Raw genomic sequence first — 60,948 nt, forward strand, 5'->3', positions numbered from 1 at the left:
ATGCACTCTGTATACGCTGTACAGCATACAGCGGATACTGGAAGCACAGCCGATGCTGGCTACGCACCCTGTATACACTCTACAGCGTATAGTGGATACTGGAAGTGCAGCCGGTGCCGGCTACGCACCCTGTATATGCTGTACAGCATACAGCGGATACTGGAAGCATAGTCGGCACCAACTATGTAGCCGGCTACGCAAACTGTATATGCTGTACAGCGTACAGCGGGTACTGGAAGTGTAGCCAGCCCTGGCTATGTAGCTGGCTATGCACACTGTATATGCTGTACAGCGTACAGTGGATACTGGAAGAGTAGCTGGTGCCAGCGATGCACAATGTATACGCTGTACAGCATACAGCGGATACTGGAAGCCTAGCCAGCATAGGCCACATAGCTGGCTATGCATATTGTATACAGTGTACAGTGTACAGCGGATACTGGAAGCGTAGCTGGCACCAGCTACGCACACTATATCTGTTGTACAGCATTTGCATGCTTTTAAACAGGTAGGTGGGTAGGAACTAGGAGAAGATGGGTGCGCACCCATCATGTGATGCTCAGGCCTCTGAACCAGGCTGTTGCCTTTCCAGCCAACAAACCCAACATCTTAACCTCTGAGCCATTGCACTGCCTTTGGTTCTAAGGAGTACTTGCAAAACAGTGTCCATTGCTCCCAAATACAAACTGTGTTTGGTTTTGAACCTGTTAGTAATATTCACTAAGAAGATTACTAGAAAAAGAAAAAGAAAATTATTAGAAATATAGCCTCTTCTTTCAAGTCATAGTATTTTAATTAAATACTTTAATAAAACACTAGTGGACCATTTTTTAAAGATATAAATTATTCCCAACTGCAAAAGTATATTTTGAAAGACAAACATAAATTTATTTTAAAGTGATCAGCCTAAATTCTTCAAAGTCTTTCTATATTTGTCATGTGTTACATTCTGAGATACCATATTTTTCCATGTGTAAAATGCTATTTTTTCCTGTAAACACCCTATTCAAAAATCAGGTGTGTCTTATACAAGTGCAGCATGTTATACACGGAAAAATAATGGTAACCTCCACAGCCCAGGGTATGTCTGTGTGGGTTGCCATGCCACCTGCTGCAGATGTCAAGTCCCTGTGGGCTTGCCACTAATGGGAGGGGGGAGGGGCAAGATCATCGGCCAGCCGAACTTCCAGATTTGCCAGCTCAGCTGTTCGATGCTCCGCCGAACAGCTGATTGGCGCAGAGAAACTCGCATGCCAGAGTGTCTTATACAAAGCTGTGTCTTATAGATGGAAAAATATGGTATTTAAAATTATTTGTGTACAAGTAATCCTCAAGGTATGACCAATAATTTAGTGACTGTTCAAAGTTACCACAAACCTCCCAAGAGCCAAATACTAACTACCATGTCTCAAAGTTATGAATTCTACAGAAGACCCCCGGTTATTCATTCTATCTCTTCCCCCCCCCCAAATCCCTTTTCCTGCTGGGTCCCAAAAGGCAATGGGTCTGCTTTGTTCCCCTCTTCCATCCCTCACAATCTCTTGCTTACCTTCTGAAGACCTGCATAACTCAGGATGTGGGGGAAGAAAAGGAAAGTATTGTAGGCCTTTCTTGCTAGGCCATGTGGTGTATCCATTTGAAATCTGACCTACAGAACTGGGCAAACAGTTCTTCCACTTTCCTCTGCATCACCTCTTTAACTCTTAACTCTTCATTGTCTGTTCTCCATGTCAATAGAGTCCTGTTTGTCCAGCTCCAGTTTCAAAAACACACTTTTCCATCCAGACAATATAGAAACTCTGCAAAGCACAAACTGTGCCTCATCATGTGATAAGTTAAAGACACCATGCAGATGGAAGGGGAAGAGCAGTTTTGCCCAGTTCAGCAGACCCAGGAAGATTAATTGTGCTGCAAACCCCTATCTATACCAATCACTGCATCTCTAGGGATTCTTCTGTTAAAGTACTGAAGTTTGCAGGTGATACAACAGTCATTGGTTTCATATGAAACAGTGATGAGTCTGCATATAGATTGGAAGTTGAACAACTGGCCTTCTGGTGCAGCCAGAATAATCTGGAGCTGAACATGCTTAAAACTGTAAAGACAAGAGTGGATTTTAGGAAGAGTCCTTCTATTCTACCACTTCTTATTATATTTGACAGCACAGTATCAGCAGTAGAGTCCTCCAAGATTGGGGGTTCTATAAACTCCCAGGATCTGAAATGGACACCTAACATTAGAATCTTCATTAAAAAGGCACAACAAAGAGTGTTCAGGAGAATATGGGGCATCTGAGTCTATCATTTGTACTTCTATAAGTGTCTGTAGAGTGTAGCAACCAAACAGGAAAGATACGGACTCCAACAGATAGTTAGGACTGCAGAAAAAACAATTGCAACCAGCCTATTCTCCGTAGAAGACTTGTATATTGTGTGGGTCCGAAGGAGTGCTGAGAAAATATCTACAGACCCTCCCATGCTGGACATAAACTGTTTCAACTTCTCCCCACAAGACATTGGGCATTGCATCCCAAGACAACTAGACACAGGAACATTTTTTTTCCTTTGTGCCATCACTCTGCTGATCATCTAATTCTCACAGTACTGTCTTATGTCTAAGTATATTTACCCATGTTGAATGGCTGTAGTATTATTATCGGTCCCATCTGCTTTACTACCCCCTCTTATTGGTATCATTATTATGAGTATTATTACTGTATTGCTTTGCATGTAGTGTACATTGAGAGCTTTTGCACAGGCACAAATTCCTTGTGCGTCTAATCACGCTTGTCTAATAAACTCAACTCTTCTCTACTCTTTTCATCTGATAGTACAGATCATTAGTAAAGACAATTAAGCCTATCTCTATTCCAAATCTAGCTCTGAATCCAGACTGGAAGATTCTAGAAAAGCTAATTTGTGTATTAATTTCTGTGTGACTATATTGGACTTTTGAACCAGAAGAAAAAGAATTACTCTGAAATTATAACTGTAACATACTAAATTTCAGGTTTGGAAATAGTTTGCATTGGTGTGCAATTTTATGTGATAATTTTACTTTTTGTATCTTATAAATTTAATAGCAAAAATAGTTAAATCAATGAATTAATGAACTGAGTTATATTAGAAATATACAAGAAAAGTTTTTCAACTTTCTTGATCCTACTTTCAGTTAATTGCTGGCTTTCTATAATTTGTCAGATAAAGGATGCCAAACGATTTGGAAATAATCAGTATCATTTAATATATATTCCTCTATCTATCTAATGTCTATTTTATCCATGATCAGATAGAAGAGAAAGTGACAGACTTAATAAAGATCATAGAGTGTGAAAAAAAACACATTTTAATATATTAATTCAGTGGTTTGTCTCAAGGTATTTCATTATCTGGTCTTTTGTAAGCTTTGCATAAAAATTTCAGCTTTCAGTTCTAGCAAAAGTGTATTCTAGTGGTTTTCTCTGTGTCCAAGCCATATTTCAAAGCTAGCAGATTCACAACTACAATAAAAGCAAACATCATCCTTCTTTATACAGGACATTCTATTTATGCTTGAGCAGTATTTTCCCATAAAAAATGTAAAAATACATTTTATAACCATGACAATGGCTTTAGGAAACATAATGTTGTTAGTCTTGATTTAATCAAATGTGAACAAGGTTGCTTATCATTCAGCCTTTCCCAGTAACACATCAGTTTATTCCTTAGAGCTAACATATTCCTCATTTTGGTGCTCCAGCTTTATAAGAACATGGATAGAACAGCTTTACAAGAGCACATAGCAAAGCATTAGTTATGACTGGACTGTGAGCAGTCGTCTCATTTGAGCTAGAAACAAGGAACCATAGGATAAGCCAGTAAACTGGCTCAAAGAGAAATTCACAGCAATCAATCAATAAGCAGAAGGAATAAATTAAAAGTCAAAATGAAAGCAATGAAAAACTAAAGGCAGAGAATGAAGAAAAAAAGAAAAAAAAGCATGGTAGTGGAATTGTACAAATAATTCAAAAGTATATGTCACTGCTTCCATGAACACATACAAAGCAATTAGTCATTTGTTATGAAGCACACATATGGACCTGGGAAAAGATGTAGCTGTTTCAGTTATTTGAACTGAGGTGCTTCATACGTATTCCTGCATATTGTGAAGCATCTCTTTCGAAAGATGAGCAAAGTCCTACTGTGTGCTTATCAAGTTGTCAGTATCTACAGCATCTACAGTATCATTACAATCTATTTAGCAACTTACTCAGGAGACAAGTCTTACTTGTTTGTTTATTATTCATTTTAATAGACTTTAGAGGCAACATGACTCCAAGGATTCTAAGCAGCTTACATATTAAAAGTCATGAATCATTAAAAAAAAAAGCCCAAATAAAAATACCATGAACATCTGGAATTTCACAGCACAATAGCCCCAAACAGAACTATACAAAACTCAGACATTGTCAACAGCATACTGTTGTTAAGGTTCTTCCCAGCGTGACTTGCTTAGCTAGTAGCCCAGGTATCATTGTTTCCTACTATTGTGGGTAGCCCCACATATGAAAGTCAAGAGACTCAGTCGGAACAGAATTCTTCCTTAAAGTTCCAAATCAAAGGTGAAGGATCCTATCCATCATGAAATTTCATTTAATGGAAACTAAAAAGGTGTCCTTTGCTGCCACAGTGTCTTCAGGATCACCATACCCCCTGAGATGCCAGAGTCAACGATGGAGGAAGCTGCTTAGAATGCCCTGGGCAAATACCAGCCACAAGGTGAGAGTAGCAATCAGGTACATATGGCAGAAATGATCAAGAAACATTTAAATCAACTAGAGTCATGAGAAAAAGAACTATTGGAACTTTTTAAAGTTTATTGTTGATTACCCAATAGATCATTTCAAAATACAGAATATAAATGCAGAACATTAATAAAACCTATGTAAAAATGGAATAAAGGAAACAGATAAAAGAATAAAGATTATTTCCATGTCACCCCTACAATTTATCCCATTAGGCCTATGTATATAGTGTCAATTGAAATAATAATAATAATAATAATAATAATAATAATAATAATAATAATAATAATAATAATAATAATAATAATAAGTTGGAAGGGATCTTGGAGGTCATTTAGTCCAACTCCCTGCTCAGGTAGGAAACCCTATACCATTACAGACAAATGGCTGTCCAGTCTCTTCTTAAAAACTTCAAGTGTTGGAGCATTCACCTCTTCTGGAGGCAGGTTGCTCTAGTGGTTAATTGTTCTAGCCATTAGGAAGTTTCTCCTTAGTTCTAGGTTGCTTCTCTCCTTGATTAGTTTCCATCCGTTGCTTCTTGTCCTGCCTTCAGGCGCTTTGAAGAATAGCTTGTTTTATTCAAACAAAGGGCCGTGTTATATGCAATTTTTTGAATTCCGATTATACATGAAATATGTTATTTTAATATAAGTGTCCCAATAGGTAGTTTGTCTAATATGGAGTCCAAGATACCGTCTCTTTCTTGGCATTAAAATAATATATGTATTATAACTTCTATCTCTGGAGCTCCACAAATGTAAGTGCATTGATTAAAAGGAACTTGGTTAAATCTTACATATCTTACAAATCTCACAAATCTTGCACATACAGTATGCATGATTCTTGGTGCAGCAATCTTTTTAGCTTGTTCTTTTAGCTTAGTTGTGGTAGACCACAACTCCTAATATAATTTGTCACTTGTACAATCCACAAGGTCTTTAATTTACTTGAGATTTTGTTTGCTCTAAGACAGGCATGTCAAACTGCCAGCCTGCAGGCTGGATGCGTCATGCTGAAACCGCGCCCACCCCATTGCCGGCAATGGGGCAAAAGTCCTGATAGGTTGCGCGACATCACGTGATGTCACGAGTTTGACATGCCCGCTCTAACAGATATAATTTTGGGAGTTTGTTCATTTCCATAGCATTAATTTTGGAGCAATCATTATATGTTCCGATTTTAGACAAAGAACAATTCTATAAATTCCCAATTCGGTTATAACTGTGGCAGCTGAAGTCCTTTTATCCATATCCAAGATACATCTCAAACGATGTGATTGTGTTTGTTCTAGTATTGATGTTTGTTTTCAGCTGCAAACTTCAACTGCATACAAGAGCTTGATCTGGCCTTAGAAAATGAGGAACTAGATCTGGACTTTCTGCCAGCCTAGACCATGTGGGCTGAAGGTACAGAAGAACAGAGGATATATATGCAAGGTTTCTTGCAAGGCAACAGTGTTCTTGTTGGTGATTGACATATTTGGTTCAAGTTCCATTTAAGAACCATTACTGTTCAATAGTTCTCCATTGGAAACAATCACTCCAGTTCCTGGAAACCTGATGCTGTTATATTTACTGCCTGCATCTAGTCCTCCGTGTCTTTGATCTTGAGATCTGGCCCTGACTTGCTGACATTCTGGAAGGCCTTAAAAACCTTGTTGTTTTCCTAAATATTGGAGTTGGGAAGTTAATGGGGTCCATTAGACAGAAAAGGGAAGGGAAAGGGAAGGGAAGGGAAGGGAAGGGAAGGGAAGGGAAGGGAAGGGAAGGGAAGGGAAGGAAAGGGAAAGGAAAGGAAATTGACTTGCTATAGTCAGAGTTGGGTTTGAATTTCATGACTTTGCTCCTTCTTACTTCTTTTTTCCCCACTAAATGCTTTCCTTATCTTCTCTAACATAGAGAAATTTTAGAAAAAATACTATGAAATTGGGTGATATTTGGTCCACAACTATCCAAATGTGCCTCATTACTACTCACTAATTATATTTTATTTTCTTCATGGTTAGTCCAGCTCCATTTGCCATTGCACAAGTACAGGTACAATAATTATTCAAATAAAAAATTGTTAGAGTGTGTGTGCACGCCTGTGTTGTGTTTGTGTGTGTGTACATGTGCATTTGTTTATTTATATTGGTGATGTATCCTGAAACTGTGGAGTTGATACACTTTGCAACCTTATATATTGTAGTATAGCCTAAGCTCTAGATTTAATCAGTCAAAAACAAAAATCCGTAGAAAATCTCTTCAATCCCTTTCTTTAAAAATGGAAAAACTCCAGCCCTAACTGGTACAACAATGGTTGTAAGCAAATATTAAATTTCAGCTCTTCTCTTCCCTTAAGCACAAAACTGCCTATTGACTTTGAGCCAGTCAGTAACTTAAGTAAGGGTTGTGGTTGTGGTTGTGGTTGTTGTGGGGAAGATTTGAAGAGGCAGGACTATGTAGGCTGCCTTGAATTGTACAAACAAGAAGCAAAAAAAGCAGCAGAGGATAACATATTTATTAAAATTGGAATTATAAGAATGTAATTATTATGTCTTTGGGAACTAGAATAAACTCAACAACAGAAGCACTACTATAAGTCTGAGTGCAGAGGACAGAGATTAAAATATTTGGTTAAGAGCCTTGAACTTAAACAAGGAAAAGAATCAAAATTTAGTTTTACTGTAACATTTTTATCTCCTGACTTGTACAGTGAAACCTAATGCAAACCGACACTTGCCTGGTTGTTATAGTGTTTACTCCACAAATGTTAATGTTTCAAGAAGGGGTTTGTTTCCTCTTGTCTTCCTCTTAATGACATATGTGACAAAATTAAGAAAGGCAAGGAAAAAAGGACACACTTTTTTAAAAAAAGGAATTTTACCGATAAGATAATGTGGGCCTTTTTTTGTCTAGGGCTGCTCCTATTTTATAGAAGCTAGAGAACCATGGCTGAACATGTACCTGCAATGCCATCTAGTGGTGAAAATAAAACTGAGCTAAAAGTATCAGCAATGCATTTCCAGAAACTTTCTTGGTTGTAGCATCCAATCTGGGTCAGTCACCAGAACCAGAGGTTCTTGGTTGCCCTTAGAATATTAAAAAGCTTTATTAAGCCATCAACCCCCAACCCCTGGGATATTTTAATTTCTATGTGTAGACGATACCACTTATTTAATACTGAAAAATCTTCCTACTCTTTCTGGTTTATGTCTTATTTATTTTTTTAGTTTAGGGAGTGCCTCATGTAACCGATGATTACGGTAAATGATATTATATACTATATGTTGTAGCACTGGAAGGAATACTGTCTTCAAGACTTCCTGGAGAAAAGATAAAAGGTTGTTTGAACCTAGCAGAAAGCAAACTTGCTCCTGAGGCATTAAAATCACAGATTTTATCACAAGTCTAATAGGAATAAAAAGTTCAAAAGTCTACAGCTTAATCTCTCTTTCCCATCTTGACATGTACACTCAGAATATTGGTGATTATGTGAAAAACTGATGTTTTCATTCAGTAGGATTTTATGGCTTATTTTTTACCACCATGGAGAACGCCAAAAATTGGATTGCTAAACTGAGGGACAAAAGAGCAATTGTTGTTATAAAGATTATAAAGCAGACCACTGGGTATATATTGCACACCACTGATCAGTTGAAAGAAACAGGAAACAGGAAGGATTTGGATAGGCAGTAATGGCAAACAAGTTTAGGACCTGGTAATCTAGTATCCTCCAGATATTCCATACTTAATAGAATCTGAAATTTAATGTTGGAGGTCAAAATCCAGTCTCTTTACCAACTCATAGGTTTCCCATCACAAGATGTCAGTGGAATATAGATAGAGAGAGATAAGAATTTAATCTGTGTCCCTTCTTTGTTGATCATTCTTGCTGTTCTTTATGAGATTACTAATCTTTTAATTCAATTTTCTATCCAGGCACATACAGAACATATGTACATACTATATTTTATAAGCAGAAATATTATTTCTGTTATAGTTTTAACATGGTTTTCCCTATTTTTTAAAAAAATGAATTTACATGGATATTCTCACACATATATAGTACATTTAAAACATACAGAAGGGACAAAATTTCTTATTTCTATATTAAGGAGGGGGTGATGATACTTCTTCCTCCACATTATTCTCCAATATAGTCAGTCCTGCTATTTTTAATACTTGTTCAAAACTTCTTGTTCTTTTCACTACTGTGCCTAAACATATACTAGGTTGATTGTGAAGTGGTTTATTACTGAAAACTCAGTTCCATGTTCACATTTTTATTTCTTAGGCTTCAAATTCTCTCAGCCTGCTCCATATCCAAAATCTCTCACTCTAATCTTTAAGCTTCCTAAACCATGATCTCATTCTTACCACTTTGGTAGCTCTTCCACAACTTCCCATCTGTGACAGGATTTATCCTTTAAACGGAACCCTCAAAGACAGTGGTCCTTCATTGTGGTCCATGGACCCCTGAGGAGGGTTGATGTCATCACAGGGGGTCCATGAATATTTGATGCAATCTAGAGCTTTAAATCTTGAGTTAGGTTTTGGTGGTCTGTGGCCATGGTCCATGGCCACAAAAGGTATTAAAAGGGGGGGGGGTCCATGATGAAGAAAAGATTGAGAACCTCTGCTCAAAGATAATGTGCAGTTTCTAATTCACTTTATGCTTTTTTAAGAAGCCCTGACTCTTTTTTACTGTTCTCATAAAATGTAAAATGTTCCCTAAAAGCTATTATATAATCAGAATTTTGTATGTCATTTTCTGTTTAAGAATAATTTTCAGCACCTTTGAGCCAGAAAAGTAATGATAAAATCTGCTACATAATTTCAATAAGATTTCTTAATAAAGACAGGCACAGAAGTCTTAATAAAATGTAAGAAAATCTTGTAGTACATTGCTGAAACTAAACTTTTAGTTGCTGAAGAAAATGGACAAAATTTCGAACATATCCATTAGCATTTATGACTTGCTCTGAAATTCTAACAACTAATTTGTGGCTAATATATCATTATAGCAGATGAACTACCTGTGCTAAATGAAAAAGGCACAAATCACTTTCTTTTCAGCATTATCACTTTTTTGCATTAGCTCTACATGTCATAGCCTCAAAAACGTATAGTGATATGTCACTTGAACTATTTTATTGATGTACTGGTTAATCACCAGGCTAGAAACCAGGAGACTGTGAGTTCCAGTCCCACCTTAGGCATGAAAGTCAGCAGGGTGACTTTAGGCTAGTCACTCTCTCTCAGTCCAATTGATCTCAGAGGACTGTTGTTTGAGCAAACTAGGAGAAGAAAGGAGTACTAGATGTTTGCTGCCTTGTGTTAGTTATAAAAATACTAAAGCTGAGATTTTTAATAATCTAAAAAAGTTGCCTATTTTGTTCTTTTTAAGACTCTGATTATTTATTTATTTATTTATTTATTTATTTATTTATTTATTTATTTATTTATTTATTTATTTATTTATTTATTTACTTAGTTACTTACTTCCCAAACCAATAATAAACAGGTGGACTATTTAAATACAAAAAACCCTAAACCTGAAACAATAGGACGATATCAGTCAATTTCTACAAGCCACATCTATTACTAAAAACTAGCAATTACAGCTGACTGTAATTTTAGTACCATTAAGCAAGTTTCTTCATAGATCTACATTAGGGGTGTCAAACTGCTGGCCCGCAGGCCAGATGCATCATGCCAAAACCATGCTCACCCCATTGCCGGCAATGGAGAAAAAGTCACAATACGTCACGACATGTCACATGATGTTGTGGGTTTGACACCCCGATCTACAAAGTAATGTTCCTCTGTTCTGTGTTCCTTTAAATTTCCCAATTCAAATGAACAAACAACAGGATAAGATTATCACGTAGAAAGCAAGTGCGAATCAACAAAAATAGTAACCTCATGAAGCGTTAGATAAAAATAATGAATTAAATTACTTCAAATGATATTAAGTGGAGATAGAAAAAAGCTAAAAAGCTTTACAAAATTCTAGCTGGTTATCTGATTAATTTTTATAATCTACAGATATATTTGATTTCTGATGGAGTACAGAGAAATTAGAAGTATAGTTCTGTTAAATTTAAGAACTAAAGCAAAAATATAGTCCTCTAGGTAGAAGGACACTTTGTTGATTAATTTAAAAGTCTGTAATTATTCAATAAATGGTTTTATGCTGTTTGCACATTCTTCATCAAGGAACTTTGGGGTGTATATTTCATTGCCAGCACTAAAGAAAGCAACTTTTCAAAATGTGTCTTAAAGAATCTGGAATATGCTATAAGGCAGGGGTGTCAAACTCAATTTCATTGAGGGCCGCATCAGCATTGCGGTTGCCCTCAAGGGGCCGGGTGGGTATGGCCAGGGTGGGTGTGGCCTACTGGGTGGGCGTGGCTAGAGTGCGTATGGTGTACTGGGTGGGCATGGCCAGCTCTACATCGTTCGCATCAAGGGTGCCTATGGGGGCCTGGGCAAGAGTGGGACAGATCTGAGGGTTTCTGGCAGAAGAAAGGTCTCTGGGCCACGGCCAAGGCAGTGGGGGCCGTTCCCTCACTGTTTCCAGGATGGCTTCGTGGGCCACATGAAACCACTTCGTGGGCCGGATCTGGCCCCCGGGCCTTGTGTTTGACATGTCTGCTATAAGATAAAACAAAATTATGTGCAGCATAAAGCTGTATATGCTAAAATTTCAGGCAAGCAATGTGATTCAGTTAAGCTATAGCAACTAAATAAAAGTATACATAGAAAAGTCATCCAGAGAATTCAGCATTGAACAGTTCATTATTATTAATTTGCATTGAAAAATCAATAATTCAGCCATGTTTCCCAATTTTGAAACTTGGGATATTTCATAGCATCCCTCCTCACTGGAGCATTTCATATGTACTAGACTTCAACTTCCATAATTCTTCAGCCACTCCAGATTGGGGAAGGCTGCTATACAAATACATACACTCAAGCTGGGTACAGATACAAATCATAAAAATGAGAAGGATAAGAAATTTACAGGCAATCAGCACATTACTATAATGGAGACACACAAAAAGCATGGTCTATAATAAATAACCCCTTCATGGATTACTGCCTTGTCGTGGCGAAGGGGCTTGCATAATTCAATAAAGCTATGAGCTATGCCGTGCAGGGCCACCCAAGACGGAAAAGTCATAGCAGAGAGTTCTGACAAAACGTGATCCACTGGAGAAGGAAATGGCAACCCACTCCAGTATCTTTGCCATGAAAACCCTATGGACAGTACCAAAAAGGCAAAACGATATGACGCTGGAAGATGAGCCCCTCAGGTTGGAAGGCGTCCAATATGCTACTGGGGAAGAGCAGAGGGCTAGTACTAGTAGTGCCAGAAAGAATGAAGTGACTGGGCCAAAGCCAAAAGGACGCTCAGCTGTGGATGTATCTGGTGGTGAAAGGAAAGTCCGATGCTGTAAAGATTTTTTCTTCATAGGAACCTGGAATGTAAGATCCATGAATCAAGGAAAGCTGGACGTGGTCAAACAAGAGATGACAAGACTGAACATTGACATCTTAGGTATCAGCGAACTAAAATGGACAGGAATGGGTGAATGACCATCAGGTATACTACTGCGGGCAAGAATCTCTCAGAAAAAACGGAGTAGCCTTCATAGTCAATAAAAGAGTAGGAAAAGCAATACTGGGATACAATCCTCAAAATGACAGAATGATCTCAGTTCGAATCCAAGCCAAACCATTCAATATCACAGTAGTTCAAGTCTATGCCCCAACCACCAGTCCTGAAGAGGATGAAATTGACCAGTTCTATGAAGCCCTACAGCACCTTATAGAACTAACACCCAAAAATGATGTCCTTATCATCATGGAGGATTGGAATGCTAAAGTAGGAAGCCAAATGATAATTGGAATAACAGGCAAGTTTGGCCTTGGAGTACAAAATGAAGCAGGGCACAGGCTGATAGAATTTTGTCAAGATAATACAATGGTCATAGCAAACACTCTTTTCCAACAACCCAAGAGACAGCTCTACACATGGACATCAGCAGACGGTCAACACAGAAATCAGATTGACTATATGCTCTGTAGCCAAAGATGGAGAAGCTCTATACAGTCAGTAAAAACAAGACCAGGAGCTGACTGTGGCTCAGACCATGAGCTTCTCATTGCAAAGTTTAGGCTTAAAGTGAAGAAAGTAGGGGAAAGCGCTAGGTCACTCAGGTATGAATTAAATCATATCCCTGTTGAATATACAGTAGAGGTGACAAATAGATTTAAGGAATTAGATCTGATAGACAGAGTGCCTGAGGAACTATGAACAGAGGTTGAAAACATTGTACAACAGGTAGCAACCAAAACCATCCCAAAGAAAAAGAAATGCAAGAAAGCAAAATGGCTGTCTGAGGAAGCTTTGCAAATAGCTGAGGAAAGGAGGGAAGCGAAAGGCAAGGGAGAAAAATAATAATAATAATAATAATAATAATAATAATAATAATAATAATAATAATAATAATAATAATAATAATAATAATAATAATAATAATAATAATTAAACCTTAATATACATTATCATTTGCAGACCTGCTAATGGACAGCGAATGATCTCTTTTTAAGAACAGTTATTTTGCATCTCATTGGATGTCATTCTTTACATATTCAATGCTTACAAATAAACAACTTTGTATCTCTTCTACACCACTGTTGGCAATCCAACTTTCTGTCTGTTTTCATCTAATAATAGAGTGCATGTTCTATGAGCAAAAGCTAATAGTTCCAATTTTTAAATCAGCCAGTATTAATGAGAGGTATGCAGTTATAATCTTTTCCTGTGACTTTGAAAAATGTCAGGCATTGTCTTTCCGTATGTTTTACAAGAGGTTGATGGTGATTCATACAGTAAATGGCATAACACCTGTTATAGAAAGACAACCCTATGAACAAAGAGAAGGGATACACTGTTAAAAGACACTTCCATTTGTTTAAATCACTTGCTCCTTTCATCAGCTTAGCTTTAACTGTCTAAAGCTTATATTATGAGATACTAATCTACTCCCTTTGTATCTCTTCCCTCTGACATTTTCCAGATAAATGGATGTTGGCCGTTATAATAATACCAAAATAAAAAATAGGATTGTACTACAATACCATCTTTAATTGCATCCCTTCAAAAAGCCAATCTCTGTATTCCAAAATCTAAGTTCTCTCCAAAATGGTAGGGAATACATTTGGAAAACAGGTAACAAAATTTTAATCATTGATTCCTATCTGTGTGACAAAGAAAACAAAGTTTGGCAAGATGGGAAAGTTGAATCAGGCTTTCTAGTTTCTTATGCTGTCTAATAGTGATGGAGGGAAGTTCTACCTTAATTCTTAAATAGGCAGTGTGGGAACTCTGTTGGAAGGTCTAAGCCAGGGGTCGGCAACCTCGGCTCTTTTATGACTCGTGGACTTCAACTCCCAGAATTCCTGAGCCAGCACAGCTGGCTCAGGAATTCTGGGAGTTGAAGTCCACGAGTCATAAAAGAGCCGAGGTTGCCGACCCCTGGTCTAAGCTCAGTGGGTTAGGACACTGAGTTTGTCGATCAAAAGGTCAGCAGTTTGACGGGTCGAATCCTGAGTGCCGCGTAACAGAGTGAGCGCCTGTTACTCATCCCAGCTTCTGCCAACCTAGCAGTTCGAAAGCACGTAAAAATGCAAGTAAAAAAATAGGGACCACTACAGTGGGAAGGTAACAGTGTTCCGTGCGCCTTTGGCATCTAGTCATGCCAGCCACATGACCACGGAGATGTCCTTGGACAAGCGCTGGCTCTTCGGCTTTGAAACGGAGATGAGCACCGGCCCATAGAGTTGGAAACGACTAGCACGCATGTGCGGGGGAACCTTTACCTTTACCTTTACAAAGTAGTTTGGGGCTACTTCCAATTAGGCAATGACATTTTCATACTTGCCCTTCATAGCTGGCAAGAGGCCAGCAATTCTGACTTGCATTGTTTAGTTGCTGGACCAACAATGTCAACCTGTTTTAATTCTTGCCTGGTGATTACACATACCTCACAAGCTCAGTCAGGATTATAACTACTTATTATATATTCCTTAAAAGTTTACATTGTCTTCAGTGCTAGATAAGTTCTCCCTTACTTTTTTTGTTTAACTGCTTCTAACATCTCAATATAAAGAGTAAAATAATGTAAGAGCTTTCAGGGAAATGTGCTTTCATAATTTCCCTGTGACTTGAAATTTTGATAAAGCAAGGTTCACAATATTGGGAAACTTGTTGGTATGAACATCTGTCCCTAAATTTTACCGAATGTAGAAATTATTTAAATACATTCACTAAATTTGATGATTACTTATAGGTTTATAGTTTCCTGTTCTATCAAAATGAAAATAATAGTGATGATTTTGTAAAGGCCAATTCCATAACTTGGGAGGCATGTGCGGCTTTGATCGGTAACTCAAAACTTCTATAGGCATTGAAAACTGTATATGCTCGCATCACATTCTTTCAAAGGGCTTCAATATTTCCACTAAGTAGCATGGCTTGTGTGGTTAGGACACTGGGTTGTTGACAAGCAGCAAGCCAGTGTTCAAGACCAGAGTGCTGCCGTGGGATGGGGTGAGCTGCTGTCATTCACTCCAGTTCCTGCTTAGGACGTGAAAGGAACCCCAACTAGACATCACCTGGGCAATGGTGATGTGTCCAAATAATCCTTCAACTCATTGTGTGTCATTGATGAGTGTGATATGAATGTTTCCATTGGAAACGCCTCCTTACACTTTGAGAACCATTACAATCTGAATGTCTAATCGATGAACATGATTTCCACTCTTGCTCATGCTTCAAAAGAAAGCATGACAAGGTAAGAAATGCTCAGCTTAACCTTTGTTTAAATTAGCATAAATAAGCTTGGATGCTTGCAGGCGTGATCATATATTTAGTATTTCGCATATCCCTCATGCACTCCCAGTTGCAAAGAGAAAGATACCTTTTAATAACTTTAAAGGACAAATATGACTCCCCTTAGACATAGACAGCCTAAAAGCCTTTATATAGAACCTCTGAAGGCAATCTAAACAGTCTATTAAGTGTAATGAGCAGTGAAATTCTTTATTGGAAATAGCATCTTTGAGCCTTTAGTTCCAGCCTAGGAACCATTTTTTACGCTGATTTCCATTCTATTTGAAGGCAGACAATTGTTACGTGTCCATTCCCAACAGTTATCATCTTGAGAGCTTTTTTCTGGGGCTACTATTCTACAGTGGTCCTTTATATGTCCAGCTTGACAACATATATTCAGATAACAATGACCTTTATCTTTGGCCGGCCTGTAATGATTCTATCAATTTCTATCAACTTTTTAAAAAATGTTATCACTTCATTTTTTTTATTATTTTGTAGTAGTTCTGTTACTTTTATAAACTCTTCATGGGGTGTTTGCTGGATAGGCAGTATAAAACATACCTCACCCAACCTAATGTAGTTTGCAAATGATCAGTTTTCAATATTGTGCAATTTTGGAGGCTTCCCAGAATATAAGTTCCAGTGTGATAATAATACTACCATATTTCCTTCAATGAGAAACCAAACACAATCCTGGTTAATAGAATGGTGTTATGAGACAAATTGCATTTCACAAAGACTGAACAATTTTTTTTAATTTGGCTTCCAATGACTTTGCAAAACGCTAGAGATTTACATAGAAAGGAACCTAGCAGTACAGCTACTATTAATAAAAATTAAGCTTGACGCACACATAGCCAGTAATAGTCTTTTCATTATTTGCTTAAGTTTCTTTTCTCCAATTAATTACAACTTGATAGATGTAGCCAAAGGCTCCCAAATCCAAATCAGTTATTGATAAACAAGCACTTTTCCAGTTGGAACACAATGAAAATTATGGTTTATGCTTAATCACAGAACTTTCAGGGCAATAGATTTAACTAAGCAATATTTCCCTCAAAGATTTTCTTGTGGCTTATGTGTGATCATGATACGTCCAAATATAATATAGGAATCATCCGAAAATAGTCTGGTGAAAAAACCAAAGAATTTTTCCACAGCAAGCTACTTACAGTTTTTGTATGACACTCCAAAACTTGGATGCATCCTCAAGAGTTTTGCAAAAGCAATTGCATAATATAAAGCTCAATCTGAGCACTAGTTTTACCCTAAATAAGAACTGACTTTCAAAATACGTTTTTGTTTTGTTTTGTTTTTCCAGGTTAGACTCACTGGACTGACAGTATCAATCTCCTTAATACAGATTATAAGTCAGAAGAAACCTTATAATCATTTCATTCAAACCTCTTGCTCAAAACTGGACTCGACTGAACACCCTATAGAAGTGACTATACACCTTCTGTTTGAAAACCTCCAGGAAGAATGGCGTGGCAATGCTTCTTCCACAGAAATATGCAGCATACTTTAATTTTCTAGGACAATTTTCAACATGATGACATTGTGAGGCCAAAGTTCTAAAGCTTTCCAACCGGCCTTCTTTCTATACCTACACTGAAGAAGTATATCATGTTTCTTTAATTTTCTGACACTTTTAACTTTTTGAGTTAGTGTGACTTAAATAAACTAATTCGTGAACTATTGTTCAATTACCAAACAGACTAATTCATGAACTACCATCTGAACCAGGGGTGTCAAACTCAATTTCATTGAGGGCCGCATCAGCACTGCGGTTGCCCTCAAGGGGCCGGGTGGGTATGGCCAGGGTGGGCGTGGCCTACTGGGTGGGCATGGCCAGCTCTACATCATTTGCATCAAGGGTGCCTATGGGTGCCTGGGCAGGAGTGGGACAGATCTGAGGGTCTCTGGCAGAACAAGGGTCTCTGGGCCAGGGCCAAGGCAGTGGGGGCCGTTCCCTCACTGTTTCCAGGATGGCTTCGCGGGCCACATGAAACCACTTTGCAGGCCGGATCCGGCCCCCGGGCCTTGTGTTTGACATGTCTGATCTCAACTATTCCATAGACTTAAGACTGACAATTTAGTGCTAAATTGGTCAGTGAAGATCTAGAATGAAGGCTACTGCTAAGCTTGTAAGCCGCCCTGAGTCTTCGGAGAAGGGCGGGATATAAATGGAATTAAAATAAAATAAAGATAAAAAAATATGGAAAGCAGTTAGAAAAGGATTGTAAGGCCCACGATCTGCTATTAAGTCATATTGTTAGCAATTACCATAACCTGCCCTAAATTCTTGGCCATTTAGGGCTTATACCTGAAGATTAAGATCAACTTTCTATTAGTTAAAAACTATCACTGAGCAGTGTTGTAGAAAGCATAGTGCCCTTGGATAGAGTAATACTTTCCTACTGTAAAAGAGCAATTTCTCTCACAGATTATCATCAGCTCTTTCAAGTTTAGACAAGACACAGAAAACATCAAGAACTGGAAGGGAATAATCATATTTTTTCTATTCTCTAAAGACTTAGTCACATAACGTCAAAACAGTTTCAATTATTTATTAAAATACAATAACTGTGCAGCTGTGCTTCTTACATAAGAAAGGGAATGTTATAAAGGGAAAAAGTAGTGTTAAAAATTTTTGAGACTTTATCTGTTTCACAAATAAAAATAGAGACCACCTACAGGGATGGGGTGTTTTTTTTTTTTTGCAATTCTATCCCAATCATTTATGAAAATATTATGCCAATGTTATTTTTTTAAAAAAATATATACAGGGAGACAATTGGGTAAATTATGTTTGCTTAAGGATATAACATATTAGCATTGTTAACCATTGTGTAATCTTAGAAAATTATTGGAGACCTGAAAAATAACTTTATTCATTCTACACAACAAACATACACAGAATGTTGTCCTTTAGATTACCATATTATTTTCAGTACGTTGTCAATGTAATGCATTTCAGTATCTATTTTGGTTGTTCTAGAACCAGAATTAGGAGCCATAATTTTTTTTAGAATTGAAAATGTAGATTAAATGAACATGAGATTTGAAAATAATACCCTAAAAAAGCAGCATTCTATTTAGCAGCTTTGCAGTAAAGAGCTCTGTACTTTACCTTTATGGAAAAGCCAAGCCAGGTGCATTGCTAGGTGCATGCTACATCCATGCCACAGACCTCTGCCCCTAAACAACATTCCCAGACTGACATTTCTGCACATGCAAAGTCTCTCTGCTTATGACACTTAATCCATATTTTTATATTAGTAGTTACAATATACTGCATATGTCTTCAATTCAAAAGAACACTGCTACCCGCTAAAGAACATTTTAATAATGTAATAAGTTACCCTTATGAAATGACAACTAGCAATTATTTTCTATTGTCCAAACTAATTCCTAGCTCATTTTTTTAAATTAGACACACCATTTTAATTAAAATGAGCAAAATGTCATTTATAATATATTGCATGGCTCTATTTTATTAATACACAATCTTAATTCTATTAATACAATGGATGTTTACCGAACTACAGTGAAACTGCAGGAAGTTATTTATTTACAAGCACCTATTATCTGACCTTAATTGGAAGTCTTCATCAGTCTTTAGAAATTGCTATTGAAAATACAATCAGGTTTAATGAACAGTTCAAACAAGCAACAATGGAAAATAATTGACGCATGTAACTATGACTAATAGAACAAGTGAACTTCATTTCAGCTGCTATCCTGTCATAAAAAATTAAGTCAGGTTTCCTGACTATTGCTATTATTGATCAGATGCAACTTTGGTTCAAATATTTCTTAATGTTTTAAAGCACCTGATGGCAAACATGCATAGTTGTTCCTGTCATTCAGAACTGCAGGACAATACTGAAAAACATTGTAATGTTTTAATTCATAGATACATTTATAGAAAATCCAAGCTTCACAAATGTGGAATAAACCCAAAATTGTGGAGTAGACCCACATTAAAACTGTCCAGAAGCTCTGTATCAGAGTGACAGTGGTATGCTAATAGTACTCAGACATGTATTTTTAAAAAAGAAGCAAAAATGGATTTTCATAATCAAACTATTTCTCAACTCGATAAGAAATAAAAAAAATGAAGTACAGAAATACTATTAACACTGCAGTGTCAAAGTTTCTTCAAGGGATAAGGCAACATGTTCTCTCTCTTAAAAATAAATGCCTTGCTTAGTGCTTTTCCTGATATGAGTCTGTAGAGTTCATTTTGTAATCCAGTTTGGAAATTATTGCCTTATCTAAGATTACCTAATAAATTGCTTGCAATTTATGTTATGATCATAACCTCAGAGTTCAAATCACTCATAGGTTTCAGCAGTATGGATTGTAAAACTTTATGATAGCAAAGCATCCTCCATCCAAAATCAATCAAGATTAGAATGAGATAATGTATGTATTAGGTTATTTCATTAATTTAGAGAGCTTAAGCCAGATGTCTATGGAGATCCAGGACAGAAATTGAAAACATTTTGTTTCTCATACAAAAAGCTTCTTCAGTTCTTCAGAAGTCCAGTTGTCTTTTGGGACAGCTTAAGCCAGAGTTACATCTGAGTTCCATGTACTTGCAAGGAAAACATAAGTGCTAAAATTTTCGATTAAATGCTCATCAGGAAAAGCTTTTAGGACAAATTTATTTCATCTATTTCTTTAGCGCATCAATTTATGAATTTTTAATTCTTATATGGGAGAAAGATTGATACATTTTTATACTCCTACTTTGCTATTTGGACCATACTTTGTGCAGGTTGTTTGCTGTTCAACTAATTTTAATGAGATCCTGATAATTACTTTGCTATTTTTGTTTACTGTTACCATACTATTAGTAGAATAAAATAGTATGTGCCCTTTCCAACCCCCCCCAAATTCAATTTTCCTAAAAACCATTCATTTACAGTATGGAATACAATGAAGTAGTTATGCTGACAGAGCTTTTACAAAGTTCACATAGTAATCCAAATTATTTTATGCAGTTGAAATCTGGCAGATATGTGCATTTGTCAGTTGTTTTGAAGTACGTGTAGAACTTTGCAAGGTAAAAACCGTTAATACTTGATCAGATTTATGGAAAAACTCAAGGGATTGTGCAAACGTTGATTGAACATGTTGGATGGTAGCAATGTGTTGGAATTCTAAATATTTTAGTCCCATATGTGCATATGTAAGAAGGCACTTGTCTTCTTATGGCTTGGGTCAGATAAGGCCTTGCCAAAAATGGCACTATTGATACTATGGAAGCAGAACCAACCCTGAAGCTTTGCATTGCATCGCCCAAGCCTACTAGGAGAAGTTGAGAGATATTCTAAAGTACAATAAAACTCAGAATAAATTCCAATAGTTTTTGCCGATTACAATGAGGTAGAAAAGTACTGCTTAGTTCCAAAATACTCTCTCTCTTTTGTTTTGTCTCCTTAAATACCTGCAAGGAAAACAGATTTTTCATAGTAACTTCTAGGCACATTGCATATTTGTTAACAATCATAATATGCCTTGATTCTTTACACAGGTAACATAGATAATCAACGATTCTGGAAAACTAAACCTTTTGTTCAATTTTAGTGCCAAAATGTCAGCTCTTGGTCAAAGTAAATCAGAGAAATATGAGCTGTTCTTGGCCTTGCAAATGAATACAGTTGCAAGAAAAAGTATGTGAACCCTTTGGGATTACGTGGAGTTTTGCATGAATTGGCCTTAAAATGCACTCTAAACGTCATGTAAGTCACAACAATAGAAAAACACAGTCTGCTTAAAATAATACTACACAAACATTAGCTGTCACAGTGTAGGGTGGAAAAAGTATGTGAACCCCTAGCCTAATGACTTCTCCAAGAGCTAATTGGAGCCAGGAGTGAGCCAACCTTGACTCCAATCAGTGTGATGATATTGGATGTGTTGCTGACAGCTGTCCTGCCCTTTAAAAACACACACCTGTTTTGCGTTTACTGGTCTCAAGAAGCACTGTCTGATGTGAACCATGCCTCGCAGAAAAGAGCTCTCAGAAGACCTACGATCAAGAATTGTTGACTTGCATGAAGCTGGAAAGGGTTACAAAAGTATCTCCAAAAGCCTTGATGTTCATGTGTCCACGGTAAGACAGACTGTCTACAAATGGAGAAAGTTTAGCACTGTTGCTACTCTCCCTAGGCATGGTCATCCTGTAAAAATGACTGCAAGAGCACAGCGCATAATGCTTAATGAGGTAAAGAAGAATCCTAGAGTGTCAGGTAAAGACCTATAGAAATCTCTGGCACATGCTAACATTTTTGTTGACACATCTACAATAAGGAAAACATCAAACAAGAATGGAGGACATGGGAGGACACCACGGAGGAAGCCATTGCTGTCCAAAAAAAATATTGCAGCACGTTTGAAGTTTGCAAAAGAGCACCTGGATGTTCCACAGCACTACTGGCAAAATATACTGTGGACAGATGAAACCAAAATTGAGTTGTTTGGGAAAAACACACAACACTATGTGTGGAGAAAAAAAGGCACAGCACACCAACATCAAAACCTCATCCCCACTGTAAAACATGGCGGAGGGAGCATCATGGATTGGGGCTGCTTTGCTGCCTCAGGACCTGGACGGATTGTTGTCACTGATGGGAAAATGAATTCCAGAGTGTATCAGGACATTTTGCAGGAAAACGTACGACCATCTGTCTGCCAACTGAAGCTCCGCAGAGGATGGGTGATCCAACAGGACAATGACCCAAAGCATACAAGTAAGTCAACAAAACAATGGCTTCAACAGAACAGAATACGCCTTCTGGAGTGGCCCAGTCAGAGTCCTGACCTCAACCCGATTGAAATGCTGTGGCATGACCTTAAGAGAGCGATTCACACCAGACATCCCAAGAATATTGCTACACTGAAACAGTTTTGTGAAGAGGAGTGGTCCAAAATTACTCCAGATCGTTGTGCAGGTCTGATCTGCAACTACAGGAAATGTTTGGTTGAGGTTATTGCTGCCAAAGGAGGGTCAACCAGTTATTAAGTCCAAAGGTTCACATACTTTTTCCACCCTGCACTGTGAATGTTTCCATCTTATGTTCAATTAAAACATGACAACAGCTAATGTTTGTGTACTATTATTTTAAGCAGACTGTGTTTTTCTATTGTTGTGACTTACATGATGTTTAGAGTGCATCTTATGGCCAATTCATGCCAAACTCCACGTAATCCCAAAGGGTTCACATACTTTTTCTTGCAACTGTACGTGCCTCAGGATAATACTGCAAGATCCAATCTGAGTCAGTCCCTGAGAGCCAAGGTTTATCCTTCCAAGCTTTTGGGCTTGTGCTGGAGCCCATCATCAGGGAACTTCTGTCTCTCCAGAACTGGTCATAATCTGGAATGTGAATATAAAATTCTGGAGAGAGAAAAGATCCCTGATGATGGGCTTCAGCACAAGCCCGAAAGCTTGGAAGGATAAACCTTTGGTCCCGATGACTGACTCAGATTGGATCCTATTCTTGGCCTGACTGAAATAGCAAAAAAAGTTGTAATCTGAGACAATATCAGATAAGCAAACCCCTTATTCTAACAGAGTTATCAATGTATGTTACATTTAGCTATGTTTTTAAAAGTTGTCTACATTCTATCATTCAAAAATCAAACATTTCATTTTTTTATCCTGTTAATTAATTGCTGAATATTTTCCAAATACATGGCCACTTAATCTAACAAACATATTCAGAGACACAGTAATAATTTGACTTAGTATAATTTAGATAATTTGAGTTAATTCCTTGAATTAACAAGAGTACAGAGGTTGGAACATGATGGTTATAGCAACGTGTGTCTACATGTCTTCAAAATTAATTTTAAAAAATGAAATGGACAAAATGCTACAAGATCATCACATTTAATGAGAAGTTAGTGTTCCTGCATGAGCTCACAAGACAGTAGGCACTCCTATGCAAGATCATGCAAGAGCTCATGAAAATTTCAAATTTCTCAAATGCTGCCAAAATTCAGGGTGGTTTTTTTTAGAGAAACCGATACTACAGATGTGATGATGTTTACTACCTGAAAAGATTGCTGCCCTTTGATATTTTGATAATTTTGCACTGTAATCTCAGATTAAGGATGAAGACATTAGAAACTAACCAACAAATATTGGATGTTTTTCGGTTTTTCCATTTTATTCTTGTTGATAAAACCACACACACACACACACACAAACACACAGACTATATGTGTGTGTGTGTCTGTGTGTACTAAACAACAAATATGTAAAGTTGATCACACACATTATATTACACATGTAGATAACATTACATATTGTATATTACATACATACAAAAGATTACATGCTAAGGCTAAAGTTTAGGTTTGCTATAATTACTGTGAAGCAATAAGTATTTAGACTTACCCCCATGTCTTTAAACACTTTAATTGCATTTTTTGCAAGACAATAGGTGGCACTCTCAGCTGTGAATATAACAGTAATATTATATTGTTAATTTACAGATTTAAAAAAGCCGCTGTCTAAAACAATATAATTAAATCAGAAATCCAATACTTCTACAGAAATAACTTTCTGACATACCGTACACTGCAACGTTCTTTTCTGTTCTTGATATTAAGTATTTGTGTAATTTTTGAAGACATTCTGTTTCCCTGACAGGTCCACTGAAATTATGGATGAAGATGGCAGCTGAACTATATGCCTCCAGTAATGGCCCTAGAAGCTTCTGCAGGAAGGAGATATATTGCTGGTGCTCCAATGACTGGCTCACCTAGTAAGACAAGCAGAATAAAAACAACAATCATGATGAGGATCATGCAACAATATATGTACATAATGCTAAATCCACACACTAAAACCAGGCATTATCAGTTGGAGGAAGGCAGGCTAGGGAATAAATCATGGTTCACCTTAGGTGGTAAGCTATTGTTTAAAACTTACCGGTAGAGTTTGTTGTTGGCTCATTTAGTGTATCTATGGTTTAGCACAAGATATAAACAGAAAACATGGTTTTCTTTGTGACTTTCTTGTTTCTATTTGTTTGTCTTATTTTTTGTTTGTCCTGTGCCAGCATCTAATCAATCCATGGACACATAAAGCAAGAGCTTTTTTTTAAAGGGAAAATTAATTAAATCTCCATTACTGCTTTACTGTTTTTTTCTGGACTGTTCACCTAGTTATGATTAGAACAATTGTAGCATTGCTAGAAGTTGTAATTCAGCAACACATGGCAAATCACAGAATCTCAAAATCTGCTGGGGGAAAAAAACTGGGCTTATTTCTTAGAAACAATCCCAGTTGTCTAAACAAGAACCAAAATTAGCTGATCCAAAGACATTCTTTGTTTTTCAATAAGGGATTTTAAAGTCAGTCTGATAGTTGTTATGTGTTCTTAAACAGAAAACTTTTGAACAGCTGTAAATGTGAAACCCTTAAGAACTCCTTACAAGTTGAAATAAACACTTCGGAGAGAATGTGATAATTGGTATTATTTATAGTGTGTCATAGTTTAAGAGAAAATTTGTATAAAATTATGTACTGATATAAATAGGACACTGAAAATACAGATTTGTATATTTGTATTTTTTTTCTTTTCATTTCATTGCACTTTTTCATTTCTTCACTTTTTTCCTTTTTTTTCTTTTAATCTATGCTATGTAAAAATTAGACACACAGACACACACATGCACATATATACACAGGAGTTGGTCCTACAAATCTACTTAGTACCTTCAAGTAGCAATCCCGTTGTTCTTCACCAAAGTCGCTGTCTTCATCCTCCCCATCACTCCTCCAGGACAGCGGCTCTGGAATATTCTTTTCCCAGTTTTGCTCTGTAAGGCTAGAACTAATATCCTCCTGTTCTTCCTGCTTAGAATGGAAAAATAGAAGTGTAAGAATCATGGGGGGTTTTCCATTGTGAATACTGCTTTTGATTTTAGGACAACCACCAAAGTGTTTCTATTGCCATTTCAGGTGTTAGAAAAGGAAGATCCAAGTATTTATTTCCAAATAAATCATGTGTCTCATTTATAAACCAAAGATGTTGGATTAACATTGCAAAATTAATTACAAAGTTTGGCTTGCATTATTCTCACTGTTACGCTTTACACTGAAAATAAAGCTGATTGCTATAGGTAAAGGTAAAGGTTCCCCCGCACATGCGTGCAAGTCGTTTCCGACTCTAGGGGCCGGTGCTCATCTCCGTTTCATAGCCGAAGAGCCAGCGCTTGTCCGAGGACGTCTCCGTGGTCATGTGGCCGGCATGACTAGCACGGAATGCTGTTGCCTTCCCACCGTAGTGGTCCCTATTTTTCTACTTGCATTTTTACGTGCTTTCGAACTGCTAGGTGGGCAGAAGCTGGGACGAGTAACAGGCGCTCACTCTGCTACGCGGCACTCGGGATTCAACCCGCCAAACTGCCGACCTTCTGATCGACAAGTTCAGCGTCCTAACCCACTGAGCCACTGCGTCCCTTCTGATTGCTATAGACACTCTCCTTAATATTAAAATCTAGGTGTTGCCTATGATTGGAAACATCAGTTTGCAGAAAGTCTCTGCCACTGAATTTCATAGAAATGGAAACAATTCACCTTCATTACTATAGAAACATTCTTCCAGTATATTTCATGTGTTAAGTTATAAAAATGCCTGAAGCGTTTTAATACTTTTTACAATTCCAGAGTTTTAAATAATTTCCTCTAAAGCAATTTGCACAAATAGAAACATTTGTGTTTGACTTTCTTAGTTTGATAGTTTCATCTCCTGGAGAATTTTGTACTGCACAGGAATGCTTTAAATTTGAATCTATATAATTAATACTTGGAAATCAGAAACACTGATTTCATATATGCTTTTCTTTTAACGTGTGGATTTATCCAGGTTACTTGTTTTTGGTTAAGCTTTTTATTCTTTCCCAAAATTATTTTAGTTGCTTCTAGTTTTCTGACTACTACATTTTTATTGTGTATTGTTAGTTGTCTTATTAGGTCATAGATGCATCTATTGATCTGTACACAGAAATAAACATACATGCATGCATACACATACTTAGTCTAATATATAATAATATTTCTTCATACTGAAAATATAATTAAGCACAGTTTGAAAAAAAAGAAAATGGTCCCTATGCAGAATTTAACTAAGATCTCTTTAAGAATAGTTTTTTTTTTGAAAACCACAAGATACAAACCTATGTTCAGTTCCAAATTTCATCAATGTTGCTCCTGCTTCAATGCTTCAACAGAACCTAACGGTGCCACCTAACGGAGGCTTCAACTGGTGCAGAATGCAGCCGCGCGAGTTGTTATGGGAGTTTCCCGATACTCCCGTGTAACACCTCTTCTTCGTGAGCTGCATTGGCTTCTGGTTGCCCTCCGGGTGAGATTCAAGGTGCTGGTAATGACCTATAAAGCTCTGAATGGCTTGGGTCCGGATTATCTAAGGGAACACCTGCTGCCGGCATCAAATTACCATCGTCCTGTGAGCTCCCACAGGGAGGGCCTTCTCAGGGTGCCGATGGTTAAGGAGTGCCGGCGGGTGATCCCCAGGGGGAGGGCATTCTCTGTGGGCGCGCCTGCCCTTTGGAATGATTTACCAGTGGAACTTCGGACCGCCCCCGATCTGCGTACATTTCGCCGGGATCTGAAAACTTGGTTTTTTGATCTATCAGGCCTGGACTGAAGGGGTTTTAGCTTTTAATATTGTTTTAATTGTTGGGCTTATGTAATTTAATCTATTTTAATTTATACTATTTTTATATCATATTTTATGTTGCCCTGTAAACCGCCCTGAGTCCTTCGGGAATAGGGCGGTATAAAAATTTAATTAAATAATAAATAAATAAATAAATAAATAAATAAATAAATAAATAAATAAATAAATAATACAATGTCTTGCTAAGTAACTGTAGTTGATCCCCCAGGAAGGGAAAGAAAATCTTTAATGAGCCTGTGTTTAACAACTCTCCTTCATGCAGAAGTAATTTATGACTAGTTTTTCTTATATCAGTATAAGGATAGTGTCCTCAAACTAACTTCTAGAAAATCTGAATGCTTTAAATCTAAATGATTTATAGTAATAATGAAGTTAATTAACTTTTTTCATTATGCACGCTGAAGTTAATGAACAAATAAAAATACGAAATGCAACAATTTAGCCAATAATCAGTGAAAAAGTAAACATCTCATTTCAACTCCTGGGTTTAAAGGAACTGAACCCAAACAAGCATGTTGGGGGGAAAAAGTGACACTGTAGATTTAACAGCCAACTAAATTTTTCATTCCTCGCAAATATATATTTTTATTCCTTGCAAATAATTTTTTCATTCCTTGCAAATATATGCTGATATTTATGTAGCTATTAATACAGAGCCTTGGTGGAGCAGTGGGCTAATGCCTCCTTAAGTAACACCAGCTGCCTGCAATTAGTGCAGGTTCGAGTCCCACCAAGCTCAAGGTTGACTCAGCCTTCCATCCTTCCGAGGTAGGTAAAATGAAGACCCAGATTGTTGGGGGCAATTAAGCTGACTTTGTAATAATGCCGCTTGGGTGTGTGTGAAAGCCCTAATAAGCAGGCATATACATACAGTAGAATGAAGGCTACTGCTAAGCTTGTAAGCCGCTTTGAGTCTTCGGAGAAGGGCGGGATATAAATGGAATAAAAATAAAAAATAAAAATATTAATTAGTGAGCAGTACTTCTGCTAAAAATAGTAGAATGCTGAACATTCTAACTACCAAAAATTATTTTTATTTTAGGTGCAAAGAAGGCCTTGACAATTTGAACTGTATTTTTGTTTAGACTTCTGGAATATATGACCTTCAAGATTGTTTTATTAAATGAGTGAAGTCAATTTAAACTTCTCAGAAAGCACAGATAATTGTTAATGGAAACAAATCTGTGAGATTCAAAACAGGAAATGTGATTGTGCACTGGAAATGAACAGATAATTGCTAAACTATACAATCTTTTGTTGAAATTTGAAACTAAAGAACAGATTAAAGAATGCATAATAAACTGGCCTCAGAAATTTGGTTACAGTATACCAATGGATCATTGGGGAAATATGTGGTTAATGTTGTGTCTGTTCGCAAAGATAATTTTTATAAAATCATGTATCATCGGTATATGATAATAATTATCTAAAATGTATAAAGGAACTTCAAATGTATATTGGAAATGTGAACAACATGAAGGGATCTTTTATCATGTTTGGTGGACATGTAAAAAGCTTAAAAAGTTTGAATCTGAATACATACTTTGATACAGAGGATTTTAAAGATCAACATTCAATTGAAGCCAGAAAAATCTTACCTTATCTTAGTTTATCTCATCTTATCTTGTCTTATCTGTTTATATTTATAGAAAGAATACTATAAAGAATACTAGAAGCAATTTATATTTTCTTTTCTATTGTTCTTCAACTTTATTTCCTTGCATTTCTTTTTGCTCTTTTATTTCTTCATTTTTTTCTTTTTTATTCTTTTATATTACTTTGTTAGCATTGATCTTCTTGAGTAAAATAAAATTATATATACAAAACTAAGTATCAAAAGTTATTTTGGTCTGAAGAATAATTTTCAAAAAATTTTCTACAGTGAAATGAGTATAAAAAGTTGCCAAATAGTATAGTTAAAGGTAAAGGTAAAGTTTCCCCCGCACATGCGTGCTAGTCGTTTCCAACTCTAGGGGCCGGTGCTCATCTCCGTTTCAAAGCCGAAGAGCCAGCGCTTGTCCGAGGACGTCTCCGTGGTCATGTGGCCAGCATGACTAGACGCCAAAGGCGCACGGAACGCTGTTACCTTCCCACTGTAGTGGTCCCTATTTTTCTACTTGCATTTTTACGTGCTTTTGAACTGCTAGGTTGACAGAAGCTGGGATGAGTAACAGGCGCTCACTCTGTTACGTGGCACTTGGGATTCAACCCGCCAAACTGCCGACCTTCTGATCGACAAGCTCAGCGTCCTAACCAACTGAGCCACCGCATCCCTCTAGTATAGTTAACTATACATAAATAATTATCTAGATACATATAACACATGATCAACATCTTACCTCTGCTACTAAAAGAAGTCCATATTGTATGAACTGTTCAATTGCTTCATGGCACACTTGACATAACAGCTGACAGGGCTGAGCAGGAAAACAAATTAGAACCTCGTGACAATTCTCTCTCAATATACTATTTCTATTAATTGCTACTTTTGAATACTCTTGTATAAAATGAACAACAATTCTTATAGGAAAAGATAATTTCAAGAAATGGAACTATTAATTTCCTCTGCAGTTACTTCAAGTCAATGGTAGTTATTTTTCTGGAGCAGGCAGTAAAGTAAATGTGTAGATCATGTACTTGCAAGAGTACTTGTAATTTTTTCTTTATTTTTCTGTTTCAGAGGAAACACAGGTAATGCATTTATTTTAATTCCAACATAACTGAAAACAGGAAAATAAACAATTACAGAACTGGAAAAAAAAACCCTTTCTCCCATATTTAAGAATTTCTTTGTCAGCGTTTTCCCAAAAGCTACTCTAGAAGGTTGAAAAATTATTAGCCGTATTTATCTCAATGTGTGTCATTCCCTATTATTTCAATTAGTGCTTTATATTGTTTTACACAGCTTATTCCAATCTGCCTTGTGTTAGTCTATTAGCTTTAACGCTCCACATATCCATCACACTTCAAATTAGGGCTTGTTTCACAAAAATCAAAATTCTAATGGAGAGGAGGATTAGTTTTTAACTTAGTATACCACTGGGTCTTAACTGCCCAGTGAGTGCTGCAAGATCATTCATTGAACACTTCCTCTACTAGGAATTAATAACCATAGTTTGATCAGGATGTTATTTTTTTTTTAAAAAAAGCATTAGATGCTTCCCCATGTAACACAGGAAGCAATGCAATCATTATCAAATCTAAAGAATCGTATTTATTATTATAAGCATTTTATTTTAAAGGGTGTACATTTTATATATAATAACTGTATGTAAAAATGAGACAGCCCTGATTGAAAATGAGAAAAAAAATGCTTTGAAATATTTTCTAGCTTCATTTAAATGGTATTTAAAATGGTTAAGCTGTAAAATAAATTGTTCTATATTTATTGCCTTTGTCAACAATGTTCCTTTTTCTGGTCACATTTTGGACATTGTGTGTGTGTGTGATGATATTATATACACACAGAGAGAGCTTGCCTGCTATTTCTATATGTAAAGCATGTGGGAAACCGATACTGCTTGAAGCTACGTTTCTCTTCCCTTCTTCCATTTCCTCTTTTTAAAACCTCCAGTACATCTCCACTTGATCCATAATACTGTAGCATAATACAAATGATATGGTGGTGTCAAACAAATCTGCACCCAAACACTTACCAATGAAACAGTTCCTTCATAACACAGCAAATAACAGAGGCTGGCAGCTTTTCGGACCAGTTGTTCTTGACTAACCACACTGGGCAGAATCCCACTGATACCATTTTTATGCCTTTTATTCAGTAAAGCATGAAGACTACATGCTGAAGCAAAAGAAAAGATATATTCAAACGTATTCCTAAATTACTGCATGATATGCCAAACTCAACCTCTTAAATAGTAACAGCAACATTGGGCAGAGCATTTCAGGCATCAAGAGTAAGGATGGTTGTAGGACGTACCGATGGCAGCCTCCTTGAAGAAGACATGCAGTATCCCATTGCTATAAAAGCTGAGTTCAAAGACAGCAGGAACAGATGTGTTGGGAGTGATGAAGAACTCATTATTCCGACTGGTGTTTGTGATAGTTATACAGTTTCCCAACAAATGGATAGCGTGCATGACAACATCTTCAGAATTCCCTGAAAATCCCAAGTCATAGTCCCGAGCCAAGACCTCCTCCTTCATGGAGAAGAAATCTTCCACCAGCTTAGAAAGATCAATTCCCTAGACAAAGTATTGACGTCAATAAGTGATAGCTCTCCAATTATACAAGCCTTATACAAGGTTAAGAAATGCTAAGTAGGATTGGTTAGAGTAATTCCAAAGGAATGAGGGTAATAATCCTAGGCAATACTGAAACCACATTTATGATACCTAAGAATCATGGCCTGAAACAACATATTGGGGGGATGGATTATATTTTGTTGGTTTATGTGACAGATGGTGCTCCCAGAGGGAAGCTGGTGTGATGTACTACAATGAATCAGCAGTTTCCCAGGAAGGAGATGGTACATTTGGGGGGGGAGGGAGAGGGGGCAGACAAGATGCAGTATAGCTTAGAGCTGGATAAGGGATGTCTCTAAATAAGCGTAGGTTCCTTCCCTACTTTTGAGAACAGGAATAAAAAATTAACAAAGTCAGTTTATACATAGCTTATGAATGTACCCTATTCCTCAACAAACTAAATAAGTAAGATAAAATAGGAAAAACAAAAGCTTAGAACATGTTTTAAGCATTGCTGGCAGTTTCCAAATTTATTCAGTGAATGCAGAAGCACAGCAGCCTTACCAGTCTGTGTCGGTAGAGCAGCAAACAGGCAACAATGTGTGTTGACATCACAGCACATGATTTGTTAGCAGCTAAAAGCAAACAAAAGAGATTAAAGCTATACTTGCACTTTGGATTGCAACTGAAGGGCTCAGAAAGCAACATTTACAAAATGTCAGTCACAGTTGAATTAAGAATTATGATTATACAGAAAGATTCCATTTTCAATAAGGCAGCACAAAAATCTATCTATTGATCAAAAATCAACATTAATTTTTAATACACAAAAATGTAATATTTTAATCCATTGCAATATTGAAATACCTGGCATTCTGAGAGTGAAGAGTGGAAATGAAGACTAGAGGTAAAAACAGAGAGCAAAGTTTGGCTATCAACTCTTGAGGACAGTAGGAAAAGGTGGCCTTATGGCAGGGAATGGAGGCAGCAAGCATGTATGGTAGGGAATGGAGGCAGCAACTATCAAATGGATCTCTGAGAGACTGAAGAGTGTTATGGAAAGCCCCATTCTAGAGTAAGACAGCAATGGTGTATATTTAAGTGTCATGGGGCCGTTGGAGTGTTTTAGCAGACATCTGCTTACTCAAGGGATATATACAATGATTATTAAGATTATGATAGAATGGGGGAAAGGGAGAGAGGCAGAGGGAAAAGTAAGAAAAAAGAGTTTAATTTTCATGATAATGGGTAGATGGATATGTAAATAAGAATAAATGTTCAGCATATTGTTATTGAGAAGGAAATCATTCTAGGTGGAATTGGCCAGCCCATGCTATATGTGCCTATTCTCAGCATTAGTTGTATGACAGTCGCAGCGTCCGGGGGTGGGTGGGTGGGGGGGTGTCACATGATCCCGTTTTGCAACCTTCTGACAAGCAAAGTCAATGGGGAAGCCAGATTCACTTAGCAATCATGTTACTAACTTTAAAAATGCAATGATTCACTTAACAACTGTGGCAAGAAAAGTCATAAAATGGGGCAAACTTACTTAACAAATGTTTCACTTAGCTACATAAAATTTTGGACTCAACTGTGGTTGTAACTTGAGGACTACCTGCAGCACTCTGAGAAAGGCAATCAATAATTTTATGTAAAATTCGCAAATCCAATAAATACAATGAGGGTAACAAAGAGATTTATTCAGAATGGCATCTCTCAGATTAAAGACTACATAATTTTAAGACAAAAGAAAAAGAAAAGATACAGGAAGAGAAAAGCCCTGATACTTAGAAAGTTGAATGTGACAGAGAAAATGCAAAATGAACACCACAATAAATACTTACTGAACATAATGTGTTCTGCCAAGTTAGCTATTAATTGTCTTCTCAGTGGCTCACAAGATAAATCCCTGGAATCAGGAAGGGCAACTTCTGTACTTTCTCCTACTATGTAGTTAGGCCTGAAAATAAGTAACAGAATGGGTAACTTACACTGTATGAACTGTACGAACCCCAAAATATTTTAAGTGCTGCAGTTCCCAGTGCTAAAGACTATATTTGCGAGGGAGACGGCACTGAACTTGCAAATAAACTGTTCTTTTGTCTTATATAAGCAGATTTTGAAAATTACTGTAGGACAAGTCTATTACTGTCCTTTGCCAAAATGTGAACCACACTTCCTTGATTAAATTATAGATCTAAGTTTGACAGATTTTCCCTACAACTGCTTGCCTCATGGAATCACGCTGTACTAACAAAACCTGGGCTCCCCACAGCAGCATCCAGGTTGTATTGCAAAAGTGTAAATGATGCTTCATCTTAAGATTTTCATATCCCGAAGAAATAATATCTTTGCAGCAAGAGTAATGATACATTTTACAACTTTCCTATCATGTAACAATTCCTCATTTTTTTCCTGATATGCAAAAAAAAATACATTAAGTCTTCAGCTGTTAAGTAACTAATACATAATCCCAGAAAATCAATTATTTAAATTACCCTAAAACGATTTTAATAGGCTAGCTCAAACGTCAAATCATAGACAAAATATCCAAAATTCAAGATACATTTACACCATAATTACTAAAGGTACAGCTATAATTCTAAGTATTAACTAGTTTGACTGAATGTTTCTGAAATGTAGTACTTAACTATATGCATAGTTAAGTTTTCGAAATGTAGTAATTGTACACATAGTTAAGTATGATAATATTCAGTAAAAACATTCTGATGGATGTTATCTAAGCAGAATTCTAACATTCAAAGAACATTCACAGAAAACATTTTGATCAAGAGTCCTTAAATTTGTATTAAAGCTTGATAAACTGAATTTTGGAAAAGAACCTCAACATTTATAATCTGTAGATTTAACAGAATATTTGATTGTTGTTTGTTCATCGTTGATAGAAAATCCTCAATTCCATCATACCTTGAAGGCAGTACAGCTGGTAATAGAGTATGTTCCAAAGAAAGAGGAACAGGCAAAGGTTTCTGATTTTGGCAATCTAAATATTCCTGTAAAAACATAACATTTGTAACAACTTTCTTACTGAATAGGAAAATGATTTTTAGAGAACAGCACAGTAACCAATACTGACAATTAGCCAATAATGTAATATACTGAAAACATGTAATTTTTGAAGTGCATTAATTACCTAAAGAATCTAAATTAATTTACAACCAAACTGAAAAGATAATAATAAATTTCTTAGATATTTCTAGGTGGTATTTCTTGCATCACTGCTTTAAAGAAAAAGCTCTACTAGTTTTTCCCATCCTTGTCTTCTCAGTCTTTGCTCAGTCTTTCCAAAGGACCTAGGACAGGCTGTTTAATAATATTCATGTATCATCAAAGGATGTAAACTGTTCCAAGTATATTATTATTATGGTTGGTTCAAGTCAGCCAGATGTTTACACTGAATTAGGCAATTTTATCCCCCTACTGAATGTGGGAATAGGCAGATATTGTTTGGTGGTGTTAAAGAGACCGAGAAGGATGTAAAGTGGTCCAAGTAAAGCTGACTTTTTCAATTGATTAATAGTAAGTTTGTCAATGCTTGAAATCAAGGTATTCAAATGATGCTCCATTTGCTCCAGTTATTATTGTTACTACTTCTGCTTTCTTTTGATTAATACCTTGAAGCTACGGCATCTCATATTCAACACTTTTGTTAATGTGTAAGGATCCGTACTCTAGCATGAGATTTCAGCTATAAAACTCTTTTGTTTGAGCAATACCAATACACGTGAAGTAAAAACTTGAAATATTGTTTCTACTTTAATCTGAAATATGACTTGTTTAAAATATCTTTTTTCACAGTTTCTTAATGAAATTTTGGTCATAAAATATCAGCTTACTTTTAAAGAAAACGGCTGAGCAAAATCAACTCTAACACATCCATAATTTTTTCGTAACATTCGAAAGACTCCTCGGGCTACACTCCATAGGCTTTCATTCTTCTTGGGCTTTCCCTGAAAGACATTGAAAAGAAAGGGGGGGGGAATCACAAAAAAATGCTTGCAAGCATTACACACCAAGTTATTTTTATTAAAAACTAAAACTAAATCTAATTCATTGTTCCTCCAAATCATGTGAATTTGCTATATAGCTGCTTTCACTAAATGAACATATATTTTTAAGCATTTTTCCCTGCATGATTTTATTTTGTATCATATTAAGTCCAGATAAAGTTAACTTCTGTCTCAAAGCTATAGCTTATCAGCAGAACTGTTAAGCATACAATAAATAGCACCTCTTACCAGCTGTTCACTAGTATAGTGACCTTCAATTATTCTGTCATAGGAGATTCCCACAGGTATAATTAGTACGTCAGGAGCAGCATTTGAATATAGAGCATCCACTACTACTGATAAAAGGCCTGCCCTTGCACAGGCTACTTTCCCACTCCTGGACCGTGTCCCCTCCAGAAATATCTCTAAGAATTGCTGCTGTCGAAGCAACTCTTCAACATGCTGAAAAGAAAATGGCAACAAGATCAGACACAAGTTCTTTGCATTGTTTCAAATCAGTAATTTGTAAGGTGGACACCCACCATGAGCACAGCTCAGATTTGCAATTCGGTGTGAGAACAAGATTTCTAATTATTTAAGCAATAACATGTCCCCATCTACAATATACAACTTTACTTTTATTGGAACTGTATGTGATTGGATAGGATAATCATTACTGAAAGATCACAAGTAACTTTGGTATTATCTAATAACAGTGCATACAACTAAGAGCATATAGTTGCATAGATATGAGAAATGCAACTTCAACATTTAACAAATTTTTTCAGGGCACATGTATAGTCCATACACCACTGACATGCACACAACATTACAGTGATCCATGAAGTCATCAGTTTCCACAAACTACATAAAAGTGCAATACAAGCTTTTCATTTTCTCTGCAGAAGCCTTTCTATTGTAGTGAATCTTTTATATTATGTAATATAATACCTCAATTATAAAGTGAAATGAAACTTATTTAAGTTTTGAACTTTGCTATAAATTTAAATATGTGTTGTGCACTGATATGATGCACAGATTTTATTAGCAAACGTGCAGAAATAAACTTTTTTTAATGTACATACCACATGCAGTAAGGTTCTGTACAAAATATCTTTTTGGCCATCAGCTCTCTCATCTAATTTTCTTCTAATAAAAAACCCTCCAAGTTTGTGGATTAAGGTGCTATGGAAAGGAAAAAAAATGTGCATGCCTTTTTGATTAAAAGAGAAAGAATACAACTTTAGCACAGGTTATGCCAGACTGAAAAAAAATACAATATGCATATTTGCATAATATGAAAGGAAAAAAACTAACAAATATTAGTTGAGCATTTGATTATAAACTCTTTAGATGCATTTAAATCAACCGCTCCTAGCCTTACACATCAAAAAACATCACAAGTGTTCACTTTTTTCTCCTTCATGTTTTCTTTTAATGTCTTTGAAGAAAATGATATTGTGATGTGATACAATGATGTGAAAACATGTTTAAATATATAAAATTAGTATTTTATAAAATTAATATAAGTTTTCATTAATCAAATCAAGACATATAATAAATCATATAAAAAGTTAAGTTTTATCACCATGGTTTTATAAATCAATATTGCTTTTCACTAGAAATCTATATCAATGTCTACCCTTACCAATGTTTTTTTAAAAATCATATTGGAATGGCGTAAGAGACCAAGATTTCAATAACATATATAAACAGAAATTACTAATTTCTTCTGCAGTGATAAAAAGTCTTACAATAAATTAAAGGAAATTTCTATTTTGAATTCTTTTACAGATTAAAAAAATCACTATAGTTCTACTTTGATATGTTGCAAAACTTAAAACACATTATGCCAAATTTATATGTAGGACATACACATCCTATTAGCTACAATATACGATTTATATGATGACAATTAAAGTCACTAATAGAAGACAATATACTAGTTAAAACAACCAAGAACACAGTTAATTCTGGTAATTATGAAGAAGCATATTATTTGAAGATACATGTTAAGTGTACAAAATGTATCTTTTTTAAAAAAAAAACCTTTTCTTTAGGATTATTACAGTATTATAGTCCTAGATAGTTAGGAATAATCTATTTTCTTAAACATGACATACATGAGATAGGGTTCAATAGTGAAGAATTTGTAATTATAATATAAAACTTTATGCTGTACAACTGATAATCTTTTTATACATGCAACTCTTATTCTATAAGTTATATCTATATCAGAAATTGACTTTTCTGTCTTTCATGGAAAAAAATTACTGGTTCTTGAAGTTTAGATACATTTTTCATTCTATTTGGCACAATTTGTAAAAATAACCTCATTACTTTCTGACACAGGTATTTCATGTACAGTAACACCCTGTCATGTGAATATGGGCAATGTTAATGTTCTGAATTTTTGATATGATAAAATTATATTAGAACTTCAGAATAAAGACTACTACAATTGCAATCTTATTTCTGTTTATTTACCAAATGTAAAAGTTGCTGACCATGTCATACAACAAAGCACTTTTCCATCAATGCATGCTACATATTCAGATTACTTTTTGATAAATGTTAGTTCACCTTGATCAGGTAAGGGAACAAAATGGCTGACATTAACATAGTAAAATAACTAATGCTGTTTTACCTGAAAATAGGAATATTTAGATTATTTCCGGCTGCAATGTAGGGTGCCTTGATATTGTGGCAGAAAAGAATGAATGTGAGAAGTAGGTAGTCAATGTGAGATTTGTGAACTGGTAAGAAGACAAGAGGCAAATTTAGCTGTATGAAAAAGAAAAGAGGAGTTTACATTTGATACCAAAACATAATTTTAACATATCAGTCTTCTGCACTGTCACTGTATTTCTCTTTTTATCTTGGTAGTAGTTGCATTAGTTAGGAAGAAGAGGGAATAAATGAAATAGAAAGGATATAAATTTCACAGGCAATAGATTTTCATCAGCATTTATAGCAATTAAATGTAACTGCTTTCTTTGTATCATATTATGGGTAATATCAAGTGGATTTGAAACATATATAGTAGTTTATATCTTGATTATGTAGCAAGGTAAACTTTGAACAATACTTTGTTCAATAGTTTTAAAACGGAATAATCTGGAAATTAATGGCAAAAATATATTGGATGGACCATAGATAAGTAATTAACGGTAAACTATCATTTAAATATTCTACAATTACTGAAATTTTCAAGTAGATGTTATTCCAAGAATATATCATTCACTGACAATTTACTACAATTTATCTTGACCAGTAACAATTCTATTCAGATTCAGCCCCAATAATAATTTCAAAGGTGTTGAGAAACAAACTGATGCTGGACATTGAAAAAAGATTATAAAACAGTTTTTGCATTTCTTGTAAACATTGCCCTTGCTTCTGTGGTCTTGGTGAGGAAGACACAGAAGGCACTAACACAATTTACTACGCAAAATAACTTCTGGCAGTAACTTTTAAGTCATTATTTTTATTTATTAAACAAACCATTCAACTGAAGTGATTATATACTGAAGTTTAAGATAGACACTGTAAAACAGATTCTGCTGGATGTAACTGAACTTTATTTTTTATATCTTTTTATCAAAGATGTCTTTTCAGGAAAGAAAAATAAAGGTAAATTTTTCCTGAATATTTCACAGATTGAATCTGAAAATAACTCAATATTTACTGTTATAAAAATAAAAATGCTGCCATTGCACAATTGCCTTAACTATTTTTATTACCTCAGTTGCTGCTTTTACCATCTCTAGTTGGCCTTTGTGAATCTGGATATTCCAAAAAAAGCTGTTAAATAATTTCAATAAAACCCAACCTGTTAACCTGAAAGAAAAATATAAATTAAGCCACTATATAATAGAATTTATATTTTGTACAAATAATTGATAGATAAACATATGTTCAAAACAGAAACAATCACATCATCCATGATGGACCAAAAGCATATTGTGAAAATTCTATTAAGATGCAGTTTAAACAATAGTTTATATTTCTATCATCTGTAGAAAATATAAAATACAAAGAAATTTTAATTCCACATAATTCTGAACAGAGTATAATATTGGGTTGATAAAATGACACTTATTAAGAACATGCTGTTGTTCCATTGAAAAAGTTTGGATATATCAATATATGAAGGAATTCTTCAAGGGCAAAGAATGTTTTTTATTCATTTTGCAACAGTGACAATGGAAGAACAATATGAAGTAAGAAATAACAAATATCTCTATGGATTTGCACAGTACTGAATACACCCAGACCTCACAAACAAAACTTAGTATTATTACCTAATCAGAGAAGGAGAGACATTTGCTACCATTTCTTGAAGGATCCTTTTAGCTTTCTTCTTGGTTCTGTTAATGTTTCTAGATTCCAGCTGGTCAAGACCATTTATAGCTGATGATTCTAAAGACTCCTGTATAATAGCATTCTGCACTCTAAATGTCATAAAGTGAAGTGTTATTTTAGATTTCAACTACTTCAGAGCAACTATTTTCAATTTTAAACTGAGATATCAAAGAAATCCCCCACCTCAATGTGCTAATTAACTATATACTTTGTAATTGGAACCTTCATGATTTTTTTCACTTAAAAATATTACATATATGACATTTCAAGGTTATAAGGTATAAGACTATGCATATATTTACATATATTGATACATGTATTTGTATAAGCATACAGTCCTTACAGAACACTTGTAGAACAGAATTATACAATCCATATTCCCTTAGAGCCTTAGGTTCAGGAACCAGAGACCTCTCTGTGTTATTACACAATGGTGATTTTTTAATATTACTTAAGAGAAAATTAAACAACAATTTAATGACTAAAGAGGAATCATATTAACTATACTTCATTTCATTTAAAAGTATGTGTAAATAAAATAATTTTTAGCCTTTATTCTTGTTCTAGCCCAGTGGTCGGCAACCTGAAACAGTAAAAGAGCCACTTGGAACCGGTTCCCTCAAACACAAAAAAAAACCTGGAAGCCGCAAAAAAGAGTACGCATGCGCAAAACAAGAGGCTGATCAGCGGTCCTATGTATGCGTCCTCCCAGGAGCTCTGGCACACGAGATCAGCGTTTCTCAGGCCGCGCTGATCTCGCCCTTCTTGCAGTCTCCTTCTCTCTGTTTCAGCTTGCTTTCAGCTACTTTTCTTTCGGGGGATCCAGCCTCTGCCACCCCCTTCTCTCAACAGCTGGATGCCCGAAAGAAAACCAGCCGAAGGTAGCAGCTCTGCAAGTCTCCGCAAAGAGAATGGGCGGCGTAGAGAGAATGGGGCACTGTAGGCTGGATCCCCCGAAAGAAGTCTCTGCTGAGACAAGAGAACGGGGTGGCAAGCTGCCGAGAGAATGGGGCGGTGGAGGCTTGCCGCCCATTCTCTTGGCGGAGACTTCTTTCGGGGGATCCAGCCTCTGCCGTCCCATTCTCTCTCTGCTGCCCATTCTCTCGGTGGAGACTTCTTTTGGGGGATCCAGCCTCTGCCGCCCCCTTCTCAGCTGCCCAGCTGAGACAAGGGGGCGACAGAGGCTGGATCCCCCAAAAGAAGTTTCCGCTGAGACGAGAGAACAGGGCGGCAAGCTGCTGAGAGAATGGGGCGGTGAAGTGCTCTGCCGAGAGAATGGGACGGCTTGCTATTCTCTCGTCTCGGTGCGGCACAGGCTGGATCCCCGAAAGAAGTCTCCGCCGAGAGAATGGGCGGCAAGCCTCCACCGCCCAATTCTCTCGGCGGAGCGCTCCACTGCCCCATTCTCTCGTTTCAGCGGAGACTTCTTTCGGGGGATCTAGGGGGGCAGCAGAGGCTGGATCCCCCAAAAGAAGTCTCCGCTGAGAGAATGAGCCGCAAGCTTCCACCGCCCCATTCTCTCGGCGGAGCACTCCACCGCCCCATTCTCTCAGCGGCTTGCCACCCCATTCTCTCGTCTCGGCAGAGCCCAGCTGAGAGAAGGGGGCGACAGAGGCTGGATCCCCAAAAGAAGCCTCCCCTGAGACAAGAGAATGGGGTGGTGGAGCGCTCCATCGTGAGAATGGGGCGGTGGAGGCTTCCTGCCCAATCTCTCGGCGGAGACTTCTTTCGGGGGATCCAGCCTCTGCCACCCCCTCTCAGCTGCCCAGCTGAGAGAAGGGGGCGACAGAGGCTGGATCCCCTGAAAGTCTCCGCTGAGACGAGAGAATGGGGCGGCTTGCTGTTCTCTCGTCTCGGTGCAGCATAGGCTGGATCCCCCGAAAGAAGTCTCCGCCAAGAGAATGGGCGGCAAGCCTCCACCGCCCCATTCTCTCGGCGGAGGCTTGCAGAGGTGGCAGCGGAGCTGCGCGTGCAGCTCTCCAAACCGCCATTGCCCGTTAGGAGAGCTGCTGCCTTCGTCAAACATGGACGAAGGCAGCAGCTCTCCAAACAGGGCGGTGAAGGCACGCAGCTCTCCAACCCGCCGCTCTCCAAACCTCCACCACCCCGTTTGGAGAGCTGCTGCCTTCGTCAAACATGGACGAAGGCAGCAGTTCTGCAAACAGGGTGGTGAAGTTTTTGAGAGCTGCGCACGCAGCTCCCCAAACCTCCGCCACCCCATTCTCTCAATGGGACTTTTTTACTCCCACTTTTTTCCCAGAATGGTGGAGGACTGGGAGCCGCAAGAGACAGCTTAAAGAGCCGCATGTGGCTCCGGAGCCGCAGGTTGCCGACCCGTGTTCTAGCTATTTCTTAAGATGCCTCTATATAATTGATATCACACAGCCAGACACAAGGATATAATGAAGACTCTTTGGAAACAAAATTTCAACTTGCTATAGCTTATACACAGGAAGAAATTCAAAATAATTGCTTTTAAATTCAGAGCTTCTGCTGTACAAGAAAAAACAATCTTACTGTATGTTGAACATGTATTATTTCTAAATAAGGACTTTTCAATTACAATAATCACTATTATCTTTATCTTACCGACTATTATTCAGTACATTTTCCATCACATTATTTGCAAACATGCTCTTATGAACATCCCGCTCTTGCACGAAAAGAGTATAACAAAACCGCCGAGCAAGCCAACCTCTGTACCTATAATTATGGAGGAATTTAAAGAGACCAATTATAAGAAAGTTATCCTTCAAATGGCTGCCAAAATATATCATATCTCATATCATATCTTGTATAATATCATATTATATCTCATTCCAACTAATAAAATCAGTAGAAGTCACTTTGAGTATAGGTGTTGATTTGGTTCTGGTTTAAGAGTATCATGGCAGAAGCGACTAAAAAAAACCCAAATACAGTACATGAGTCAAACTCTTGGCTGAAATATGTTCAGCTTAAATCAGCAAAAGAAGATATAAATTTCTTATTAATTCAGCTTTGCACATAAATACAGGCAGGACATACTAATAAAGAGTTTTGTTTCTTTTCTTTTCTTTCTCAAGTGGGCCATTTTGCCCAGAACAAATCTGAAACCAAATTGAAATTTGACCCAAGATTTTCACAGCATAAGAAACCAAAATAAATGTAAACAGAGAATAATACTTGAGTTTCTCTGCAACTCTAAATTCAAAATTATTTGGTACTATGGGCAGATAATAATAGAATAGAAACTGTTTAAGAGGCCTACAGAACCAAATGAAATCGATTCATTACCTCCATCTTGGCTAATTAGTTCAATACACATGATGTAAATTTAATAAAGCTAGCAAATCATTTTGGAAGATATTTGAAGGTGGAAGACAGATCATTTTGCCAATGATGAATGTATAGAGGTAATAGCAATTTTGAAATCAAATGGGGAGGTAATGCCAATTTGCTACTTTAATTACTAGGGCAACTTTAGGTGGCATATAAAGAATAGAGATGAAAAACAATAGTATACAATACAAGAGTATAAAGCACCAGATAAGTCAAGCCATATCAGAGAAGAACAATATTAGAAAAACAAAAGTTAACAAGAATTTGATCTCTTCTTTAGGTACACATGGCTTTCTATATCCATGTCTATGTCTACTTCTAAGTTAAAAACATTGTTTAAAACTTTTTTACTAAACTGTGAGGTATTAAAGCACCAAAAGAAGTAATGAAAATAAGTTAGATATTCTTTGGAGTTCCAATGTTGCTGTTAGTATTTTGAAATGACAAATGTATTTCATAATACAGTTTAACAGAAATGCAAAACATCATTAAACTGTTGTGCAATCCATCACATGCCTCGTCAGAATTCAGGTACACTGAACAAATTAGATTATAGTCGTTTGAAGTTATAATCAGGAGTCAAAGTTTGCAAGCAGAAATTGGGAGCTCTAACAGTAGATGGAATGCTTTCTTTGGGTAAGAAATATAGGGGCTTTGATGGGAATTCATTAAGCTAGACTGAATAAGCATATAAATTATTTCTTCTTTTTTGTGTTCATTTACTACGTGTATACATTTACATAAGACAGTGCAAAATAGTAGCTGTTCTTTTATGTGCTGCCAAATGAATACAGGTAGTCCTAGATTTAGAGCTGGTTACTTAGCAACTATTCAAAGTTAAAAGACCTCCTTGGGGATACTTATAACCTGGTTCTGAAGTTCCAACATTCTTTGAGGTCATGTGACCACATGTTGGGTACTAGACAACCGGCTACATTCACAAATGTTACATCCACATGATCGTGTGTTACTGCAGTTTTTACTTCTGGGTTTTCACAAAACCAGCCCCTACTCAATGACTGTGGCAGTCATTTAATGACTCTTGCAAAAAGGGTTGTAAAATTGGTTTGGACATGTGGGTGATTCATTTTATGACCATCATGATTTACAATCATAATGGGCAAGTTCCACTGCAGTCATAAGTTGAGGACTACCTGTAAGATAAAGGACTAACCATCTTTTATCTGCTATTTAAAATCTGCTTCCCACATGAATTCTGTTAAAAAATAAACTTAAAATTAGCTTTACAAATGTGCATCTGACAAGTAAATTCTTGTTTATTCAAATTCATGCCAAATGTACTAGACTTAAATATGTCAAAGGACTTTCTATCCCTGACAAACCTGAAACTTTCCTTGCATTTTTTTAAATCTAAAAATTAATGAAGACAGCTGACATGAAATTCTGGCTTACACCAGAGTATATTACATTATATATACATTTATTTTGATCCTCATGCATATGTTTTAGCAAGCAACCAGGACAACTCCTTGACTGGGCAAGGCAATTATTTTATTGTCAAACTCCTATTTACAAGAATCTTGCCAGATCAAATGTCTTCTCTTGATCTCAGATTTCTTCTCCTCCAAATCAATTCCATCCTTGGAATCTCTCTTTACTCCCCCTCTCTTTAGCCAGTGATTCCATCACAGTTTTATGGGGAAATATTATTATGTAGCTTCATTCTGTCCAATAAAACTAGTACCTGTTTTCATGAACAGTTATACAAATTGTTGCACTACCATGTTGCACAATTAGCATTCAAAAAGACTAATACATTTTTTTAAAAGCTGAGCATCAAGCTCAACCAATGTACAGGTTTCAATTTTGGGGTTGAAAGTTAGCCTCATTTAATTACTCATATTAATACTACTAGCAGCACTAGTTTTCTAAGAACAGAGTTGATGAATAATGAAGCCTTGAATCGAGTCCTTTTATATTTCTACATTATTTGGATAGTTACTTCTTGTCTCTGCACTGAAAGCCAAAATGTCATTACTCTGCAGGTTCAGTTCAGCAAAACTAACATTAATATTTAACCTTTTTACTCATTTAACCTTTTTACTCATTAATCCTTTTTAATAAATCACAATATTAACTATACTAAAAAAGTATTTACCGTGTATGTGTTTCATTAATATAGATGACATTACGCAGACCCAAAGAAGGGATATTAGTATTAAAAAGTTTGTCCTGAAAGAAAAATGCATAAATTAATTTATTACTAACTGCAGTTCACAATAACTATAGCATTTTCCTGTATAATATCTCTAAAGGGGAAGAATCTGCACACACACCCCATATAAATAATTTATAGCTCAAAGTTTGCCACGGTTTAGTGTTCTCACATAAAATCTCAGCTATCTGCAAAATATATGCATATTTGTTAAAGTTGTACATCAACAATTATGGTCAGTCCACACAAAAAAAATAAGTACAACAATAAAGAAAAATCTGTGCATCGTCACTTTGCCTGAACAAATCACTGGGCCCTGCTTTACAGTCTTTCATTAATACAGAGGCATCAAATACTATTCTATTCCACCAGGTAAAATCTGAAAGTAACCTATGCAAGGTAAGTACATAGCTACTGAGTTCTTAATTTAATTGCCTTCTGGCTGTTTGATTACCATTACATGAACATTAAATTTCAGTTTGTTACTAATATAATTCCACTTACCCAGCTTTGAGGAGTGCATACGTAACAACAGCGTCCCACAAATGGCCTATTCCTGCCCAGAAGAGTCTCTTTCCATTTTAAAGTGGCTGATCGGAAGACGGTAGGCCTAGAATTGCATTCTCCCTGGAAAATAATGAATATATAAATATAGCACATAAAAACGGAAAGCTTTGAATTTCTTTCAGGTTGCTTTCTATAAATGAACTAGCTAAAGTTAAGAACAACTGATTTATTTGTTCTGCTTAAACAAACAACCAAATTCAGTTACTGGACACATTCATAGACTTACATACATACAAATGTTTGCCTATAAGTATCTAGATCAACTATATTGTCAAAATATTTTCCTCCCTTTGAGTGATGAAATCTGTATATATGATACTGAATCATTCCAAGATAACAGTCTTGTGAACCAGTTCCAGACTTCCACCAACTGTATCCACCTGCAACCACATGATTGTATTTTGGGTGCTTGGCTACCAGTTTCCATTTATGGCCATTTGCGGCATATTGTGATTATGTGACTGTGATTTTTGGTGTTTTTTGCAAGCATTTTTTTCTGGTTAAAAACATCCACTGGGTAAAATGGATGGTAAAATAGCAAAATAGATTCATTTAACAACCATGTTTGCTTAATGACTACAACAGTCATTTAATTACTGCAGCTTTCACTTAATGGCCACTGCAAAAAGGGTCACAAAATCGGGTGTGACCTACTTAATGACTTATGATCATAATCCTGGACATAATTACAGTCATAAGTTGGGGATTACCTGTACACTTCTGGAAATCTTGTAGGAATAAATCTGAAATAATATAATCCTCTACTATATATTATAATATAAATCTGAACTTTTTCTATAGATGTATTTTGAATGAAAGTGGTGCTAGGTTATAGTACGGTATTATTTTTTATCAATTATATCCTGCCCTAAGAACAGTGTATAGAACAATCTAAATGTATTACAGATACTCCTTGAGTTACAGGGGCAATTGGGACCAGGATTGCTGTTGCTAAAGGGATGTGGTCATAAAACGCAATACCACATGACTGCATTGCTTAGTCATTGAAGCCCCAGCTGTCCCAGTTGTCTTGTATCCTGAAGATATAGGGGACATTAAGGCAGAAGTGGCAGAAGTCCCAGGTAAGAAGACAGGGGTGCTCCAGGGCATGCCATCAGAGTGAGGGAAGCCTAGAAAGGTTGGCGAAAGCTGTAAGGTGGGGAAGACCAAGGGAGAATTTGTGAGGCCTAGCACAGGTTGTGCACAAGCACAGAAAGTTGCAGAGCTGGATAGTGAAGTGAAGTGCAAGTGCAGGAAGACTGTAAGGAGATGATACAGAAGGGTGAGAGTGCCAGGAGCCTGAAGGGACTTACTAGAGAAACTTGTGACCTTCTCTGCTGGCTTTCCCATTGACTTTGCTTGTGGAAAGCCAACTGGGAAAGTCAGAAATACCAGTCATGTGACTGTAGGGTGCTGTAACCATCATGTGAACTGTTCGCCAAGCACCTGAATCACAATCATGGGGCTACAAGTGTGCTGAAGTGGTCAGAACTTTGAGGACCAGTCACAAGTACCACTTGTTCAGCACTGTGGCAATTCTGAATAATCGCTGAACAAGTGGTTGGTAAACAAAGACTATCTGAACATTCTTAATTTTTTCAAGAGTAATCCTATCTTACTTTTTCACCTTTCAAAAGGACACTAGTGTTTTATCTTAAGAAACCTGTGAACACTGAACTAGCATGCATTTTGCTTACCCATTCTTCACTGGAATGTTTACATCTTGTGACAGTGCATTCTGCTGAAGATGACAAGTAGGAAACATCTATTGTTCCAAGTGACAAAGCCGTATCCTCCATGATCTACAACATAAATTCAGGCTCATGAGCTAAAAGAGGAAAATAATTTCAGCATTAAGGAATTAAGTGTATTAGTAAATAAGTTAATTCACTTATCCTAAATGTCTTACTAAAGCTGAAATCCTTGGCACATTCATATAAGAAAGTCATTCACAATGACAATTGGCAATTAAAAAGATGCGACTACATAACTATATAGTATAGTATAGTATATATCACTATAGCTTGCCTTCTTTTAGTTCTCCATTCAGGATACTGTAACTCGTTCCAGACAAGCTTGTAATTATACTTCAAACTTATCTACTGGTTGCTCATAATTACAAAAATTGGTTATGATCAGAAGAAATTAAATTTGTGCTCCATTCATACACAGAAAGTAAATGCATGCTTAATTATTGTAAGATAAGAACAGGAGGAATTTAAACTAGTTTCTTTCTAATCTAATATACTGTATACTTCTCTGTTGCAGAAGCTTCTAGGCCAGGGGTCGGTAACCTGAAACAGTGAAAGAGCCACCCAGAACCGGTTCCCTCACAAAAGAAAAAACTGGGAGCCACAAAGAAGAATGCGCATGCGCACGCATGTGCAAAACCAGAGGCTTGACAGAACAGTGGAGCCTAACGGGAGACATACAGGCGCCCTGCCCCCTCCGCTCTCATTCACTCACCTTTGCTTGGAAAAGTTTCTCTCTCGGTCTCATTCACTCATGTTTTGTTTGCAAAAGCTTCTCTCTCGCTCTCTCATTCCCTCACTTTTGCTCCAAAAAGCCTCTTTCATGCTCTCATTCACTCACACTGCTCAAAAAACGTTTCTCTCTCGCTCTCATTCACTCACCAACTCAAAAGGCCAGCCGCGGCGCCTCCATTGACTTCCATGGGGACGCTTGGCAATTAAAAGCACTCCCGCTACTGCTGCTACCTTTTCACTTGCTGCTTGGTTCCGATTTAACCTGCAGAAACAAATCCCCGAGCCGGCCCCCATGACAGCAGCGAGCCCCAAGGAGCGGGACGGCCCAGTGTGCTTGCCGAGACGCTGGAGCGAGATTGCCCCCAACAATCTGAACACGAGATTTCTCAGCCCGCGCTGATCTCGCGCTCCTTACAATCTCCCTCTCTTTGTTTCAATTTGCTTTCTGCATTTGGGATGAAGACTCGAGATTCGGCGTTTCTCCACGCCCGCTGATCAGCACGTGCGGAGAAATGCTTATTCCCTCTGCTGAGCCATCCCAGTTACTTCCCTGGAGCACCTCCATATCTTGCAAGGACGCACAGGGAATCCACGTTTCTCTGCACTTGCTGATCAGCGCGTGGGGAGAAACGCCCATTCCCTCTGCTGAGCCATCCCAGTTGCTTGCGTTGCAGAAGGCAAGTATTTGGGATAAAGACTCGAGATTCGGTGTTTCTTAGCCCGTGCTGATCTCGCCCTCCTTACAGTCTCCCTCTCTTTGTTTCAGCTTGCTTTCTGCATTTGGGACAAAGACTGGAAACTCGAGAGAGGGAGATTGTAAGGAGCACGAGATCAGCACTTTCTGCATTTGGGACAAAGACTCGAGATTCGGCGTTTCTCAGCCTGCGCTGATCTCGCACTCCTTACAGTCTCACTCTCTCAGTCTTCATCCCAAATGCAGAAAGCAAGCTGAAACAAAGAGAGGGAGACTGTAAGGAGGGTGAGTTCAGCGCGGGCTGAGAAACGCCGAATCTCGTGTCTTCGTTCCAAATGATTACCTTCCGCAACGCAAGCAACTGGGATGGCTCAGCAGAGGGAATGGGCATTTCTCCGCACGCAGGAGAGGTTTGTTAGGGAGGCGGTGGTCCAGCGTTGTTTACCTGCTTCCTGTGTGTGTGTGTGTCAGACCTGTAGGGAACAGCTGGTAGAGGTGGCCGTCCGGCGTTCCCCCCCTCCTGTGTGTCGGGCCCACAGAGAGATGCAAACACCAGACTGCCACCACCTCTACCAGCCGTTCCCCGCAGGTCCGAGACACACACACACACACACACACACACACACACACACACACACACACATACATGAGGGGGAAAAATGCCGGACTGCTGACTCCCTACCAGCCGTTCCCCGCGGGTCCAACACACACACACACACACACACACACACACACAAATGAGAGGGGGGGAAATGCCAGACTGCCGCCTCCCTACCAGCCGTTCCCCGCAGGTCCGACACACACACCATACACAAACGAGAGGGGGGAAAGTGCCGGACTGCCGCCTCCCTACCAGCTGTTCCCCGCGGGTCCAACACACACAGACACAGAGAGAGAGAGAGAGAGAAAAGGGGGGAAAGAAGGAGAGGATCTGGCAGCACCCGAGACTCCATATGCTACTCAGAAACACCACCACCACACCCGCACGCTCCATTAGAAAGAAACGCGAAAGAAGGCAGCAGCTCTCCAAACGGGGACGCGGAGGTTTGGAGAGCTGCGCAGGTCTCCAAACCTCCACCGCCCCGTTTGGAGAGCTGCTGCCTTCGTCCGCATTTGAAAGAAACGCGGAAGAAGGCAGCAGCTCTCCAAACGGGGCCGTGGAGGTTTGGAGAGCTGCGAAGCTCTCCAAACCTCTGCCCGTTTGGAGAGCTGCCGGCTTCGTCCATGTTTGAGGAAGCCAGCAGCCCTGCAAACGGGGCAGAGGAGGTTTGGAGAGCTGCGCGCGGAGCTCTCCAAACCGCCGTTGCCCCGTTTGGAGAGCTGCTGCCTTCGTTCGCATTTCTTTTGGCCCCGAAAGGCATCAGCTCTCCAAACCTCCGCCGCCCCATTCTCTCAATGGGACTTTTTTGCAGAACGGCAGAGGAGGACTGGGAGCCGCATGAGACGGCTTAAAGAGCCGCATGAGGCTCTGGAGCCGCGGGTTGCCGACCCGTGTTCTAGGCAAATAAAGTTGAAGTCAGTCAGGCTTCAGAAAGCAGGAATGCAGAGTACATTCTCAAACCATGCAAGGATAAAATGTCTGGTTAGCAGTTCAGCATGTTTCACACACCCAAATTTCAGCACATTGTGTGAGTCTACAATCAGAAGGAGTATGATAGCAACTTTTTTGGTTACCAAAAAAGCTTGCATGAGCAGCTCTCTTTATAAGATGCATACAGTAGCAAGACTGATGTAAGACTTAAATTGGAATAAACCGTAGGAAGGATATGAAAGAAAAGAAGGCAGATTAATTATATAGAGGCAGATGATATTTGACTACAAGTCCTTAATGCATTAACAGCACTGTATTTAAAAATCATTGTAATGGTTGAAATTTTTTGAGTGTATAGGCAAGTAAATTACTGTAGCTAGGCATGGGTTAGTACACTATACAGTCAGTAAATCAAATATGGGGAAAATACAGGTTTCTTTCACCCTGCTAACCGTATTTTTTATTGTTAAAAAAATGAGCCCCTCCTCTATACTATAAATACATTAAAAAATACAAAGACATAAAGAAATATTTTTGTTCAAAGTGGGAAACTCAGTAACATGCATTTTCCTAAGATACAATCAGAAGTTTCTTCAGGGACCCAAGAAATTATAGAGGACAGTTTTCAGCAGAGAATGATTTTGTTCCTTGCCATTCTAATTATACTGAATATACTATTAGAACTGAAAGCAACTCCAAAATACAAAAATACAAACCCAAGGACTTTAAAGCCTCATGAATGAGAGGTATTTTAAAAGAAGTGATGAATCTTGGCTGCTCTTCAAAAACTTTAAGCATAACTTCCTAAGAAAACCAATGTGATATTGTGATTAGATATTTTGATTTGGACTAAGAATGAAGAGATGCAGACTTGATATTGTATAGCTTGGGACTGGTGCAGAAGAAAGCCCTCTCCTGTTTGTCTAATATAAAAACCTGCAATTCCCAAACTGTAAGGGTGTTTTTAACAAACTTACAGGGGCAGTATGAAATACTTAATATTTGGACCAGACTATTGTGTTAATGAATAAATGGTGAAGGGGGTTGGTCCTGGGTGCTGCAAAAACATTATGATATATAAGGGCTCCATGAACTGAAAAACTTTTGAGAATATTTGATACAGACTGAAGAAAGCAGTTCATATTTATTGTAAATCAAAGCATTCAAACAGGTTTCTAGCAGAAGACATAGTCTCTCAGATAATCATGTTGTACAGTAGAGCAGGGATCCCCAACCCCCAGTCCATGGACCAGTACTGGGCTGCAGCATGCCAGCAACCAGGCTGCACAAACAAAGCCCCATCCGCAAATGCAGGCAGCACACAAAACCACACACCCTCCGGTCTGCAGAAAAACCTCTCTCCATGGAACCAGTCCCTGGTGCCCAAAAAGTTGGAGACCTCTGCAGTAGAGTTTTGAAGACTAATATTATTACCACCTTAAATTTTGCTGAGAAAAAATACCTAATTAAGGTATTTCAACACAGTCACATTTACATCAATTTGTGCTTAAAGACATTTTCAAAAGTCAAGACAGTGTGTGACCAAAGTATGGACAACTGTTGCCAAATCCAATTGGCTAAAGAGAACCACAGCTGGCAACAAACATGCTTTCTGACCTGGGAATCTAGCAACAACTGAGAATCAAAGAACCCTCCCAGGCTGTAGATCTGTACTTTTCTGAGAAACCTCATCCAGAATAGGATAAATGTATGGCTTAGTTTCCTATTGAACAGCACCATCCTTACTTTCTCTACAGCAAGTATTACATTGTCACTTTTAGGACAAATAACTAACACGTATCAGAATCTCTGATGGTGAATTGACAAAGTCTAACTGCCGTAGAATGTAAACTTGAATCTTAAATAAAATCTTATTTGGAACTACTCCAGAAACTGGAGATAGGAAAATAGAAGAAGAAACAGATATAGAAACAAATAGGGGGAAAATTAAGAGCATGATATTACTTCAGTACTTACACTGAAATCCCTAAACATTTTTATGTACATTATTGCCTAATTTGTAACTGAATGCTTCGATTATTTGAAGCATCCAAGCATTCTGGCAATGAATATTATTGTTATGTACTGAGCTTTTGGGGGTTTAATCACGTGTGCTGCTGGAGAACTAACGGTTCTCCAGCAACCCAGACAGGACGTCTCCAGTCCTGGCAGCAGTTAACGTGGCAGGAATAATGGGTTCAATCTGATTGGTTGTTCAGAGCATGTGGACTATATATATTGTGCAACGTTACCCCAAAGCCTCAATACAGTCCAGTCTCACTACAATAAAACTATGATTCTTCTGTACTCACCTGCCTGGCGTCTTCCCTGCTCTTCAGAACCCACAACTCAACAGTGGCGACGAAGGTGGGATCCTGCTTCACCTTAAAGAGATGAACTCATGAGGGGTTGGCTTTATGTGCTGGTGGAAAGAGGCATCTTTCCCCCCCCTTCCTCGGCTGGCTAGCAAACTACGCTAGTGGCCATTTGCTCAGAATTACCCGTCTGAGCTCAAGAAGCAGGATCAGAAACGCAGGAATTAGTCAAGATGCCAAAGGTCGGTAAATTAAGGGAGTTCGACATTTGCCACCCAGGAGAATGGCCGTCGTATCTTTCTCAAGTCGAGAATTACTTAAGGGCAAATCAGATCACTGAAGATGGGCTTAAAGCTGCAACGCTGCTATGCGTCTGTGGGCCAGCAACGTTCGACCTCGCAGAAAACCTGTTTGCCCCCACGCCAATCGAAGCACTATCATTTGCCGACCTCAAACAAAAACTTAATGGACATTTTAAGCCAAAAATGTCAGAAATGGCGTGGAGATTCAAGTTTGACCAGGGGGTACAACGTCCAGGAGAATCGGCGTCAGAATACATCGCGGGCCTGTGCCAGGCCGCGCGTCTTTGCAAATTCTCAAACCTTGAAGAACGCCTGAGGGATCGGTTTGTTTGCAGCCTCAGAAACAAAGCCCTCCAACAGAGACTATTCGCCAGACCCAATTTTACATTCTCGGAGGCACAAGACAAAATAATGGCCGACGAAGCAGCCAGAAGAGCCGTGCAAGTAGTGCAAACTGCCAAACCTATCAAGGCCGAAGAAACCATTCACCATGAGGTCGCTAAATTTGGCAGCGAACCAGCAGTGGAAGAAGAGACGGAGATAGACAAGCTACAGAAACAGCCGGGCGCACAAGAACATGGAAATCAACAAAAAGAAAACACTTACAAGGCAGTTCTCTTCTCTAGATGTATGGGGTGCGGAGGCAACCATTCCCGCGCAAACTGCAGATTCCGTATGGCCACGTGCAGGGCCTGTGGGAGGACCGGACACATCGTGGTCGTATGCCGGGCTCGCCAGAGAGACAGACAACCCAAGCATCAGTTGGGGGAACCGACAAGGAGAGATACCGGGGCCCAGGGTCCAACCAGTGTGGGTTTTTTCAAAAGCCGGAGAAGTATTTGCCACACAGGGGCTCGTCAACCCCTTAAATCTAAACTTAAACTCTCCATTAAACTGCAAGGCATTCCATGCAAAATGTAATTGGACTCCGGTTCAGCAGTCTCAATCATTTCGCATGAGACATTCAAATATGTCTGTAAACGCAGCAATCACTGAGTTAAATTGAAGCCCTTGAGCATTATCTTAACCGACTTTCAGAATGCCCAAGTTAAAATTAAGGGGGAGGCCACCATATCAGTAAAATTTAAACGTTTTCCGGGTACCTGGATGTCATAGTAGTAGAGGGTCAGAGAACAAGTCTTATAGGACTTGACTGGTTTGAGGCTTTAGGAATTCAGATAGCAGGCATCAACTGAACGTAGAGTACTGACCTCAGAGCTGTCTGTGAAGAATACGCAGATATGTTCGATTCTAAATTAGGAACTTATACCGGCCCACCTATTTTGTTTAAATTAGACCCCAATGTAATACCAGAGTCAAACCGTGCAGAGTTCCTTTTGCATTAAAACATAAAATCGATTCAGAAATTGATAAATTAGTAGAGCAACGGGTATTACAGCCTGTTGAAGGTGGAGAGTGGGAGACCCCTATCGTCACCCCACTTAAACCAAATGGAGAGGTTCGCATTTGTGCGGACTACAAATGTACCCTAAACAAAGCTTTAAACCAGCATGCCTACCCAGTTCCGACAGTCAGCCATATTCTAGCCTCTTTGCAAGGTGGTGCCATTTTCGCTAAGCTCGATTTAGCGCAGGCATATCAACAACTGCCAGTAGATGAGGCCACAGCAGCGGCCCAAACAATAGTGACACATAGAGGAGCTTTCAAAGTCAAACGGTTGGAGTTTGGTGGGATCATGGAACGCACCCTCAAGGGCATTCAAGGTGTTTGCCCGTATTTTGATGATATTCTCATTGCCAGAGAATCCGCAGAAGTATTAGCAAATAGGCTCAGGGCTGTCTTACAAAGACTTCGCGATGCGGGCCTTAAACTGAAAAAGAATAAATGTAGTATTGGGGGTGTCATCAACGGAATTTTTGGGGTTCTGTATCGATGCCAGTGGAATCCACCCCGCAGAATCAAAGGAAAAGCCCATCAAAATGGCTCCTAGTCCTAAAAACAAAGCAGAATTACAAGCATTTTTGGGTTTACTGAACTTTTATCACACATTTCTACCTCATAAGGAAGCTATAGCAGAGCCCCTCTTATCTGCTTATCTGCTTCTTATCTGCTACTCGATAAGAAAGCTGTATGGCAATGGACTAGTGTACATGAAAAGAGTTTTCAGGACCTTAAGGCCCTCTTATCAGAAAAATCCAGTTACTCATTACATAGAGTCTAAACCTGTATGTCTTGCATGTGATGCATCTCCTTATGGGGTGGGGGCAGTTTTAAGTCACATAGAAAAGAATGGGGAACAAGTTCCCATAGCATTCTATTCCAGAACTTTATCTGCTGCTGGACGCAATTATGCACAAATTGACAAAGAAGCCTTAGCCATAGTGGATGGGGTCAAAAAATTTCATGATTATTTATATGGAAGAAATTTTACTGTGTACACTGATCACAAACCCCTTTTGGGATTATTTACAACAGATAAACAAACCCCCCACATATTATCCCCAAGGATGCTCAGGTGATCTATATTTCTGTCTGCTTATAAATTCAAATTAATTCACAAACCTGGAAAGGAAATGGGCCATGCAGATGGCCTCAGTAGACTACCACTGCCACTTATAGATCCTGACCCAGCTCCTGCTGCAAGAATATTATCCATACAAGATTTGCCTGAGTTCCCCCTCCATGCTGGGGACATTGCTGCAGAAACGGCCACGGATAGAATTCTAAGCAGAGTTTTCTCATGGGTATTCACGGGATGGTTAGAGAAAAGTCCAGGCTCTGAATTCCAAAGTTACTTTGTTAGAAGGCATGAATTGTCTGCACATAAAGGATGTTTGCTTTGGGGAAACAGAATCATTATTCCCTCAGTATTAAGAGATAGAGTATTACAGTCCTTGCATGAAGGACACCCAGGCATAGTGTGCATGAAAGCATTAGCTAGAAGCTACCTTTGGTGGCCAGGTTTAGATAAGGCTGTTGAGGAGCAAGTACATGGGTGTTATATCTGCCAAAGGTCAAGGCCTGAAATGCCCCAAGCACCTGTCCATAGATGGGAGGAAACTCATACTCCCTGGTCCAGGATTCATATTGACTATGCTGGGCCTTTTCAAGGACAGCTCTTCTTGGTAGTAGTGGATAGCCACTCAAAATGGCTGGAAATAATTCCAGTTTCTAATATGACTACTGCTAGGACCATCCCGGTGCTGAGAAAATTCTTTGCTACACATGGGCTACCTGATGTCGTGGTTTCAGATAATGGGGCTCAATTTACTGCTGCTGAGTTTCAGGCATTCCTCAGAGCGAACCTAATCAGACATGCTACATCTGCACCTTTCCACCCATTGTCGAACAGGCAAGCTGAACGAATGGTGAGGACAACCAAGTACGCCCTGAAGCACATCATCACAGGGGACTGGCATCATAGACTGGCAGACTTTTTATTCTGCCAACACTCTACACCATGCACAGCCACAGGTAAAAGTCCGGCGGAGCTTCGTTGGGGTAGACGACTCATCACTAAACTAGACAGACTTCATCCAGACAGAGTGGCATCAGATGCTTCTCAACCCAAACCGAGGGGGCTACAGACTGGTGATTTGGTCTGGGCCAGAAATTATGGGCCCGGACACTTGTGGGTCCCAGGACAGGTGGTTGACAAAACTGGACCCCTATCTTACACAGTAGGGGTGGAGGGAGGGCGACTGGTCAGACAGCATACTGACCAGTTAAGTAAAAGATTTCCAGAATGGTCACTGAGTGAGAACCTTGGCACAAGTTCCTCCCTTAGTTCTCCAGCTGGCACACAAGCTAGCTCTCATCCGTACCACCAGTGTTTTCAGCACACAGCGGGATTCAAGTCCGAGGAGGACCAAGACAACTCTGAGGTGCAACATGGGACCCCTGATCAGTCGGATCAGCCATGCACCAGTGACAGCTGTGCTCACTCTGCTCCAAGTCTTGACTCTGGGGTGGGCCAACTGGAGAGGCCAGCCAGAGCAGTTCTCCATCTTCAGATTCTGCAGCACAGGAGAACATGAATTCACATGGCATGCCAGATAAGCGGGTAGACCACAAAGTGGTTGGAACCCCAAGGCGTTCCTCACGACCACACAAACCTCCTGCATACCTTACAGAGTATGTTGTTAAATAAAGGACAATGTATTGTGTAAAATGATTACCAGTTCTTAGGCATGCCTGCTCATTTAAGATATTTTTGATTCTTTTGTTAATCAATACAAGAGTTGTGATGCATTGCATACTGAAAAGGGATTAACAGAGGGTGAGTCTTTTCATCGAGACGTTCTTTAATTTCTTTGTAGTTATCATAAGGTACTGTTAGGTACTGTAACACTACTGGCAGAACAGCAGAACTGTCATTAGTCTCATTGCATGCAGTTGTGCATAACACATCCGAGAAGGTCGCGTTATGAATCTACTACCTTGAATGGGGTCAAACATTCACTTATATATTGGAAGTTGGGAGTGAATTGAATTCTTTAACTTGTAAGGGTTATATTATTTGTTCTTAAAAGGGGGAGGGGTGTTATGTACTGAGCTTTTGGGGGTTTAATCATGTGTGCTGCTGGAGAACTAATGGTTCTCCAGCAACCCAGACAGGACGTCTCCAGTCCTGGCAGCAGTTAACGTGGTGGGAATAATGGGTTCAATCTGATTGGTTGTTCAGAGCATGTGGACTATATATATTGTGCAACGTTACCCCAAAGCCTCAGTACAGTCCAGTCTCACTACAATAAAGCTATGATTCTTCTGTACTCACCTGCCTGGCATCTTCCCTGCTCTTCAGAACCCACAACTCAACAGTTATAATGCATGTGAAGTTCTACCAACTCAAGCATATTCAATCCCATGCTCTTTAGATATTGTGGATTAAAATTTCCAAACCGCCCAGCCAGCACATTCACTGATTATCTGATAACATACATTCATACATCAACAATCTAAGTACTGAAAAATAAACTAGAACAGGGGTGTCAAACTCAATTTCATTGAGGGCCGCATCAGCATTGCGGTTGCCCTCAGGGGGCCGGGTGGGTGTGGCCTGCGTGGGCATGGCCTACTGGGTGGGCGGGGCTAAAGTGCGTATGGCCTACTGGGTGGGCGTGGCCAGCTCTACATGGTTCGCATCAAAGGTGCCTATGGGGGCCTGGGCAGGAGTGGGACAGATCTGAGGGTCTCTGGCAGGAGGAGGGTCTCTGGGCCAGGGCCAAGGCAGTGGGGGCCGTTCCCTCACTGTTTCCAGGATGGCTTCGTGGGCCGCATGAAACCACTTCGCGGGCTGGATCTGGTCCCCGGGCCTTGTGTTTGACATGTCTGAACTAGAACAAAGTGACCATAAAAACAATAGCCTGTAAAACTGGATCTTTGGATAAACTTACCTGGGACTAAATGTCAGTGAATTAATTGGATTTATTTCCAATTATATGAACATGAGACCGGAATGCAAATTGGTAAAGCTTTAATTGTTACAAATGCTAGAAGAAGAAAAATGGCATCTCCTTCAGAATTTGTTCAAATAATTTATATGCAGTAGCATGCATAAGCAGTGCTAGGAAAGTACATAGCCACTTTAAACTTTCTTCTATAAATAACAGAACAACTACTGTATTAAACACTAGTATCAAATGTTGGGTGTCCCTATACAGCAGAAAGCTACTGCCAAAGAGATTTCGCTCAAACAAGGGAACATTAGCAACCTAAGCCAAATTGGCTGAATGACAGAAGGGACTTTCAGGCAGAGTTAGTTAAGTACACCAATGGAATGCAAGTGAAAGGCTGAAAGAAAAAAAGGAAAAGAAACAGCCTATCTACCAAGGAAAATGGGTATTTTTTCAGGGCCTACTTTGAATCGAATCCAGATTCATCAGCCATAGTTAAGAGAACTACACTAGCATGCTCCAGACAGAACAGATACAAACAACTACACGATCACTTTCCACCATGTAAGAACTTTCCTCCATGCAGTGATGAAGGTCACTTCTAATTGGGCTCAGGGATAAATCTGAAAAATATTTTTTGTGGCACTATGCTGTTTCTCTACATTCTCATTCACATCTTCGCAAAATATTGCAAAAGGAAGGAGGGGGGACAGGGGTTGTCAACCAGATTAGTCTACTATTTCATGCTATGTACATTTCACTTGCTATCTCGTTCAAGCATGGGCCTAGAGCCAGATTCGGTATGCTATGTGCTCCTTTTTTTTCCAAAAATTAGTTCCTAAAATACTTTCCATTGCAATTAATGCGGACACGGTTTGTCCCACGTTAACCTTACGGTTTATTTATGTATTGGCCAGCCGGTTCAGCCAAGACTGCAGCAGCAAAAACACTGCTAGTTACGGACGGTGACCGCCTGCAACATATTTTTGGGTCTCAAAATCGTTCCCGTGAAAACGTTTCACAAGCAGCCCGGTTTTTCCAGACCCGCCATCAACCCAGTGGTGCCAATTTCTGCCCGCCCCCCCCCCCGCCCGAAATTACCTTCTTTTTTCCTGCGACGATAGTAGCAGAGGATCGGCCTCGGGATAGAGGTTTTTAAGATCTCCTTTCGAAATATCCAGCAGAAATCTGTCCAAACACTCTCGGCGCGCCGGATCCACTATCCCTTGACCTTCCGATCTCCGACCCTTTGGGAAACAAGCGGAGGCTACATCGACGCGGCTCCGACACGAGCTGCAATCCTGAACAAGACCTTGCCGGCAAGCTAGCGGGCAGGCTGTCTCGTTCACGCCGCCCCAACAAGGAGGGCAGATGCTGACGCGATTTCCTGAGCGCCAGGCGCCAGCGAGCAGGGAAGAGGCCCTGCTGAGCTCGCGTCAGTGGCCGCTGGACCGCCTCAGCCTGCTGCGGAAGGTGCTCCGACGCCCCCGAGCTGGTGTCTTCCAGGTGTCTTGGGTTGCCATCAGCCTTGGCCAGTGAAGTCAGACGGGTTGAGGAGATTGAGAGATGAGCGCGACTTCAGGGGAAGCTCGGGGGTCATCAAATCTTTCCGCTGTGCAGAGCTATGTTCAGTAGGCTGCCGATTTTCTTAGGTGTAAAAGGGGTGGCAATTGGAGACCTTGCTTTTACTCCACACACAAGGCAGTCTCCGAATATTCTGCAAAATTGTTTTAGAAAGTCACCATAGTGAGGGCTGAAAGATAGATAGATAGATGATAGATAGATAGATAGATAGATAGATAGATAGATAGATAGATAGATAGATAGATAGATAGATAGATGATAGATGATAGATAGATAGATGATAGAAAATAAAAATGTACAAAAATAAGTGCACATTATGGGATGAATTTTTTTACCGTACCTAATGATTCTAATGTGCCTAATGATAATATTAAAGATAGCTGTGCCAAATGACAATACTAAAATAGCTGCTGTTTAGCAGCTCTTGGTAGAGAGAGAAGGTCAGATAATAATCTGATCTTTCTCTGTCCTGCAACAAAACCTGAAAAGCTCAGGTTGAAAAAGGCCATCAAACCAGGATGCCCTGAACAATCCCAGGCAACTCCAATAACAACTAATATGAACCAGGGTGTGGGAAAAGACAGAAACAAGCAAAAAAAGAGAAAAAGACAAGGGCTGCTTTTATCTCTCTTTACCTGG

General features: G+C 38.5%; 1 protein-coding gene across 3 annotated transcripts; it reads right to left on the minus strand.

Moving 5' to 3' along the window:
• Positions 1-18,544: 18,544 nt before the first annotated feature.
• Positions 18,545-60,500, minus strand: GPAM (glycerol-3-phosphate acyltransferase, mitochondrial). Of its 3 annotated transcripts, XM_081328446.1 has the most exons (22): positions 53,975-54,038; positions 53,064-53,135; positions 47,738-47,842; positions 45,978-46,100; positions 45,417-45,490; positions 42,566-42,679; positions 39,916-40,065; positions 39,355-39,451; positions 38,259-38,395; positions 36,697-36,796; positions 35,861-36,073; positions 35,459-35,572; positions 34,530-34,615; positions 33,446-33,561; positions 32,166-32,236; positions 31,337-31,601; positions 31,056-31,198; positions 29,739-29,816; positions 25,413-25,553; positions 24,264-24,453; positions 24,087-24,145; positions 18,545-21,128 (listed from the first exon to the last, which is right to left on the minus strand). In XM_081328446.1, the coding sequence occupies exons 1-22, from the start codon at positions 54,017-54,019 to the stop codon at positions 21,012-21,014; spliced, it is 2,610 nt and encodes an 869-aa protein (XP_081184572.1). In that variant the 5' UTR covers positions 54,020-54,038; the 3' UTR covers positions 18,545-21,011. The 3 variants fall into 3 exon arrangements, with proteins under 3 accessions (XP_081184572.1, XP_081184574.1, XP_081184573.1); XM_081328448.1 differs by lacking the exons at positions 53,064-53,135; positions 53,975-54,038 and adding an exon at positions 59,827-60,500; XM_081328447.1 differs by lacking the exons at positions 53,064-53,135; positions 53,975-54,038 and adding an exon at positions 59,827-60,500 and having other exon boundaries at positions 47,738-47,868.
• Between the last annotated feature and the right edge of the window lie 448 nt (positions 60,501-60,948).

This window comes from Vipera berus, assembly GCF_964194415.1.
Source record: "Vipera berus genome assembly, chromosome: 5".
NCBI lineage: Eukaryota > Metazoa > Chordata > Lepidosauria > Squamata > Viperidae > Vipera > Vipera berus.

Coding starts and splice junctions, on each gene's coding strand:
- GPAM (XM_081328446.1), bottom strand. CDS start 54,019: ATGGTTGCCTCCGCACCCCATACATCTAGAGAAGAGAACTGCCTT. Junction 47,843..53,063: donor GCAGGGAAGACGCCAGGCAG/GTGAGTACAGAA, acceptor TTTATGTTGTAG/ATCATGGAGGATACGGCTTT. Junction 21,129..24,086: donor AAGTGTTTAAAGACATGGGG/GTAAGTCTAAAT, acceptor TTTTCCTTGCAG/GTATTTAAGGAGACAAAACA.